At 30.2% G+C, this 66,630-nt stretch overlaps 1 long non-coding RNA gene across 1 annotated transcript; it reads left to right on the top strand.

The window, feature by feature from the left end:
- The first annotated feature begins 27,393 nt into the window (after positions 1-27,393).
- Positions 27,394-59,658, top strand: LOC139426776 (uncharacterized). The gene is made up of 2 exons (XR_011637987.2): positions 27,394-27,998; positions 58,847-59,658. It is a non-coding gene; the product is annotated as an uncharacterized LOC139426776 (long non-coding RNA).
- Positions 59,659-66,630: the final 6,972 nt, after the last annotated feature.

Raw genomic sequence — 66,630 nt, forward strand, 5'->3', positions numbered from 1 at the left:
TTTAATATAGTTGACTACAAACTTCTTTGGAATTTTGTAACTATTTCACTACTTTAAGGAGACGAACTTGGCAGAACTTCTTTAATATAGTTGACTACAAACTTCTTTGGAATTTTGTAACTACTTCACTACTTTAAGGAGACGAACTTTGCAGAACTTCTTTAATATAGTTGACTGCAAACTTCTTTGGAATTTTGTAACTACTTCACTACTTTAAGGAGACGAACTTTGCAGAACTTTTTTAATATAGTTGACTACAAACTTCTTTGGAATTTTGTAACTATTTCACTACTTTAAGGAGACGAACTTGGCAGAACTTCTTTAATATAGTTGACTACAAACTTCTTTGGAATTTTGTAACTACTTCACTACTTTAAGGAGAGGAACTTTGCAGAACTTCTTTAATATAGTTGACTACAAACCTCTTTGGAATTTTGTAACTACTTCACTACTTTAAGGAGACGAACTTTGCAGAACTTTTTTAATATAGTTGATTACAAACTTCTTTGGAATTTTGTAACTACTTCACTATTTTAAGGAGACGAACTTTGCAGAACTTTTTTAATATAGTGACTACAATCTTCTTTGGAATTTTGTAACTACTTCACTACTTTAATGAGACGAACTTTGCAGAACTTTTTTACTGTAGTGACTACAAACCTCTTTGGAATTTTGTAACTACTTCACTACTTTAAGGAGACGAACTTTGCAGAACTTTTTTAATATAGTTGACTACAAACTTCTTTGGAATTTTGTAACTATTTCACTACTTTAAGGAGACGAACTTGGCAGAACTTCTTTAATATAGTTGACTACAAACTTCTTTGGAATTTTGTAACTACTTCACTACTTTAAGGAGACGAACTTTGCAGAACTTCTTTAATATAGTTGACTGCAAACTTCTTTGGAATTTTGTAACTACTTCACTACTTTAAGGAGAGGAACTTTGCAGAACTTCTTTAATATAGTTGACTACAAACTTCTTTGGAATTTTGTAACTATTTCACTACTTTAAGGAGACGAACTTGGCAGAACTTCTTTAATATAGTTGACTACAAACTTCTTTGGAATTTTGTAACTACTTCACTACTTTAAGGAGACGAACTTTGCAGAACTTCTTTAATATAGTTGACTGCAAACTTCTTTGGAATTTTGTAACTACTTCACTACTTTAAGGAGAGGAACTTTGCAGAACTTCTTTAATATATTTGACTACAAACTTCTTTGGAATTTTGTAACTACTTCACTACTTTAAGGAGAGGAACTTTGCAGAACTTCTTTAATATAGTTGACTACAAACTTCTTTGGAATTTTGTAGTTACTTCACTACTTTAATGAGAGGAACTTTGCAGAACTTCTTTAATATAGTTGACTAGAAACTTCTTTGGAATTTTGTAACTACTTCACTACTTTAAAGAGACGAACTTTGCAGAACTTTTTCAATATAGTTGACTACAATCTTCTTTGGAATTTTGTAACTACTTCACTACTTTAAAGAGACGAACTTTGCAGAACTTTTTCAATATAGTTGACTACAAACTTCTTTGGAATTTTGTAACTACTTCACTACTTTAAGGAGACGAACTTTGCAGAACTTTTTTAATATAGGTGACTAGAAACTTCTTTGGAATTTTGTAACTACTTCACTACTTTAAAGAGACGAACTTTGCAGAACTTTTTCAATATAGTTGACTACAAACTTCTTTGGAATTTTGTAACTACTTCACTACTTTAAAGAGACGAACTTTGCAGAACTTTTTCAATATAGTTGACTACAATCTTCTTTGGAATTTTGTAACTACTTCACTACTTTAAAGAGACGAACTTTGCAGAACTTTTTCAATATAGTTGACTACAAACTTCTTTGGAATTTTGTAACTACTTCACTACTTTAAGGAGACGAACTTTGCAGAACTTTTTTAATATAGTTGACTACAAACTTCTTTGGAATTTTGTAACTACTTCTCTACTTTAAAGAGACGAACTTTGCAGAACTTTTTCAATATAGTTGACTACAATCTTCTTTGGAATTTTGTAACTACTTCACTACTTTAAAGAGACGAACTTTGCAGAACTTTTTCAATATAGTTGACTACAAACTTCTTTGGAATTTTGTAGTTACTTCACTACTTTAATGAGAGGAACTTTGCAGAACTTTTTTAATATAGGTGACTACAAACTTCTTTGGAATTTTGTAACTACTTCACTACTTTAAGGAGAGGAACTTTGCAGAACTTTTTTAATATAGTTGACTCCAAATTTCTTTGGAATTTTGTAACTACTTCACTACTTTAAGGAGAGGAACTTTGCAGAACTTCTTTAATAAAGTGACTACAAACTTCTTTGGAATTTTGTAACTACTTCACTACTTTAAGGAGACGAACTTTGCAGAACTTTTTTAATATAGTTGACTACAAACTTCTTTGGAATTTTGTAACTACTTCACTACTTTAAGGAGAGGAACTTTGCAGAACTTTTTTAATATAGTTGACTCCAAATTTCTTTGGAATTTTGTAACTACTTCACTACTTTAAGGAGAGGAACTTTGCAGAACTTCTTTAATATAGTTGACTACAAACTTCTTTAGAATTTTGTAACTACTTCACTACTTTAAGGAGAGGAACTTTGCAGAACTTCTTTAATATAGTTGACTACAAACTTCTTTGGAATTTTGTAACTACTTCACTACTTTAATGAGAGGAACTTTGCAGAACTTTTTTAATATAGTTGACTACAATCTTTGGAATTTTGTAACTACTTCACTACTTTAAAGAGACGAACTTTGCAGAACTTTTTCAATATAGTTGACTACAAACTTCTTTGGAATTTTGAAGTTACTTCACTACTTTAATGAGAGGAACTTTGCAGAACTTTTTTAATATAGGTGACTAGAAACTTCTTTGGAATTTTGTAACTACTTCACTACTTTAAAGAGACGAACTTTGCAGAACTTTTTTAATATAGTTTACTACAAACTTCTTCGGAATTTTGTAACTACTTCACTACTTTAAGGAGAGGAACTTTGCAGAACTTTTTTAATATAGCTGACTACAAACTTCTTTGGAATTTTGTAACTACTTCACTACTTTAAGGAGAGGAACTTTGCAGAACTTTTTTAATATAGTTGACTCTAAATTTCTTTGGAATTTTGTAACTACTTCACTACTTTAAGGAGAGGAACTTTGCAGAACTTCTTTAATAAAGTGACTACAAACTTCTTTGGAATTTTGTAACTACTTCACTACTTTAAGGAGAGGAACTTTGCAGAACTTTTTTAATATAGCTGACTACAAACTTCTTTGGAATTTTGTAACTACTTCACTACTTTAAGGAGAGGAACTTTGCAGAACTTTTTTAATATAGTTGACTCCAAATTTCTTTGGAATTTTGTAACTACTTCACTACTTTAAGGAGAGGAACTTTGCAGAACTTCTTTAATATAGTTGACTACAAACTTCTTTAGAATTTTGTAACTACTTCACTACTTTAAGGAGAGGAACTTTGCAGAACTTCTTTAATATAGTTGACTACAAACTTCTTTGGAATTTTGTAACTACTTCACTACCTTAAGGAGAGGAACTTTGCAGAACTTTTTTAATATAGTTGACTACAAACTTCTTTGGAATTTTGTAACTACTTCACTACTTTAAGGAGACGAACTTCGCAGAACTAAATTTGCATCTATGTTCAAAATGATTTTGAATATAAAATTACATTAAATAATAATTATTATGCATAAAAATTACATTAAATAAAAGGGAATGATTAATAAATATTTATTCATGTTTACATGAGCCAGTTTGTTATTCCAAAAAAATTTTTTTTTCTCGAACTTCTTCATTTGATCTTCAACTTTTTCGACAGCGAATTATTTCATCGAATTTAAGAAATGCGAAATTATTAGATACTTGAAATTTTTTAATCGTTTAATACTCTTTTATTTCTTCTAAGAAATTAAATGCATTGAAAAAACGTTCTCTTCCTTTTAAATAACATCAATGTTTCATGAGTGTACATTAGCTGGTGGAAGTGATAATCTATTATTCTTAATGACTGATTTAAATATTAGTTATACGTAATTCTAAATACGTATTTCTGTTAACGGTCAGCTGCAGCCACAGGGTCATTTTTATCGCATCCATTGACTGGCCCTTGAAGATTTTTACCCATCAAATTCAAAACATTACTTGTGTTAGAGCTTTGTTTCTTTACTAAACTATCGTTAAAAGTAGTTTCCGGGACTCGCTACAAACTACTGTTCTTTTTGCATCGCACTACTCACTACATTGTTTTTCCTAAAAAGTAGCTTCCGACCACTGATTTCAACCAATATAAACCACTGTGTATAAATATTATAAGAAACAAAAAGTATTAAAAACATAAACATACGTGTCTACGTTTGTTCTACAGCGAAACACGTTAAAAAATATTTATAAAAATGAAAAAGGTTTTTATATCATACAAAGCACGATTATTCTAATAAATATGCAAACGAGACACAAATATTATTCTTTCCGTATTTGTAAACAATCTACTTATTTCATAATTAAAGAGGCAGGTGGGATCATAATTTAATCATAAGTTAAATACCGAACGCAAACACGTGTTTTGATGTAAAAATAAATGTAAAACAGCTTGTCAGTTTAAACATTTTATTCCTATTTATCATTCCGCTCATTTGAATGCAAACTATTTCCAACAAGTACATCGCTTTAAGCGCCATCTTGTGGTGACTGTGTTTACTACAAAATAAAAAAGTAAAGCAGAAGTGTAATTTTTCAAAACAAAATGAATTATGGAATTCAGTTTTTTTTCTTTCTTTTTTTGTGTGGACCCTTTGACCCAGATGGGACGCCTATGTCCATTTAAAATAATTTTTCTGACGCTTTAATTACGAGTAAAAGTATATTTCGGTAAATTTTAATTATAAAAAACAGTCTAATAGTTACTAAATAAGATCTGCCATATTAGCGAAATTATATTTGTACCAAAATATAAAATCCAAAAAAAGTAATTTGAGTTTTTTTCATTCATGTTCAAAAAGTTATTAATATTTTATTTTGTAAATTAAAGAAATTTCGCTTAGATCTACTAACTGCAACTAAGTGTAAATTTGAAAGGAAAAAAAAAATTGTTTGGAAGTGAGCTTGTTTGAAAGATTTTGCCTTAACCGCAAAAAAAGACACTGGTTTTTTTTCTGCTGTATTTCATTAACATGAATTATTAAAATTGTAAATATAGCAGTAATTCACAGTTTTTAAACAATGTATTACCACTCGTGACCCTGAGGAGGAACACGGTGATAATAATTTAAATAATAATTTAAATTAGATAAAAAAAGGATAAATCCTCATAATTTTTAGATTTAATTTCGAGACTGTTAACTGTTTTAAAACGGTAAAGATAACACTAATTCACCTTTTTCAAACAATGAATTACCACTCGTGACTCTGAAAGGAAACACAATTATAATAACTTAAATAATTAGAATTTAAATAATAATAATTTAAATAATAATAATTTAAGTAATAATAATTTTAAAAATAATAATTTAAATTAGATAAAAAAGGATAAATCCTCATAATTTTTAGGTTCAATCTCGAGAGTGTTAACTGTTTTAAAACGGTAAATATAACACTAATTCACTTTTTTCAAGCACTGAATTACTACTCATGACCCTGATGGGAAACACGATAATAATAATTTAAATAACAATAATATAAATAATAATAATTTAAAAAATAATAATTCAAATAATATTAATTTAAATAATAATAATTTAAGTAATAATAATTTCAAAAATAATAATTTAAATTAGATAAAAAAGGATAAATCCTGATAATTTTTAGGCTCAATCTCGAGAGTGTTAACAGCTTTAAAACGGTAAATCACTAATTCACTTTTTTTAAACAATGAATTATATAATAATAATTATAAAAATTATTATAATAATTTAAATAACAATAATTTAAATAATAATAATTTAAGTAATAATAATTTAAATAATAATTGTTTTAAAAATAATAATTCAAATTATATAAAAAAAAGGATTAATCCTCGTAATTTATTAAAATTATTAAGTTTCCAAAATTTTATTTTTTTGACCCATTATTTTTTAATTTATTTATTTTGATATATAAGTTCTACAAAACCAGTTATATGATAAATTTCACTGCTAAATCGGTTAAGGAATTTATTATTAAAGAAATAATATTTTAAAATTTAAATATCTGATCCTCACACAAATAACAAAAATTAAATATTTAAAGCTTTCTTTAAGCTTTTTATTTATTTTGTACCTTCCTTTTATTTATTTAGTCATTTATTTTATCTTATTTTGTTTTATTATTTATTTATGTATTTATTTATTTTGAAAAAATGAAGAGGATTTGATGTTTGCATGCATCCGTATCTAGAAGTTGATAATTTTTTATTACATTAAAATTCAAGTAATTAATAAAATAACAGTATACTCTCGATATTTCGAACTTCTATAATTCGAAAACCTTGTTGTTAACAAAAAAAAATAATTTGTCCTCTTGGCATTATATATCCATGTAATGTTTATTGAATGTCGAAGAGCTTCTTCTCAAAACCTTGTTATGCCGAATTTTTTTCGAAATAGAAAATTAATTTTTCGGAAAAAACACAATTTAAATTTATTGTAAGCCAATTCTTTTCTATTTAATGCATAATTATTTTCGTCCTACTTATAAAAATAAAATTATCATTGTTGTATTTAGACTTATAGTCAACTATCATTACATATATATTTAAAAGTAGTTGTTCTTATATTTCATGACTTTATGTTTTATAACCTTCGTTGAACAGCTGCTGAAATTTTGGCTTTACGACTACTAATGTTCAACTTCATAGCCTAGTAATTTTGAACCCGATCCAGAAGACAAGGAAACTCCTGGATCAAGAATTGGGAGAAATTCGCCTTCGTGTAGGATTTTTTGATGGAACTAACCCGCATTTGTGTTATATGGAAAGGGAAATCACGAAAACCTCCTACGGTTAGCCCGACGGCAAGGGGACTCTAACCCATGATCCGTCTACCACTGAGGATTTTTTGCATCAGCAATGCTGTCGGTGTAAGGTGGATGCGGAATTCGTATCGACCAGCCATTGCTGGGATTCGAACCCGGCTTACCTCATTGAAAGTGGAACGCGCTATTCTCTGACCCACCACGGCTAGAGTAATATTTTGAACTTTATGTAATATTTTAGGTTTTTCTACTCATTAGAACATATTTAGTTCTGTACTTGTTATTACGAAATTCTTTTAGAGTCCTTTAAGCTCTGAGATATCGAAAGCACACTTAAATTCATTTAAATTCAAAAAACTTTTTTAGGGTTGATATTTTTTTTACTTTTAAAATATTGATAAATATACCTTTTTTAGGTCATGGATTATAGCTTTTTTATCATTTAAAAATCACGATTTTATTTAAAGTTAAATAACCTTTACTACCTCGTGTTTTGGAATCAATTTAAGGTAATAAATTTTTGATCAGAATATTCTAATGACTGGTTCATAATCTACGAAAACAACAACAAATGTAGTCATATTCGTGTAAGTAAACTCTAATTATTGCTACGGAAAAACCATGGGTCACGAAACAGCTATTAAATAATTATGCAAAAAAATATTATTTAGTAAGAACTCGATTTAGGATTGATTGATTCCAGCGGACATTACAATTATCACTAGTGTAAACAGAGATAGAAAAGCTGTTATTTCTCTTCTTTAACTTAATGGCGATTCATTAAATATTATCAGTTACATCAATTAATGCTGATTTTGAGTTGAATATTTCTGTTTATTGTAGATATTGTTCTTAGTTTTAATTTCGGGACGAAATATTTATTTAATTTAAATGTGTTTCAAATTTTGTTAACCATTGCAAATAAATCGAGCAGTTTATAAGTGGGTCATTCTCACATAAGTTGCCATTTTCAAATCCCCAGTGTTATTTATGCCTGTTTTTTTTTCAAAAATTCCACCTCAAAGGCCACTTTGTCCCAATGCTTGATCCAGGAGTTCTCTTGTCATCTGGGTTAGGTTCAAAATTACAAAGCTACGAAGTTTAACATTGATACTAGCAAACCCAAAAATGGGTCGGCTATTCAACGCCAGGTATAAAAAAAATACTCATACGTATTATTTTTATATTCTGTCTTAACATCTAAATTCAAAAAGCGGGGGGAAAAACTAGAATTTTTTTTAATGACAATTCACGCGTCCTTAAAAAAAAAAAAAAAAAAAAAAAAAAAAAAAAAAAAAAAAAAAGGTCGCCATTTGAAAGAAAACGCAAGACTGATTAATAGTTAGCGAATCGCGTGGGTATAAACTCAAGTTTCATTATCTTGCCTACCTTGTCTGTAATGGTTAACTTACCTAACAAAACAGAAGAAAAAAAATGTCTAGGGTAACGAAAAAAGTAGAATTCTTTGCTATTTAAATTCAAATGTAATTCCCTCATAGAATTAAAAAAAAGAAAAAATGTTGGCCAAGTTTTAGCGGAATGAGCAAACGGTGAAAGTCACATCTGCTATCAAGCAATTACGGCGAAACCCCATTTTGATTTAGAAACAAGATAAAATATTCGATACTTAGTATGCTAATAGAGTAAAAGATTTTCAGAGGAGATAGTCAATATGTGATGGTTGTTTTATTATTTTTATCTTCGCACAAAGTTGATTTTTTATTTTATTTTATTTGTGACAATGCAGTTGATCTCTGCTGATAATTGATTATATTTGATACATGTTTTGTGATGTGTCAGTATGAGTTAAGGGCTGATGTTTTAATTTAAAACGTTTCAATTAATGAACCTAAAAATTTCCTCACCTAAAAGCTATTATAATGGATGTTAAGTTTTCTTTACTTGCATAGCGAGCTCAAGTCGTGAAATGAACCTCTCAGCTTCCAGGGTCCCCGCTTTAGAGGGGGGGGGGGGAGTTCTAAAACTGCAACTAATTCAAATATTTATTTAGAAGTAAGTTTTACACGATTTATTTTTAAAAAGTTTTCATTTTGTTTAAAGATTATTAATAGTAATGTGTATCAAGCATTGGTTGTTAGATTTAAATGCTATCTTCTTTTTTTGTTAACGGTCTCTTTCTTAGAAATAAAACCGTCACTTTTGACAATTTGACGATTCCGCAATCCTTAAGCTCTATTTCGCTAATTTTGAGAATCATTTCGTCACAAAATCATCTTCTTTGTGACAAAACGCGAACTCTCAAATATATATGACGAAAATGTTTCCCCAACTCCGAACCTTATCGCAGTGCATTGTGGGAGATTGTTAACTTAAACGACGAAACTGGGATGAATACTAGACGAACAAAAATAATTATTGATAAACCACGCAAGCCTGTAAGATCGGCTTGTAGAATTTTTTAAGCGAATTGAAAAAATTTTACGCTCAATTTCAAAATTTGTTTATGTGAGGATAATCCCAAGCAAAAAAAAAAAAAAAAAAAAAAAAAAAAAAAAAAATTAATAATTATTTATTATTGAAATTGAAGAAATTGAATTTCAAAATAGTTAGATACTTAAAATTAGATTTCTCAGGTACTATTCGGCAGATTTCGCTCACATTATGTATTTTGCCAAGTAAAACTACATTCTTAAAAATGATGCAAAAAAATTGTGTACCTTATAGTTTAAAACTTTTGACCGTTCTTAAATAAAATAATAAATATTTACTAAAAGTTATTTTTTGCATCTTTGGATAAACGAATTTTATAATTGTGCATAAAAAATTTTTCGAATCGTTTAAAAAGTTCGCGAGATATAACGAAATACGCAAAAAGTAAAATTAACAAATTAAGGGGTTCAAACTTTGAATCGCTTTCCAGATCAAACTATTGAGACTATATTTCTCAGATTGCTGTTACCCCTTATACTTTTGGGGGTCTGAAATCCAAATCCGTTGAAAAAATTATATGTTTATTTAGAGAAAGTACGTTTTTGTGTCTGATTTCGTTACTTAAAATATCGTCTACTCTTTTTAATTAGCTTATTTCAGGTCATCCCCCTTGAGCCATTAAGATTGAGTCTTAGAACGTGAAAATCTGATCATTAGATCAAAAGTTATACAGGGTTGTCCATTTTTTTTCCGCACTGTACATGCTTAAAAATTCTTGAATAAAAATTCTTTTCTCGCGTTGGCAACGAAAAGCAGAAACTTACTAGAAGTTGGGAAACGTTAAAAATGAGCAGTTCAGATAAATAAACAGACTTGGCTAGGTTATTGTTATTGTGCTCATCAATTTACCCAGAAAGGATAAGTGTTTTACCGACGAAGATTTACTAGCAATTTTTTCTTTTCTGAAATTTTCATCAATTTTTAAGAAATTTACAAGTTTTTGTCAGAATAAAGGACTTAATTGTTGAACTGATGTTCCCAATTACTAAACTTTATATACAGATGTAAGTTCATAACTATGTATACATAGAAATTCAATATAGATAGGTTATTTACGTCTAGAGTTGCACAATGGGCTATTGGCGACGGTCTGGGAAACATCCCTGAGGATGATCCGAAGACATGCCATCGCAATTTTTGGTCCTTACGCAGGCAGATCAAAGTAGTCACCCACCCGCATCCTGACCTCAGCCAGTGATGCTTGACTTCGGTGTTCTACTGGGAACCGTGTCCTTGCAATCAGACCACTGCGGGGGCAGAAATGGACGGATTTATCTGTTTTATATTCTTCCTAGTGTCATAAAAAATCAAACATTTTGTAGAATATTTTAAACATTGAATAATTTTATTTTAAAACGAGTACCACCAGTTATACAAAGCTAGATTAAAATACAAATGCAATTCGAGTAATTTGAGTTAAGTGAGTTCAAATTACGAAAGGAATTTCCAGGGAATGGGGAGTGCAAGGAGGTGAATCACTTACTTATTGAAAATCTACTTAGAAAAAAAAAACTATTGAAACATTTTGAACTGAATCAACAATAGCATTCATAAATGAACAACCCAAGGAGTTGCGTTATATATGACGATAATGGGATTTTTTTAATGTAATTCTAACAACCTCGAACATTTTATTCTATTACACCCTTTAATTACTCTATAGAATAATTACAGTTTTTTCTTCAAAGCAGCGTCTGGTGACAATTTATTTTCATTTGAGGTAGTAGTCTCTGTTGGGAATATTTAAATAAAAAGGCCATAAAATATTCAAATAACATGTAAATGAGTGAAGCTCATTAGTTTCGGTTGATTTTCGTTCAGCTAAAATGTCTGATAAAATGCGGTGATGCAAGAAGTTATGCTATAGTATTGCGTTTGAACGGTAGTTAATAATTTGTTGTATACCGGCAATGTACAAAAAACGGGCATTGCGTACAATGTCTGGCTTTCTTCGACAAAGTATGAAATGTGAGAATTACTGTATGCTTTACCTTAGCAGTCTATACAATGACAAATGCGTTTTGGGCTAAGTATGAAATGTGAAAATTATTATATGCTTAACTTAAGCATTGCATAAGATTACAAATGCGATTATCGACAAAGTATGAAATGTCAGAATTGTAATATGCTTGATCTAAGCAATATATACAATGACAAATACTTTTTAATTTCAATATAAAATGTGAAAAATATTATATACTTTACCTTAGCATTGTATACAATGATAAATTCCTTTTAAGCTGAGTATGAAATGTAAAAATTTTTATATGCTTTACCTAAGCATTGTATATGTTACCAGCAAAGTATGAAACTCCTGCATTCTATAGATTGCCAAGGCATTGTATACAATACCGAACTTTTAAGTAAAGTGTCAAATATGAGAATTATTACATGCTTTTCTCAGGCATTGTATATAATACCTAGGAATTCTATGCTAGAATGAGAATTGCTGTTTAAACAAAGTATGAAAAAAAAGTTCTGATATAATTATTATGTGAAGGACGTGTATATAAAGGAAGGCTATTATATAAAGGACGTGTATTCCTCAAAAATACAATTGTTATTCTGAAAAAATAATGAAAGCCTGATTAAAGAAAATATTTAAAATGTGTAACGGAAAATGAAAGTTAAATAGAACAAAATCTATATCTTCTGATTATGAGAAAGAAAATTTTCATCTGAAATATAAAAAATTAAATCAACTTCCACGTTGCAACATAATAAACATAAATGGCATTTTAAATTACATTCGAAACGAATCGGAGATGTATTTCATATTTTGTCGGTTTCTCATTTGGTATTCTATAGAATGCTTAGGAAATGTGTTAATTATGAATAGTTTCATACATTGCTAGCTAGTTTTGGGCAATACATAGAATACATAGAATGCCGGATTTCAAACCATAGAATGCCGGATTTCAAACTTTTCCACTAACATATACAAGAACAAATGCCCGTTAAGCTAATTATGAAGTGTCAAAATTATTATATGCTTTACCTGGTCAGAAAGAGAGCATCATTTATTTCTGCGCATTTTTTTCTTTAAAAAAAATATTGTTAGGTTGACGACCTCTATCCCATAGCCTACGCGGCTTTGTCCAATATATTAAACACTTAACCTATCGAAGTTGAAGAGTGACAAGATTTTTAAATAACGAACATTACTTTGAAATCCCAGTTAGTTAGTTTTTTAGACACTCTACCATTTTATGGTTATTATTTTATCAACTCTAAAATGTTCATTTATTCTACTCCGGTTTTCTTTTGATGAACTGAGTTACTTGAATTTATTCCTCTTTTTTTCATGTTTTTTCTCATCTATTATAATAAAAGTCTTTTAGCGTGATATACAGAAACTAAAGTCATTTGCTGATGTTTCAGTGTTTAATAGTCTACGTAAATATTAGCAGCTTTTTATGTATTAGGATAAAGGGCGATGGGCCCATGTCCAAGAGTTCATGGGTTCGATCCCAGGCAGGCCGAAGAGTCCCCGTGTAGAAATGGTGACTGATGCACGTTAAATCTGTCGAGTCGCCAAGTCCTCCATGTTCGCATAACAAATCAATACCTCTGGGGGTATTAATCCAGGAGTTTCCTTGTCTTCTGGATTGGTTCAAAATTACAAGGCTACGGCTTAAGACTACTAATAGTTGAATATTAATAGTCTTAAATCCAAAATTGAGTCGGCTGTTCAACGATAGATGTAAAAAAAAAGAAGAAAAAAAATGCAGCTACAAAAAGTAAAAATGAAATTGAAATACATTTTATACTTAGAATTTTTTTTTTTTTCGTTTCTTAATATATTAGTGGGTGGAATATTTGTATAGTTAGTTATTTGGAAAAATAATTAGTAAAATGTTTTCCGTGTCTCTTAAGATTAATTTTTTTTGTACTTTAAAATAAAATAAAAAATTTTATTAAATTTTTAACTATAAATTAGCTAAATTTTTATATAAAAATTTAAATTTTTAACTAGAAATTTTAATTAGATTTTTAACTAAAAATTTCTGTACTGAAAATAAATAAAAATTTCTTCAAGATGTATCTCAAATATTATTATTGTAAGGAAACGCGTAGTTTGTAATTTGCTCTTATACTGTTTAACGTTAAATTTTATTTCTCTTAATGCGTTTAGAATTTCAAAGCGCGATTTTTAATTGCACAATCGTTATGAGTAGAGACCTTTTTTTCTACTTTTTCTCCTTGTAAATTAAAATCTATTTAATTTGAAACATTTTTGAACTTATGGCGGGGGTTGATTTTTTCTTTCAAACCATGCGGGACCAGTTCATCACGGTAGAAGAATTTCCGATATTAAAATCTCAAATCGCATTAAGTGAACTTTCCATTCAACCAGTTGCTGCATTATCACGTGATATATTTCGTGACATAACAGAGAGAAATTCCTTATTGTTTCTTTTTTTCCCTACCTCGAAGGGAAAAATGGACATCGGTATCAATTTTCTCGTTTTCTGGAGACAAATTGGGGATTAGGGGCCTCGACAGTCCAATAGGCCGATCATTGTGTGTGGGCGGGGGCCCGGACGAGGGCCACAGCCCTGGGGACCCCTCGGGACCAAAGGGGCGATCCAACGAAGTGACAGATGTGACACGGCCCTCAGGGCCATGGCGGTTAGGGCTCCAAGCTGGCTGGTTCCTTGAAAGACATGAAAAGCGGGGCCGCACCCCAAAACCTTCTATACTATTCACAATATTCTTGTTTTTATTTATATCATGGCGTTTTTGTGTGAAGCGGTGTCTTTTGGCGACCCTCAATTGGCGAGTTAATTTGAAACATAATTAAAGTCATAGGGTGAAAAAAAGAATGTTTTGTTTCGTTTTTCTTTCTTACATCGAGCCTAATGACCGTGAGTTTAAAAGGTGTGAGCGGTTTTTTCTTCATTTGTTTTTATTACGTGCCTGTGTTTATTTTTGCGCAATTATTAATTACATAGTATAAATATACAACCAAAAATTAAATAAAGCTAATTCGCCAAATGGAATAATTCATATTTGGAATGTATTTTTAATTTTTACAAGAACAATGAACTCTACACGGAAAAATTTATTTATTTGAATATCGATGCATCTTTCAGAAATTTTAGAGACTAATTTTCTTTTAAATACCTATTATAATAATATATACTATTTATTAAAAAATAAATATTGTGGCATTTAGTAGACGTCATCGGCATTTTACGTCGAGGGGCCCCAACGATATATTAAGTTTATAAAATGCATATAAATTATTCGAAGCCTGGCTCAAGGTTAGGGCGAAATCGGGATCATTACAGCAGCGCCAATACGATTGAAAATCAAGTTTAGTTAACATTTTGAAGAAGATTATTTATTAAATATATCTTTCAAACTTTTTCCTTATTTTTTATTATTCTTAATTTTAGGTCAAAATAAGTGAAAAATATCATATTTAGCCTTTTAATAATTTATGGTAATTAAGTATGAAACACCGGTGTTCCAAACATGGCTCACTTCCAAACAATAGTTGTTCAAATTTGCACTTATTTGGAGTTATTTCGATCCGAGAGAAACAGTTATTCATCATTGAAATTTCTTTCATTTACAAAATCAATTATTGATACATTTTTGAATATGAATGAAAAAAAATTTTTTCTTCTGAAGTACTGCTTTGAATTTTATATTTTAGCACAAATATAATTCCGATGATCAAACAGGTTCTTTTTAGTAACTATTAAACTGTTTTTTATCACTAAAAATATTTAAAATATATTTTTACTTGTAATTGGAGAGTCAGAAATGTAAAAATGTATAAAAGTGACATCGGTGTCCCATCAAAGGAATAATAAATTTTCAAAAATTTGTCTAACCTATCAGAAAATGTTTTCGCAGTTCTCACTTAAAAGCAGTTGAAATAATTACGTCAACATATTTTTTGTAAATTTGGATCCCCCCCCCCTTTTTTTTTATCAGCAAAAATAAGCATATCGTTGATTCCCTCCCAACATAAGAGAGTCACAACACGCTCTCTCCCCCCCCCCTTTTTTTTTTTCCTTTTTTTCCCTTTAAATTTGATTTTAGTGTAATAATCTAATTTTAAGATTCAATTCAAATTAAAGGTGTAACTTAACATAAATATGTATTTATAAATATATATATATTTATGGTAAGTTACGAAATCAATAATAAAAAGAAATGTTTGTATATGTTTTGTATATCACCTAATTAATTATTGTTAGAATATTTTAAGTTACTAAATACGGGAATAAAAATAAATTTTTGTATCTGCTTTCAACATTTATGAACATAGAATATTTTTCTTGTTGTATTTGGGTTTTTAATTGGCAAGATATAGGAATGGGCTTAATTAGAAGACATAGTCTTAATAGCAGCAAAAAAGGTTTCGAATGATTTAAAAATTCGGGACCCTAACGGTTATTTTTGCTTTTTCCGTATTTCGTTATATCTTTATAACTATTTGCGTGAGTAAATAATGATAATTTTACTCTTGGGGAATATTCAGATGCAAAAAAAAGATAAATAAATAAATCTAGTACCTAATAATTCTTTCATAATAATAATTTTAAAAAAAAAACGGAAAGTATGTAATAATAAAGTATAGAATTTTTAAATAATATTAAGCAATGATAATTTTAAATCAATAATTTGTGCGAATTCGTTTTCGAATAATTCCCTAAAATAAATATTATAAAAATGCTTGAATTTTTATTTCTTGGAGACAATTGCATCATTTACTTTCTTTTTCAAAAATGCTAGCATAATATTAAATTCCTTAAGAGAAAATAGTATTTAACATTCATGTTTTACATGGAATTACATGCGTAAACAAATTTTATCTTTGTGTGCATAAAGCTTCCAATTCGCCCAAATAGCTCATGAAATAAAAGTGAACACACAAAAGCAAGTTGGCTAAATTTTAAACCACTGTAACTTGAGACCCAGCATAATAAGATATCAGCATAAATAACTTTCATTCGAATGATTGGATTTTTACATTTAAATGTCGGTCTTTATGTTTCCAAGGTTTAACCACACAAACAGAAATATAAAACTGCTTTTTTTTTTTTTTTAAATTTTAAGTCCAAAATTATTTAACTAAATAAACAAACAGTATATATTTTTTTAAGAACAACAGTATATTTTTCCTACAGTTCAAACAGTATATTTTCCCTTGCTTTCCCTTGCAAAATGCTTTGAAATAATAAAAACATTTGTATACCTCACCATTTAAATTGTTTCGACAGGGACCGTTATCAAATAAAAATAGTAAAAAATACTGATCAATTGTTAAAAATTATTTTTGGATCAACGAATTTATAATACTGTACAAACATTTTCGTTTATTTCGCTTAAAAACTTCTCGAGATATGGAGAAATACGCAAAAACTGAAACTAACATAGAATATCTCATCCCTAATGACTAAACTTTTAGAACCATATTTTTCAGATGACGGCTGCTCATAATATTTTGATGAGTAAGAAACCAAATCTGTCATTAAAAAAAATATATTTGATCAGAAAGTACGTTTTTCCTTCCTATTTCATGATTTAATTAATAGTTAGCGCTGACTGAGTATCATATTCGAGACTAACCCTTTGAAACATTAAGGATGGCATTTAGGTCATGAAAATCTGTTAATTGGAGCCAACATTTTTTAGGATGATTATTATTTTTTTTTTGACATTATATCTGATGATACGCAATCATAGAACGAGAAAATAAAAAAGAGAAAAGAACGAGATAAAGTGCATCAAAAAATCGGCATAAGTGAATCTTTAACTTGGAAGTGAAGTAGCATATCAGTGAATCATCGAATCAGTGAATCCCCAAAATAATAGATGGTTGAAATCGAAATAATAAATACTAAATGGTTATAAATTAATTTTAAAAAAATTCTCAATGGCAATTAACTTCTTGCCAATTTTTGTTAGCGCATTCTTATTCGCCAAAACATCGCACAGCATGTTGAAGTTTTCTCGCATGATGATCCAGATTTCCTTGGCTGTCAACAGCATGAAATTTCCTTTCATGAAGATATTGTTCTACAAATCATCTCTATCCATAGAGATGCTCAAGTCGAGATTAACCCTAAACTAAACTAGATCAGTGCTCCAATATCATTCGATCAATTTCTATTTGTACTATTCCTATTGGACGACTCGTATTCTTATCCCTATAGAAACGTATTCCTATTGGTTGCATCTACAACTGATTGATCATTGATGGAATTCCTGCGAATAGGTAAATGACGTGACGTCAGCTTAGACGTATCTATAGTTTAAATCCGAGGTATTTTTTTTCTTTGCTATTTTTACTATTATTCCAAATTTGATTGTTATTCTAAATTAAAATCTTGAAGTGATATTTCTCTTTTTAATAAAGTAATACTTTGCTAATATATTACCATGCAATATTTTGCGATTCATCGATTAAAATCAATATCTAAAGTTATTAACCCTTTTACGATTATCTAACAGTAAATAAGTTGTATTTACTTTTATAAGCTAGCTTCTGTTGGAAACATTTTATTGTAACGAAAAATTAAATAGGAATTTCTTTCTTTTTCTTTTTTTTTCATAAAAAAAAGAAAAAGAGGAAGAAGAAGAAAAAAATTTTTTAATGAAATTGTTGAATGAATGCTTTAGGTTTAAATCTTATCCGCATAGAATCGGGAACGAAATTAAATCTGCGTTAATCATGATATGAATAACCTGATTTAATCATGATTTTAATCAACGGATTTTTTTAAGCATTCATTCAAGTCGAAAATATCTCACATATAATATAATTTCTAAGCCTATTTTGAAGACTGTTTTTTTATTTATTTATTAATTTTTTGCGAAAGAAAATCTGTTTTTATTGATAATGAAGGTTTTATCTAGAAAAATGACAAATGGAGAAGAAGGAGGATGCATTTTAATTATTATTTGATGCTCAAAATAGATTAATAAATAAATAAATGAATGAATATAAAACTAAATGTGGATAAAAGTTGGGTGAAACTTCAAAATTAGAATTTTCCATTTGTTGTTTGTCAAATAATTTGCTGTTTAATGAGTTTTATGAAGTTTATTTAAATAAAAGACTTTTAAAACGTGTTAAATATGCAGTTAGTGTCTTTAAACAATGAGTTTAATTACAATACACGAAAGTGTTGAGTTTGAATTATAATTATTATGACTTTACATATTCAATAGTAAATTTTTAGTAATTGTAATAATTTTAACGATTTTTGCTAGAAGGATAAAATTTTTCATCTGTAATATTAAGTACGATTATTGCTCTTTATCAGTGCTTTAATTTGATGTAAAAAATAAATTAATTAATTAATTAAAAAAATTTAATTAAAAAAATCCGATTTTTTTTCTAATATTAAGTATTATTACTACACTTTATCAGTGCTTTTGTTTGAAAAAAGTAGAAAATAAGCTGATTAATTGATTAATAAAATAAAAAAAATTGAAAAAAATTGATTTAAAAGAAAAAAATCCGATTTTGTTTATATTCTTATTTGTAAAAAGTCATAGCGTTTGCCGTCCCTACAATATAACATTTCGAGATCTTTTCATTAATTTTTTTTTTCATTTAGGTATAAGTAATTGCTGTAGATGTAATAATTAAAGACAATCGCGGAGGTTGGTGATCAAAACGAGTAGGGGGCACAGAACCTTATTATAAACTTATAATTTGTGATACGGCAGTCAACGTCACGATTTTTATTTTTTTAATGTAATATTTTGTTTCTTTCTTCATTTTAAATTTCACCCCCGTGTGTTCTAAACTTCAAAGTGAGTCATCATAAATGATTTAGCTGTTCTTATGAGAATAGCGAATAATTGAATTACCATAAGAGCTGTGAAAAAAAACTTGGTTTTTACAGTTTTGGAAAATCGGTTTTCAGTGCTTGAATTATTTTTTCCTGTCCTCCTCCTCCATTAACGAAACGATTAATTAACAAATGAATTGTTATTACTTCTCATTTTAATGTAGGCATTCCCAGAGTTCAAAATAAATAAATAAATAAAATTATGAAATATTCTGAAGGGAAATGTTATCTAAGGGATTCTTGTCAAACTTTCCACTTGTATTTAAATGTTTAAATTTCGAAGGAAAATTTTTAAGGAGTATCTTTGAAGGACTAATTAAAGGGTCCTTTAAGTGCCAACAACTGAAAAAATAGTTCCTCCTCCACCTTCTTCCTGAGGGGCCGGAAACATATTTTTGGCAATTTTGAATTCCCTTTTCTCTCGAGTAAAAATCAATTAATCACAAAAACAAATCCAAGTAAATCATGAAACCCTCCCTCTTGATTGTTGCTTTTAACTTTAATTACAATAATCTAATTTTAATATTAAATTCAAATGAAAGGTGTCACATTGCATAAAGCTGACGTTTTTATTCATTTCATTGATTAAAGACATGGATTAAAGAGTAGAATATTCTGGCGGAATGCTTTGTTTTCGAAACTTTTAACTTCTTTAACTTTTCGAAAATATGAGTGTAGTAATCTAATTTTTGGATTAATTCAAATGAAAGATGTTACAAAGCATAAAACCGACTTTACATTTTCTTCATTTTTTAAAATTTTGAGTAGAATATTCTGACGGAATTTTTTGTGTTCAAAACTTTCAACCTCTTTAACTTTTCGAAAAAAACATTAGCGCTGCCAATTTAAGGTGTGACATACCATAAAGCCAAATTTACGTTTTTATTCATTTTATTAAATGTTGAGAAGAATCTGGCGGAATTTTTTGTGTTTTCTTCTTGTGTTCATAACTCTTAACCTCTAAGACTCTTCGAAAAAAAATAAAAAAATTTTCTCCATTTTTTTTCTTTTCCCGAATTATAAATGTAAATTTTTCAAGGTGAAATTCTTTAAATTGAAAATAAAGGGATTTTAAAGTTATACAAAAGCATTTCATTGTATGACCGTCGTTGAACAGCCGACCCAATTTTATGGGTTTACAACTACCTATGTTCAACTCCGAAGCCTTGTCATTTTGAACCCAACCGAGGAGACAAGGGAACTCCTGGATCGAGTATTGGGAGAAATTTGTCTCCATGGAGGACTCTTTGACGGAATTAACCCGCATTTGCGTTACATGGGGAGGAAAACCACGAATACCTGCCACGGTCAGCCTGAATATTATTTTTTGTATAGAATTATCTTTGGATAAACAAGTTTTATCAATTGTGTGCAAAAGTTTTTCAATTCGCTTAAAAAGTTACAATATGGTGAAATACACAAAAAGTAAAATTAATATTAAGAGGTCCAAACCTTAGAATGCTCTCCTCCCTAAACCATTGGGACCATATTTCCCAGATTGCGGCTACCCCCTTTATTTGGGGGTTCAGAAATCCGAATACATTGAAAAAAAGGGTATGTTTATTCAGAGAAGCTTACGTTTCTGATTTCGTAACTTAAAATATCGTCTGCGCTTATTGATTAGCATATTTGAGGTTACCCCCCCCCCGAATTATTAAAATTGAGCCAATCATTAGATCAAAAATTATTCAGAATAGTCAGTTTTTGCCGCGCTAAACGCTTAAACAATGCGACTTCACTTAATATAAAAAATTTTACTAAATATAGAAATAATGTAAGTTCTTTGCTCCTGTGTTCATCATTGGCCCATGAAGTTCCCATGTCTTGACAGCTATCTGATGGCGAACTTGATAAATAGGAACCTAGGAAACAAAATTGTTGATATTAAATAAAAAACTCCCAAGATACTGGAGCGGTAAAATTTTACTTGATTAAAAACTTCATTCGCTTTCTAAATATATGAATTGATATGATATGTTTCAAGTGCTCAAAAATAGGTGCTCATTTTCTAGACTCGCCAGACGTTAATGAGAAGAAAGAATAGTGACTTAAAATATAAAACGTAAAGTTGCCAACAGTGGGAAAAAAAAGGTAAGAAACCAAAACAAGAAAAACTAGTAGTGGAGATAGAGAAAAAGATGGAAAATAGAACAAGAAAAATCTCAGTAGCCGAGAGGGGCACATCAAGGTAAAATGTATTTTCACATGCTATGGAGAGGTAGGGAGTACCTAATACCGTCAACAAGGAAATCAACGTTTATATGAATAAAACAAGATTCCAGGGTATCAAGATGTGGAAATAATTTTGACACTGCCAAAATTGAATTTATGCCCAAGATTCTTACAATGTGCAGCGATAGATGAATTCTCATATTCTTGATAATGAATGGTTTTAGTTTCTCTCCTTTATTCTTCCATTTGTCGTTGGTGACTTCACGTTTTACATTTCAAATATTTTTCTGTTTCTCCTCGTTCTTGAAATTGGGCTGCCATTTTTGAACGCTTGAAACATTTCGACTTTGATTTCTAATTTGTATACTTTTAAAGCGAATGAAGTTTTTAATCGAGTAAATTTTCAAACAGTTGAAATTTTTGAAGAAAAAAAACTTTAACGTTGGCAGTATTTAATCAAATTTCGATAAATTGAAAGAATGATATTTTTTAGAATAATTGAAGGGCCTTAAGCAATATGATGATAAGCCGCATTTTCAAGTTTCATAACCTTCGTGAAATAAGCAGCAAACTGACTCATCTGCTATTCTAAGTTAAGAAATATAAGAACTTATGAGTTTTTACAAATTTTTCCTTTTTCCTTTTTTTTTAAATTTTAATTTGAATAAAATGATATTTTTTTATTCACCTTTTCGTTAAAAGATATTTCAGATTGTTTGTACTATATTTTCCGGCTAAAATATTTGAAAAATTTTGAACATTCATGTGACAAATCTTTAAAAATTATATATTCACAATCAATGTTTTTGTACCAGAAAAATGATTATTCAAACCTTTCGATGCAGAATTTTTATTACCTACTGGCAAAATGGGTGTTGTTTTTGGGTTTGATGGCGTGAGCACCATATTGGGACGTCATCACACTTTTCAAGTGTGTTCAAGAGTAATAGTTAACATAGTGCATGCGTCGTCATTGCATGCGTTGCTATGGTGACCGCTGCTGTTTGATAATTTTGTTAGCATTCTTTTTTTTTCTTTTTTTTTTTTCACCAGCAGGCATTTTTAATGTATTTACATAATAATAAAAGTATTTTCATATTCTTTTTATTATTAACTTTTAATTACCGTCTTGACGATGATTTTAATATAAATTTGAATACTGAAGAAGAAAAAGTATTTTGTGACGTCTTGAAACACGTGGGGAAAAAAAGTATGTGACCAATGAGTAACCGATGATCTTAATAAATCAATCACAATTTTTTTAAATTATTTTGTATTAATTTATGTCCAGATAAAAGAAAAATATTATAATTTAATTAAATCATTATAATAATTTACGGTTATGAAATACCGAATGACACACCGGTGTCTTTTTTGTGTTAAAGGAAAAATCTTAAAAATTTCCATATCTTCTCACTTTCAATTCAAATTTGTACAAGTTTGAAAATAATATGTGCAGTTATTTAGATCTGAGAGAAATGGTTATTCATCATTGAGATATTTTTAATTTGAAAAATCAATTCTTGATAAATGTTTGAATATGAAAATTTCAACCTACTTTTTTTCCTATTTTTTTTAAAAAAAATACCAAACTCTATTTTTGCTTGTAATTAGAGCTTTAGAAAAAAAATTTATAAAAAGGGCACCGGTGTCTCATCTGTGTCAAAGGGTAAAAAAAAAAAAGGTTTAGCCAACCCCTAGATTTTGAGACGTGCCCTTTCACCCTAAACTCTATCTCTTTTTAATCTCAGCAAGCAAAACAATAAAGGAAATTAAAATTAATAAACTATTACATCAAAAAAGAATAAAAAATTTCTATCTCAGTAAAACAAAAAAAACTTTTTTAACCCTTGATTAGAACTAAAATTCCAGCTTTGAAATAAAAAAATAGAGAAAAATAAACAAAACAAAAGATGAAATTCGTGACTTAAAATAATAGAATTGCCCTTTGTTTAACAATGTTATTACCTTAATTTTCTGAATGAAAACAATCTAAATGTTTATAAAAATAGTGTGTCGTACGAGAATTTAAGAGAGGGGGGAGGTTGAGTGTAGAAAGAGTGATGCAACGGGTCGGGGGGTCAAGTCGAGGCCTCGCGACGCCCGCATTGGCGCCTGGCGGTCAGAAAAAGGACCGGGGCGCGTGGGCGATGGAGGCGCCCCTAGTCTTCTTCGAACAGAACAATCTCGCACCTTGATGTCTGAATCTCTCGACAAATCACATTGTTTTCTTAAATAATAATCGATTCATCTGTCTGTCTTGTTTTGTTTTTCTTCATTTTAGAACTACTGTTGAATTTTCCATTCATTAAGTATTTATTAACTTATTCAGTAGAAGCAGCATTTTTTCTTCTACTTAATTTCCTCAAGATTATCATAACTACTATTATTATTTTTCTTACAACTCGATCATTATATTTTATAGATTGGTATCTTACATAATTATATTTTATCTAATCATATGATAATGTATAATAATAATATGAATAACTTTTGATCTAATGATAGGGAGTTTACGAATTAAGACTTCTGGTTCTAGTGCCTAACCTTAAATATGCTAATTAATTAAAGAAAACGATTATTGATATAAGTTACAAAATCAGAATTAACAGATATAAGTTTCGTTTAATCAGAGAAAACATGCTTTCGCTGACTAAACAAAAGAATTTTATCCACGGATTTGGGCTAAAACCCTCAAAATATGGGCTAGGTAGCCAATATCTGGAAAATAGGGTGCCCATAGTTTAGACTGGAGAGTAATCGAAAGTGATCTCTTATTTTATTTTTTTGAGTATTTCGGTACGTTTCAAGAACTTTTTAAGCGAATTGAAAAAATTTTTGCACTCAATTAACTATTAAATTATCCAAAAACCCTATGTAAAAAAAAGTTTTTGAGAGTTGTTTATTATTTCATTTAATTGTCAAATCATTTGAAATGTAAAAGATACAAATTATTACGCAGTTTTAAAGTTTTACATTTCAAATGCAGAATACAAATACAAAAGGCTTTAAAAGGCAAAATATAAAATTCGAATGAAATCGGTCAAGAGCCCTCGAAAAATGAAAATTTAAATACTGGACTCCTTAAAATTAAGTTAATCAGTAGCTATTCGTTCAATTTTATCAATAAAATATTTTTAAAGCCTTTAATTTGATATTACATTTTTTTTTACATAATCTTCTATACCCGGAAAAAAAACAGGAGACGATTGAACTTAAGTAAATAAAAGTTCTTTAAGTTAATTTCCTAGTCTAATAGTTACAAAAGCCAAAAGGAAGTTAATTTTTAAAAAATAATTATTAGGTAAAACTAAAAACACTTTTTTTTATCTCTTTAATTATTTTTTGGGAAAAAATATAGGTAAAGGTTATTTAAAAAAAGTCAAATGCTATTTTAAAAAAAATCTGTGTATGTGTAAAAGTGAACATTCTGCAAGGGAAAAAAATGCACATTCCATTCTCAAAACCAAAACTATTCCAATTACAGGTATTAATTCATTCTTTTTTTAATCTTTTTAATTATTTTTTGGAAAAAGATTTAGGTAAAGGTTATTTAAAATTTTTTAAATGTTATTTAATAAAAATAAAAAATGAATAAATATTTGCATGCGTAAAAGTGAACTTTCTGAAAGGGGAAAAAATGCGCATTCCATTCCCAAAACTAAAATTATTCCAATTACAGGTATTAATTAATTCTTTTTTTTTTATCTCTTTAATTACTTTTTGGAAAAAAAAATATAGCTATAGGTTACAGAAAAAATTTTAAATCTTATTAAACAACAACAAAAAAAAAACAATTCTTTTTATGTGTAAAAGTGAACATTCTAATAGATAAAAAAAAATACACATTCCATTCTCGAAACGAAAATTATTCCAATTACAGGTAAAACTATGTCCGGTGATGTCCTCCCCCATATAGAACAAATATTTTTACTAATCACACGTGTAGGTTTCATGTCACTCATGTCATTTTAGAACTTCTCCCTCCTCCCCCAAATTGCAAGTTTCCCTCCCCCCAGTGACGTAAGGTGAATTTAAAAACAATATATCTACGTCAACAAAGAAACAAATGGTGTCTTCAACATCCATAGTGCTATTTTTTAACTTCTCATAAAGTCCCGGCATCCCGCAGTTCCAGTGCTTGAGTTTGGCAGGTGGGGCGTAAAAATACGAACGAATTTTGCAGAATTTAGAACTACCAAAATGACGAGTTCGAAAAATGGTTCGGTATGTATCATCGGAAAACGTTGACAAAGCTTGTTATCGACACTACGGGGGTTGTTGTACTATGAATTCTACGTTAATGAGGTTCGAGACCGTTTTTCGAAAGCGCCCAATAAAAACATGGAATATTTGAACTTTTAAAAGACCTTTGGCCAAAAATATGGAAGATGTTAGTAAAAAAAAAAAAATGATTTTTTTTTCTTTATATCCCAGCGTATTTTCTAAAAAAAAAGTTATGAAAATATTTCACATGCTGTGCTTTTATTTTTTATTTCAGTTTAATGCAATATATTATATTCATGATTATCTGACACTCCTGTGGCCTGGACTATTTGAAATTTCTAGGAAAAAATTGTTAAATAACAAATTTATTTAATTGTTATTTCACCATATTCAAACAAAACAGTCAAGTAACCGTAAATAAGATGGTAATCAAACTGTTAACTTTGAGAAAAACCGTTTATCAACTGCTTTCAACTAATATGGTTAAACAACCAGAATTTTTTCGCTCCAACTAAGCCCACCTTATGAAGCCGCTCAGTTCCTTGCAACTGTATAAGTATTATAGCCGAAAAGGCTAATCTGTCAGTCTCACGATCGGCAGAAATGGGTTTCAAGTCCCAGCTTTGACACCACAATATTCCCTTAACACATGAAGAGTTTCCGGCTTCTTGCACTTATCAATGTCCATAACCTAACAACAACAAAAAATCTAGTACTTATGTCCAGTTAAATTTACGGTTTTGAAACCATGGTTAAAAAACCGTATGTTTTTGTATTCAGGGTTTAATGATCATAGTAGTTGTTAACGGTTTCAAAACCGGAACAGTAAAATATGTTATTTGCTGTTGGTTGGTGTCGTATCCTCTATTGAATCATATTTCATGGTGTGCTTGAATCGTTTTTGTTATTTCTATGGCATTAAATGAATACAAATCCTCTTCTGTGGGAGTAGTTTCAGAGGTGAAGGCCTGCAGCGACTGCAGGGCAGTTAAAAACATGATATGGTGTCAGTTCCACATTAAGACAGTTGCCACAGTTTTGATATTTTCTAGTCCCATCTGTAGAAATTTTCATGTTTTTATGATGTTTTGTTCTTAGTCTGATGAGAGTAGTGGCAGTCTTCCTATCGGTGTCAAGATTAGTTATTTGATCGTGGGCTTTGATTTTTAAAGGGGTGAATAGTCTTGACTTTGCAAAAGCATTTGCATCTGCTAACGTGGTTGGGATTGTATTTTGATTGGTGTCTGGCATTTTTAGCCAAGGAATCAGCTATTTCACTGAACTCTAGGTTCACATGGGTGTGAATCCACCGCAAGAAGCACTTTTTCCGGAGACGCTGAAGTTGTCCAAGTTGTTCTATGATATTCAGGATTAGGTTTGAGGTACCATTGTTGAGGTGGGGCGGGGGTTGCCAGAGCCTCCGAAGAGGTGTTATTTGCTGTAAACTTTACGATTAATAGGATGGACAGACTGCTGCGGTAATTTTACCATAGATTTAGATTTAAATTCTAACAGTGTTGGAAAATTTGAAATCATCGAATAATCGGTTTTATATGTACAAACATTAAACAATAACTAACTAAACGTATAATTGCTATTAAATAAATAATCCCAAAAAGCTGAAGCAGTAAGGTATTAGTTGATTAAAAACTTAATTCGCTTCAAAAATATATAAATAGGCAATAACAATAGACTTGTTTCAAGCGTTCAAAAACAGGTACCCATTTTCAAGACTTGCCGGACGTGAATGAGGAGAAACAAAAGTGATTTGAAATATCAGCTGATATTAGTTAATCAGCAGATATTAAAATATCGAATAAATATAATAATATCAACGAATAAATTAATATCAAATCTGTCATTCACCAAAGCAACTATGTGATTGTTGACATTCACCTGTGAAAGTCGACATTCTCTTGATATCTAGTCATTCACGGTAACATATCTAAGTTAAATAGATTTTGCGCATCAAAACAAGATGTAAACAAATGTCGTACAACCAAAACAGAGGCGGCGGCAATGTTTTAATGTAGAGAGATAATTTTTTTAAAATAAAAAAAGAAATTGCTCTATTTTATTTGATATAATCATTCCTATCAAAATGTGCGTTAAAGAAGAACATTTTAAAACTGTTTGTTCATCTGCAACAAGATTTATTCATCCAGTTCATACCAGTTGTTTCCATTAACATGTGCGGACTATTAACGTTCAAACAGTGTATCACTTTCTGCGATGGGTGTTTGTTATTCATGTTCAATTTCTTTTGAAGTCAAAAAAACATTTGTGCCTGTCGATGCAGTTGTGCAAATCGCATTTGTTAGTATGATTCATTGTAAGAAAACTCAACATATGACTCACTTTTTCTTTTTAGATTACTAAGTTGTAACTTAAAAACATTTTCTTGATATTTATATTACTATTTAATTAGTCTTCTTGGGGTTAATAAAACAGATTTTTTGCCCTAATCGGAAAAGTTAACGAACAGTTAAATACTAAGAGTGATGATTATAGATTATATTACTGTAGGATAGTGGTCTTCACGACGCGTTAATATATAAATAGCATAATAAATAAAAACATGAAGAAAATTAAGAAAAACAATAAGTTTTATTTATTGCGCATAAGCTGCAAGTAAATAGAACTCATAAAATAAGTTCGAAATGTAGAGAAAACAACAAAAAAATTACAGAACAGTGAAAAAAAGGGGAGAAAAGAAAAATAATAATAAAAATAAAAATAACAAAAAAACCGGATTTTTTTTTTTTTTTCTTTAAATGCGGAAAATAAAAGATAGAATCTTTAATCAGCTCACACGATTATATCCGCAAAAAAGAGTGCTTTCTTATACTATTTTCTAATTCTAATTTCTCACACAATTGTATTGATATATTTTGCTTTGGCTACATTGATGCAATATTAGAAAGCACTCTCTTTTGCGGATGTATATATATATATATATACAGAGAGAGAAACATTAACAGTCTGAAGATTTTTTATGCTTATTATTTATTATTCATTTTGGGGATACCACTCCCTGACCGTTGCCACTTGCTGATCCCCTAAATGGCACGCGCTTCACGACCTGAGCTTGCTTTGCTCTGTCCCATTTCACCTCTCCGACCTGCACAGTGGGACAGAAATCATTTTTCGCGGCAAATACTCAAAGAATTAAAGTAGATTATAACTCATTTTTGGATGATATTTTTACAATAAATCATCAAAAGGAATATCTTGGTTAACCTGATTTCGTGATTTATTGCATAAAAATATTGAATGAGGTTTCACTTTCATAAAAAATAAAATTATTATTTTTAGGAAAGTAATTTTAAATGGCGCATAACGAAATTTCATCAAAATCGGTTGAATAATTTTCGAGAATTCCAAATTTAAATTTGCGTATTTTTAAATATTGATAATAGAATTAACATTAAGGGGCCAAACATTTTGACCACTTACTTGACATAACTTTTGGGACCATATTTTCTAGATTGTGAGGGCGCTTCCAATTTTTTAATTTAAATAAATAATTTGAAAGAAAGTGTATGTTCATTAAGAGAAAATACGTTTTTGCTGCTGATTTCGCAAATTAAAATATCTTCGGCACTAATTAATTAGCATATTTAAGGTAAGTACCTCGAACCATTAAGATGAAATCTTAAATCGTGAAAATCCGATCATTAGGTCAAATGTAACTCAGAATTTTCTTTTTTCGTGCACTGTACGATTTTATAATTTTTATTTATTTTATTATCACAACTAAAGAACTCTATGTCCCCTTTGCTAATTAAGGAAACATAGCGCGTGATTTTTCTGGCCAATAAGAACGAGCAAAGAACAGTAAGAATCAGTTTTAGACCATTTTATCTTTCGTATGCTATAGGGAGAAACCAACTTTTTCTTTGATGTTTGGAACTTTCATGGCGGCAAATTTGACAGTTGAGGAAGACACATGTGGAACGAACAGAAATAAATTCTTTAGTCAACAAAAACTTAGTAACAGATGTCCATGGAAATATGCAACGTTTTCTATACATTAAATATAAAAAGTATGACACACTATTTTATCAATAAACTTTCTAATTGATTCGGTGTACAAAATTGTATGTTTGTAGACTGTATTAATATTTTTTTATGGAAAAAAAACATACTTAGATTTATAAGTAAAGCAGCGGTTCCCAAGTGGTGTTTCGGGGAACTAGAATGTAGAGGAATTAGCAACGGTGTTAATTAGCTTGAGTTAGTTTTGGAGTTGTTGCTGCGTTTTACATTTTAAGTGAATGTCTATATTTCCGTATTTTATTAATTTGAATGTGAATTTTTTTTTTATTCTGAAAGAATGACATTTTTTCAAGGTAATCACAGCTAAAGGTAACATATTAGCATTACTTAGCATACGACAGCCTAATTACTCATTTTCTAATGTTTTTTTTTTCTTTAAAATATTGTTTTTATTGATTGATTTGAAAAAATTTTCGAGTTAAAAATAATAATATTTTGAACACACCTAATAAGATATTTTTGCTAAATAATAACACTAGGAAACAACTTTTGTTTTCTATTGCTTGAGATTTATTTACAAATCTTAGAAAATTTCAAATCGCTAATGTAAAAAATATATAGGTTTCTCAGCTACATTTTTTTTAAATGACATTTTCAGTCTATTTTTTGTCGAAATGTACAAGAAAAACGTTCACAGGGAGGTCATGTTGCAACAAACGTCTAGGGGATTTAAGAAGTCTCATCAGGATTGAAATTACATAGGAATCCTTGTCCGGAAATATCGTCATACGCCACTAGGGATGCTTCCTTATTATAAACACTTTTTTCGAGTACTTTTGAGCAGGACATAATAAGAAAGCGCCCCTAGCCCCGTACGACAACATTTCCAGGCATGGGTTTCTATGCAATTTTAATGCCGATGATGTGCCTGGAATTTTCGACGCAATATCTACACGAGACCCCGTCATATATAAAGTTTTTAAATTGTACATTTTGACAATAAATAGAGTATAAATGCCATTTAAAAAAATATGTAGCTTTAGCAGAGAATGTATCTAGAGGAATGTATCTAGGGGAATGTATCTAATGTATCTTCGATAGACATAATGTAAACCGATCTCCCAAGGCTTGGTGCAAGGAAAAGGCAACATTTAGGGGCTCAGCAGCAGAGGTTTTTGAAACGGAATTTCACCCTCTTCTCCTTTTAACCACTTCTGGGGATGGGGGAGGGGAGATTTAATTTTTCCCTTTTTGTTTATTGTTGGTTTATTCTGCATTTGTGAACTATTTATAAACAGTACTGCACAGTATAAACAGTACCAAACATATTTTGAGATAGAAAGAATGAATAAAATGGAAGTAGGCGGGAGACAGCGTTCGCAACCATACATGTAGAGTTGAGTTGTCTTTCAGCCAGTTCGCAGGTGACGTACTTCCCGAATGTCACATTGCTCCTTACGCAGAAGCGCAAAGAATTTATAAGAAATGAGTGTGTTACTCGCCCTGCAAGTTTTTTTTTTTTGGTGGGGAGAGTATAGCATACCGCACCGGGCAGTTAGCCAAAGATGCCAGAAATCTCAACCTTAATGACTGTAATGTCTCCATCCGAGACGCAAATGCAATTGCTAAATCTAAACTAAGAGAAAAACCAATTCCAACGAAACACATGATTTGTAATATAAATGCAGATAGATCCACAACAAAAACTATAGCCAGGCTGAGAACCAATGACCACAGAGGCATGAAGATCGACGGAGAGGGCAGGAAAGTATATAGGAATTGTGGAAACAGCCCAGATACGCAGCTGACACCATGCCACATCTTTGAGTGTCTAGCAATGAGTGCTGATCTGAGAGAAATAGGAGTCTTGCCGTCATTGATAGACCTTTATGATGATAATATCAAGTAAATCGCAGAATCAGTAATCAAGACGCATGGAAACATTTGATTCGGCTACGTCATAGACACGACAAAAAAACAGGCAGTTTTCCGCGTTAGTGACATATTTGATGAGCTAGACTTCTCCTTTTTGTAATCTTTTGCCCGCCGAACAGGTGGCCGAGCGGTCAGCGTGTCTGAGTGTGAAACCAATGGTTGTGGGCTCGAATCCCGATGAATGTTTCTTTCTGTGTGTGTTCTTGTCTATTGTGTGATGCGTGAATGTGGCCCACCCTATAAACGGTTATCTGTGGGTAATGCTGCTGGCCTCCGTGACTTAGGCAAAGAATAAAGAGGGGCTGGGGCTATATTCTTTGACTTAGGTTCACGTGTGCCCACTGGGTAACGTTAACTGAGCAACACTTCCGGCATCTTCCGAGGGGAAGAACGAATGTTCAGTGCCTGCAGTAAAAATAAATAAATAATAATAATCTTCGGCTTTAGAGAGCAAAACTTTCAGATATCAAATCCTCACAGCCGAATCGGGAAAGGTTAAGTATTTGTATAAATTCAACACGAAATTTGTTCCCTATTGTAATCAATTATAAATCACGTTTCACTCCTTGCATTTCAACCGATTTGGAAGCTGAACTATTTTTTACTGTTTTCCCAGATGCATGAGCAATAATTTATGAATAAATTTAAAAGTTTGATAGAGCATAAGCTATTGCATGAAGACAAAAACGTGATATTATGATTCAGTAATTCTTAGTTCCAAAAATTACTGAAAAGTTATTCGGACAAAAATACCAAGTGCTAAATTTTTAAACCAAAAGAAAAAAAAAATTGAAAGAAAAACGAATTGTAATTTCACTATTAGCACTGGTTACCCGTTGGTTAATTTTTTTTCTCAGGATTAATTTTCATATATTTTCAGTTTCAGCCTATATACGTTACTTAAGACGACACAAAATTCTTTTCCTTCCTCAACATTCATACTTATATTAAAATCATCCTGTAATACAGTAATTATAAATAAGTTAATTATAAATAAGTTAATCATAAAAAGAACATACAAATAAACTCACCAATTTAATCAAACTTAGTGCTGATATTACTGAATGCACTTAGTTCTAATCAAATTTGACCAATATCATAAAATATTCTTTGAAACATAAATTCCTCAAAAAATATTAGAAACAAATAACTTTATGCACAGTGAAGAGCGCATAGTTCTGACTCAATTTAAGCAAGATCAGGGTATACTTTTAAATTATAATTATTAAGATTTAAAGTTCTTAAATATTAGTAGAAACAAATAACTTTATGAACGGTACGGAACACATAGTTCCTTTTAAATTTAAGCAATTCCATGGTACATTACCGAAATTAATATTAAGCATCAAAAAAACCCTTGGAAGTAATTATTATTTGTATGAAGGTCCAAAACATGTTTGTGAATATCACATGTAAAAGTCTCCAAAGGTTGTATTCAGCTATTTATTTTTGACAAGCGTTTAAAATTCTTTGCCATTTTTTTTTAAAGAACTAACACCCGTACCATCGCCATACGAAGCCAACATTAAAGTTTCAGGACGTGCTGTATGTTTTCGTTAGACAAAGAACAAGAGGTCTTGCCTATTTGAGTATTCACAACCATTCTTTTGGCGCCCAACCCATTGAATTTGGCGGAAGAACTAACCAAATCATTGAGGATCCTTGAACAACCTTGGCATCGTGCTGGACCCTCGACCCGACCTTCCCCTTTCCAACCAGCCGGAACTATGGCTGAAGCTTATTATACAGCGTCAAAGGGTGTCACTGACATCATATAGATTAACTGGATACCGACCTCAGTATATACGTGTATATATATATAAAAAAAAAGGAATTAAGAATGGAATAATTTTACCGAAAATGAATAATTTCTTGAAAGCTGTCAGTTCCGTGTTGATTTCCTATTTACACAGCTTACAAGGATAATGACTAAGTTTTATGATCATTTACTTTACCATAGCTGCTTGTATTTGTACAAATACAAGCATACAGAAAAAAATAAAATCAGCTGTTTTTTAGATTTTTTTAAAAAAAAATTACGAAATAGGCAGTTATATCCAATAAAACAGATTTTTATTTCTGAGGAGTTCTATTCCCTTTTTTCCTAATGGTATTTTTTTTAATTGCCGTAGTTGAACAGTCGACCCAATTTCTAATGTTCAATTCCGTATCCTGCAACATCTAACTTCTCTATTTCTGTCCTCTCCTTCTCCTTTTCTCCACTTTTGGTATGAACACAAGCGCGAGCTTATAAAATGAAGATTTCGAGAGGGAGATAAATTCTCTTTCCTACTACAATGGATAACTATTCACTATTTTAAACAAAACACCTGAGAACAAATATCAAAAAACAGCTCTTAAAATTGCAATAGCTTTCAAACAAAATTATAATGAAACAGGTTGCGTAGCCAAATCTTTCAACAAAAAATAAGCACCTTTTATGTACTTTTAAGCACTCAAAAAATATTTTTAAGCACTACATGCATTAATAAAATGTAAAATAATTTTCAAAGACTTTACATGATCATGATAAAATAACTAGTTTCTGGCAAAGGACTCTTTTTCTTGATTATATTAGCCATTATAAAATGATCAAGAGATTTTTCGGTTTGATATCAGAGAACGGAAAATGAAGTCTGAAATTGAGAATATTTTGCAAAATGCAGCAGAGTTGCACATGAGAGTGCAATAATCTCACCGAATCCAGCTCAGCATATAGCCACATACGGACTCGCAAGTATTTCATCAAACTTGTAAAATGATTGGCGCTTTCATATGCTATGGACCGACGGTACGCCGAAATAGATTGTGGTTGAATGAATTGTAAAAACGTTGAATAGAACAATGTGAAAAGCAGGCTTTTGCATAATACGTGGCAAAAATCGGCGTGATAAAGAAAAGAAAAAGCTCATTTTCGAAAAGCGAAAATTAAGCATTTTTTTAAAAACACTCAATGGAAAAAGCACCTTTAAAGGGTTTTTAAATAACGTAAATCAAAAATAAACATATCCCCGCCATCTCATCAAATTTCAGCTTTATTATTGCGTTTCTGTCTGCTGCGGAGCAACCGCATGGTATTCTTTGCTAAAAGTTTAATATTTAATTATTCTAGCAGCAAAACAAAATGTAGCGTAAAATTGAGCACCCAAAACAGCTGTATCTGCTCTTAGGTTTCTTTTTTTCTTATAGAAAGCAAAACAAAATGTAACGTAAAATTGAACACCCCAAACAACTGCAGCTGCTCTTACGGTTTTTCATAGAAATCAAAACAAAATGTAACGTAAAATTGAGCACCCAAATCAGTTGTAGCTGCTCTTACGGTTTTTCCTAGAAAGAGAAATTGTATGAACTTTACATCAATATAATTATTGCATAAATGCATGAAAACTTTATATACTGCAACTTCAATAAATCCGTTTCCATTTTATGTTTATGATTGGCGATGTTAGAGAAATATTTAATGTGGGTGTATTTTCTTTTCTTAATCCTTCTCTTTCGTTATTAATTAAATTTTTTTCGATGCATTTTGTAAAATCATAAATTGTCTTTGTTTGCCAGGATCTGTAGGGTCATGACCTCAAGTTATATTGCAGTAGAACAAATCATTAAATCAAGTTTCAAGTATATATATATTTTTTTTCAGATAAGAAGATTTTACGTTTTTTTTTCGAAGTAAACATTAACACCTACAATTCAACATATTACCACGAATGTAATGTGAATTATTGCCCAATGAGTACGAAATCTATACAGAATCTTGCCTAAATAATAAAACAACAGGTATGAGGTAATTACTATTTCTTTATATAAATATATCTTACATAAGCAAGTGACAGGAAACCATTTAAATTAAATAGTGTGAAGTAATCTAGGTCACGAAGAGCGTAGGTCAATTTGAAAGAAAACCACCTCATAGAATAGTTACGTATTTATTCCAAATAAAAACAAAGCATATAGGATTGGTTAAAATCATAAATAATACGGAAATATAGTCTTACCAGTCACGAAGTAAGCGTATTCCAAGAATCAGACGATTGGAACGAATTGCTGCTGCCTGGTCTATTTTCTAAGAATTTTTAAAACTCAATTTCCCGGTTTCTTTCTACCTTTCTTTAGAGTAAACGTTAAAAAAAAGAGCAAGGGTTGAAAGAATTATTAAACAAAGAAAATAAATTTTTTTTTCTTTTTAAATTTTTACATTAAAAACTAAATTTTGTGATTTATGACTCGGAAGAAAAAACAAATGAATCTAAAAGTAAGTATAGAGATTGTATAAATGTCATAGAAAGCAAATTTATGAATCTACAAACTATTTATAAAAAAAATATTTAAAAAAAAATTTAAAACTAACATAATAAGAATTAAGAACAGAACAGAGAAAATTATGATCGATATTATTGCGATCATTGGTTACCCTTTGATGAAATATTTTTCTTCTTCTTTCTTTGTAGACTTTGTAGACTTCTTACCGTCCAATGGGCTGGATTGGTTTTCGATTATGAACAAAATACGATGTTTAAAACGTCACAAAATTCTTTTCATTCTTAAAGATTCATATATTTATAAAAATCACAGCAAGACAGTGATTGCGTATAAGTTTATCTCAAAAGAACATGAAAATGATTTAAATTAATATTATGCCAAACTATTAAAAATACTCGCTGTTGAAAGTAATAAGAAAATCCTCAGTCTGGAAAACAACTGGATTACTGCAAGTAACGTCATCCTAGGTAAAACTAGAGCCCCTGAACTAGTATAGGATCCTTTGGTAAATTGTGGCATTTGTGTATTCAGAAGCCAATCAGATTGAACGCATACGTGTGAGTTAGTCTATTTTGTTCCAGACAGTTTGCAGTAAGGTCAACAAAATAAAAACTAATTGCAAATAACCTTATGGGATTTATTTTATTTTATTTTATTTTATTTTATTACCGTCATTAAACAGCCGACCCAATTTTCGGGGTTACGAGTACCAATGTTCAATTCGGTAGCCTTGTAATTTTGAACCATATACAGAAGGCAAGGGAACTCATGGATCAAGTATTGGATGAAATTTTCTTCCTTGGAGGACTTTTTGATGGAACTAACCCGCATTTGCTTTACATGGAGAGGAAGACCACGAGAACCTCACATGGTTAACCCAACGGCAAGGGGACTCTTACCCATGATCCGTCTACCACTGAGGATATTTCACGTCAGCACTGTGATCGGTGCAAGCCGGATGCGAAACTTGTATCGACCGGCCATAGCTGGGATTCGAACCCGGTTCACCTCATTGGAACGAGAATGCTCTACATGAGATACATGTAAAAATAACACGAGGTGAAAGTGAGAAGACCCCAAATCAACGCTCGCTGCTTAAGTCTGCGAGAATTCGCCTCCAAACCTCCCCGCAATATTAAATACTTAGCATTTCTATTGTTAATATAAATGAAACATACCACTAAATAATATTCTTATAGTATTTTTTTGAAATGTTGACGGTTGATAGTTAAGGGTAACTTTTTTACACGACGAGTATATACGTCATACGTACTGAAATGGAGATTGTATCCTGACGAGTTAATACGACGTTAACTGGTTAATGTAAACTCATTACCGAGGCATGATTTCATTTTCCAAAATCAGTAGCAGAATTTTCTTGTATACTACTACAAGTATAATACTTGTATAATACTACTTGTATAATACTACAAGCAAAATCAGGATTCATACAAGCATTTTTTAAAGCTATCATATCGCAATACATTATGTGATGCAGAGAATTTAGCAATATGTGACTATATGTTGCTGTGTGACTTATAGCAATAAAATGACCATTGAATGCTAAACACTGAATAGTTGCAAGCACTCGATTGTACAGCATCAAAAGATTATTCCTCAAACTTGAAATTCACGCGTACAATAACATTACATTGGAATTTGGATGACCCTGTAAAAATGTCTTAAAAACGAAAAATAGCTAAAATAACTGCCGAGAGAAACGACCACAAAACAACTAGGATTATCCACGGAATAACCGTTAATCTTGCGTAGCAAAAATGAGTACTCAAATTCTAATTTTGGGTTCCGCAATATTATCGTATAAAAAGTACCGAAATGGAAAAATCATGCGGCTGTAGCAGTAAAAACGATTTGTAACTATGGAAAAAAAGATCGGAAAATAATTTGAATTGATTGATAATTTGAATTTGGAGAAGTGATAATTTGAATTTGGAGAAGTGATAATTTGAATTTGGAGAAGTGAGAATTTGAATTTGGAGAAAGTGATAATTTGAATTTGGAGAAAGTGATAATTTGAATTTGGAGAAGTGATAATATGAATTTGGAGAAGTCATAATTTGAATTTGGAGAAAGTGATAATTTGAATTTGGAGTAGTCATAATTTGAATTTGGAGAAGTCATAATTTGAATTTGGAGAAAGTGATAATTTGAATTTGGAGAAGTGATAATTTGAATTTGGAGAAGTGATAATTTGAATTTGGAGAAGTGAGAATTTGAATTTGGAGAAGTGAGAATTTGAATTTGGAGAAGTGAGAATTTGAATTTGAAGAAGTGAGAATTTGAAAATCACTAGAAAAAAAGACGACAATGATACACAATGAAAATCCAGACCATTAAAAATTACTAGTTATTTTTGCTATTGCTTTTTATCTGTAACTTGCATTCGGTTTCTTTTTTAACAATCAATTTGCTACTTGCTAGTCGACGAAATCGCGCCCGCCTACAGCAGTAATAAAAATAGCATTTTTTTTTAGGCGAAAAAGTGTTATTTCATGCGACGACACTATCTTCAACGAACACAACCTTATAAAAGCTCTAAAAACCGATTCTTCTTCTGAAATGTGGGAGCGGCAAAAATATCAGTAATTTGGTAATTACTTCTCTAAACATACACTAACCTACCGCGGTGATCTGTCAAACTAAATGCATGAAACCCGGATATATGTCTAAATTTGTAGCCAGATTTCAACTATTTAATCATATGCAAAAGATATGTTTGTCAATGAGAATTATTTTGACGGTTAATTTAAAATAAACTGACGAAAGATAATGTCTTTTTTTTAAAAAAATTATTATTTATTTATTCAATTAATTTTCACTGCCGGATCTGGGAAGATCCTTTAAATACCTGTTATTTTTATGAAATACTTTTCTTGGATAGCTTCATGTTTCCTGTTAGGAGTTATAGTTATTTGTTTGCGAAATTCGTTATTTTTTTTATTTTTTTTTTAAACAACCAAGGCCACGTAGGGTGGTTACGTCTTTGGTGTGAGTATTCGTAAAGAATGCTTCGGTTTCTTTTTATTGTTCGAGACATAAAGTTTAGAAGAAGAGATAGTTGCCTTTATGTAACTAGTCAAACATATAATTTAATCTTGGAAATTGGAATTGCCGTCATTTATGAGTTTTTATGATCAAGCGTAGGAACGAGACGATTTTTTTTTTTTAAAGTTTAAATGTTTAACTGCTCTTTAATATAATACAATATTTAAGATTTATCTTATGGTTCGTTCTTGGATCAATGCCAGATTATTGAAAGTTTCTTATCATTACGTTTATGTCTGATCAATTGATTAAAAGTGTTTTTTATTTATTTATTTGTATTTAAGTTATTTATTGTTATTATGTATTTATTTCTATTATTTATCACAGTATATAAACTCATTTCTCTATTACCAATTCGGACATGAACCTAGAGATGTAAAAGTGACTCGTTCAATTTAATTCTTCTCTGCTTATTTCTTGTTTTTATTTCGTATTATATTGCATTATACTGAATTTATAAAAGTTTTTTATTCAACAAAAATTTGTATTTTTGTGTTTAAAAAAATAAAAAAGATTCAGTTTAAGTGTAATTAGCTAAGCTTGACCTAACTTGATTATACTTGAACTTGATATTTTGCAAAACTTGACCTAGCAGTCGCGAATAACTTTTGAAAACTCACAGCAATTATGAAAATAGCATATTATTCGAAAAAAAGCATTATTTTATGTGACGACACACGACTGAGATTTAAAAAAAAACAGCTTTTTCTGAAGCACTTTTGCTAAAAATAATAAGAATGTCATTGTTTGAGAGTTATAAACTCAAAATGGAAAATATTAATTCAAAATATCTATGCTGTCTGTGATTTAAGGCTGTTTTTCTGAGCGTCCGTCGCACTATGAAATGATGCGTTTCTGCGAATATTAAGTTATTTTTATAACTGCTGTGAGTTAGCTGCTGTAACTCATGACTATTAATTCAAGTTTAGGCTATCTAAATTCAGCGCTGCCTACACTTATTTTGAAAATTGGCCCAAAACGTCACTATGGAGAAAAGCCACAATTTTGTGAAAATGAAAAGCGTTACTGTAGTTTGTCTACCACTACAAAAATACAATACCAATTCACTAGCATATAAGACATGTTAACTCGATTCTATATCGGAATACCTTTTCATAAATGAATGTTGACATGGTCGTAAACTACTATACCCACAGTGGCTTTTCTCTATACAGACGTTTCGCAGGGCCGGCTTATGCATGTCGCGGCCCCTAGGCAATGCTCGTCTCGGGCCCCCTCCCCTACCGTCTTCTTCCTAATTATTATATATCACAGTATATTATATATAGTATATTATCACATTATTCAATAAAAATATTGAATCAAACGAAAAGAATATAAGTAATTAATATATGCATTTAAAAAAATCCTACAATAAGCTTAAATATTAACTCTTCTAACTTTTTTTGTTACAAAATCGTTCAAGACATCCTGAAAGTTAACCTTTTCCAATACATCATTTTCAATTGCCATTATGGCCAATGAATTTAAACGGTTTTGAGACATAGTTGAACGAAGACAGTTTTTAATTAATTTCAATTCTCGGTGGCTAGTTCTTCCCCTTTGTGGTTCTGTATGAGAAGAAATTTAAGGAAACGTTCAGCCGAAGTGAAAATTCAATTGCACGAAGTGAAAATTCAACGATTACATTAAAAATGTTTCAAAAATGTTGTCTATGACACAATACAACGTATGTATTTAGCGGATCGGGGAATTCCCCAGTCATGCGACGAACGAACCAGTACTGCCAACCTTATTTTTAGCTTGGCCATAGAATATACATACCTATGGTAGGTACCAGAACAGTAAGTGTGCATTCATAACGTAGAATTTTGCGCGTTTTTCAAGCGTGTTGTGTTAAAAAAAGCTGCACTTGCTGTAAAATCATCTGATTAGTCGGCGTTAAAATTATCGCGATAAAATTGCTTGTGATTATATTACTGCGTTATATATGAACTAACTACCATAATATTAATATCTAATTTGGAATGCGTTCAGAAATGTACTAAAATAGCGTCGATGTAATGTACAGAGCAAGACAATCGTCATTGAAATTGCGAATTAAATTCTTACTGTTTAAGAAACATTGTTAATTTTTTTTCTCTGTAGCACAGGGCCCCTGAGCGTGGCGGGGCCCCTAGGCAGTTGCCTACAGTGCCTAATGGATAAAACGGCCTTGACGTTTCGTTCCATTTTCGGAATAAGCATAGACAGCGCTGACTTTAGAGAGGCTACACTTGACCTAACAATCATGAGTAACTGTAACAAACTCACAGCAGTTATAAAAATAGCACATTATTCGTGAAAAAGCATCTTTTCAAATGACGACCGAGCCTTAAAGAAAAGCATCCTTAAGTTGACCTGACGCTCAAGAATTGCAAACTCACAGCAATTATGAAAATAGCATGCTCACGGAATTACCAATTGGAAACCGCTGACCTAGATGATAGTCAAACAAATTGATCAATAATTTAAAATTTTCTCAAATTTCTATGCAAATTTTAATCACAGCAGTAGTTGGTGCTGGTCAAAATAAAAAATTAAAAAAAGTATCAGTTTAAGTTCTTTGCACTTCACGCAAGGATACATTTACAATATTAGAAATATTTGAGCATTGGAACACACAAATAATTTAAATATAAAAAATTACTGAACTTTTTTGAAAATCGCCAATTTGGCGAGATTTTACCACCTAGATGTAAATTATCAAAATCAATGAATAATATTTAATTTTCGCAAGTTTTTATGATCGTTTAAACGTCACGTTTTTACAGATTAAAAAATTAGATCACATATGCTTTTAATTTTCGCAAAACCGTGGCTTATTTTGTGAATTTCAATTTTCATCTTCATTTTGTCGTTTAATTCGCGATCGCAACGAACTATAGGGGGCGTTGTTGTATGAGACGCATACCTGCGATTTCTATATGAACCGTCATTCAGTTACTCTGGAGACGGCGTTAATGTAGCATGTAGCATTGCAACGTTCCTTCTTTAATGTGGCTTATTAAATTTAAAAAAGAAAAATGCTTGATCTTCTTTCTTGTACAACCGAAAACAAAATGGTATCTCTTTTTATTAGAGAAGGAACATCCAAAACACATCGGAAAAATATTTGTACATTAACAGAAAAAAATATGTATATTCTTATAAGAGTTAAAACCTAATGCCAGAGAAATAGTATTACTAAATTTAATGATATAACATGAAAGGCCCATTTAAACTTTACATTCTATAGTTTTAAGAATCATATTAGTTCAAAAATTAAAATGAACAAAAAGTATACATAAGCCTCATAATTTTATGAAATTTAATTTTGTAAACAACGTTTTTTGACAACAATTTTTATCACAAAATTTCAAGTTTCAATAAAAATCATTATTTAGAAACTAAGAAACGTAAAACAAAGAATGCTGACGAAACAAAAACAAAAAAAAAACAATTCTTTTTTGTCGCCATTTTTAGTGCTACGAATATTCGTCTTTGGGATTTGCCAAAAACAAAACAAGATGCAATTTTATTTTTTCAGGAGGGAAATATTTTACCGAAAAAACGAAAATGTACCAATTCCCACAACATAAAACTTTTTCTTGGTAAACGTACGTTTTGGAAATGTTATTTCATTTGGAATCTTATTCATCAGAGTTCATATGGCGATATGATTGTTTTGAATCTATGCTAAACTCTATATCGGCTCATTTTCCACCGAAATCCGATTAACTATTTTGATTTTAAATAAAGTGTTTTATTTTATGAATTGTCGCAAAAATTTTTAGTGTAGATTGGCGGCACTTAAAAACTGCCAAATCTGTAGCGGCGGTGGCGTTAATAAGTAAGTACCGAATTTTTATTCCATACTTTTCTGAATCATGTTATTTCAAACATTGGAATATACAAGAAGTATACATAAACACGTAATGTTATACCATTTAATTTTTCAAAAGTATTTTGAGAACAATTTTTATCAAAAAATTATAAACTAAAAAACGGAAAATAAAGAATTCTTAGGATAAAAAAAACGATTTTAAGAATTCTTAACATTGAAATAAAAACTTTCATATTGTTTCTTTTTTTATTATTCTTATAGTTCTTAATCAGACGTAAAAAACCATTCTGTAGAGAACCATCATCAAATGAAAAAAAATATTTACAAGCAAATTTTTTATTGTAAAAATCATTGCACTTACCTGATTTATGATTCCCGGAGAATTCCAAAATGGTAAGTTCCTTGTTTGAAAACTTTATTCTCAAATAATAGATACATAGTTTATACCTTCATTACTTTTAGATAACATACTACACAGCAAAATTTTATAATTGATAGGAATTTGAATATGTAGCTAAAAACAGAATAGCTGAATTCTAGTTGAATTTATTCTTTCAAAATTAAAAAAAACTTACCAAGAAAACGATTTAAATTAATTAAGAATCAGCACAAATGGCACTATTTCAAGTAACTTGGATAATTTTTTATTGTTGTTTTCCGAATTATATGGATACAGAAATATATACTATTCTATAACGAAGAAGAATATGCTATAACTATTACAATTCTGTATGTTCTGAATTCATATTTATTCACTGGAATGACGAAAGCAATGTTGACTTCACTTTAATTCGTAATGAATTGAAGACAGAAGAAATGCATTTTACCTTAATACACACATCTGTAACAGTATCCGAAATCGGAAGTCATCAGTAGCAAGTTTGTTGATAATAGAAATTATAAATTATTGAGGAATTTTTCTTCAAATGTTTGGCGTGTTCTGTTCCTGAAAGATTTACTAATATTTTGGAGATTTTTTTCAAGTTCTTCGGCCTTTTCCTTAGGGAAATTTTGTTTCTTATTTGCTGCTAAAAAATGGCGTCTGATTCAGTCAATGACTTTTGTGGAACTAAATGAAAACGTGATAAATTAATGTCCGATATTTACAGGCTCCCGCTAGACGGCGTACTCGAGCGTTGCGATCGCGAATGCCATTTTCATAATTAGTGTAGAATGCGATTGCTAAAAATATGCTTAAGTTGACCTGATGGTCGAGAATTGCAAACTCAGAGTAGATATAAAAATAACATATTCACATGAAATCGTAATTTAATGTGACAATCGAGAAACAACCTTAAATGTGGAGCTAAGTTTTAATTTTAAACAAACGAGGTATTGTTAATTCGCGATCGCAACGAACTATAGGGGGCGTTGTTGTATGAGACGCTTACCTGCGATTTCCATATGAACCGTCATTCAGTTACTCTGGAGACGTCGTTAATGTAGCGTGTAGCATTGCAACGTTCCTTCTTTAATGTGGCTTATTAAATTTAAAAAAGAAAAACGCTTGATCTTCTTTCTTGTACAACCGAAAACAAAATGGTATCTCTTTTTATTAGAGAAGGAATATCCAAAACACATCGGAAAAATATTTGTACATTAACAGAAAAAAATATGTATATTCTTATAAGAGTTAAAACCTAATGCCCGAGAAATAGTATTACTAAATTTAATGATATAACATGAAAGGCCCATTTAAACTTTACATTCTATAGTTTTAAGAATCATATTAGTTCAAAAATTAAAATGAACAAAAAGTATACATAAGCCTCATAATTTTATGAAATTTAATTTTGTAAACAACGTTTTTTGACAACAATTTTTATCACAAAATTTCAAGTTTCAATAAAAATCATTATTTAGAAACTAAGAAACGTAAAATAAAGAATGCTGACGAAACAAAAACAAAAAAAAAACAATTCTTTTTTGTCGCCATTTTTAGTGCTACGAATATTCGTCTTTGGGATTTGCCAAAAACAAAACAAGATGCAATTTTATTTTTTCAGGAGGGAAATATTTTACCGAAAAAACGAAAATGTACCAATTCCCACAACATAAAACTTTTTCTTGGTAAACGTACGTTTTGGAAATGTTATTTCATTTGGAATCTTATTCATCAGAGTTCATATGGCGATATGATTGTTTTGAATCTATGCTAAACTCTATATCGGCTCATTTTCCACCGAAATCCGATTAACTATTTTGATTTTAAATAAAGTGTTTTATTTTATGAATTGTCGCAAAAATTTTTAGTGTAGATTGGCGGCACTTAAAAACTGCCAAATCTGTAGCGGCGGTGGCGTTAATAAGTAAGTACCGAATTTTTATTCCATACTTTTCTGAATCATGTTATTTCAAACATTGGAATATACAAGAAGTATACATAAACACATAATGTTATACCATTTAATTTTTCAAAAGTATTTTGAGAACAATTTTTATCAAAAAATTATAAACTAAAAAACGGAAAATAAAGAATTCTTAGGATAAAAAAAACGATTTTAAGAATTCTTAACATTGAAATAAAAACTTTCATATTGTTTCTTTTTTTATTATTCTTATAGTTCTTAATCAGACGTAAAAAACCATTCTGTAGAGAACCATCATCAAATGAAAAAAAATATTTACAAGCAAATTTTTTATTGTAAAAATCATTGCACTTACCTGATTTATGATTCCCGGAGAATTCCAAAATGGTAAGTTCCTTGTTTGAAAACTTTATTCTCAAATAATAGATACATAGTTTATACCTTCATTACTTTTAGATAACATACTACACAGCAAAATTTTATAATTGATAGGAATTTGAATATGTAGCTAAAAACAGAATAGCTGAATTCTAGTTGAATTTATTCTTTCAAAATTAAAAAAAACTTACCAAGAAAACGATTTAAATTAATTAAGAATCAGCACAAATGGCACTATTTCAAGTAACTTGGATAATTTTTTATTGTTGTTTTCCGAATTATATGGATACAGAAATATATACTATTCTATAACGAAGAAGAATATGCTATAACTATTACAATTCTGTATGTTCTGAATTCATATTTATTCACTGGAATGACGAAAGCAATGTTGACTTCACTTTAATTCGTAATGAATTGAAGACAGAAGAAATGCATTTTACCTTAATACACACATCTGTAACAGTATCCGAAATCGGAAGTCATCAGTAGCAAGTTTGTTGATAATAGAAATTATAAATTATTGAGGAATTTTTCTTCAAATGTTTGGCGTGTTCTGTTCCTGAAAGATTTACTAATATTTTGGAGATTTTTTTCAAGTTCTTCGGCCTTTTCCTTAGGGAAATTTTGTTTCTTATTTGCTGCTAAAAAATGGCGTCTGATTCAGTCAATGACTTTTGTGGAACTAAATGAAAACGTGATAAATTAATGTCCGATATTTACAGGCTCCCGCTAGACGGCGTACTCGAGCGTTGCGATCGCGAATGCCATTTTCATAATTAGTGTAGAATGCGATTGCTAAAAATATGCTTAAGTTGACCTGATGGTCGAGAATTGCAAACTCAGAGGAGTAGATATAAAAATAACATATTCACATGAAATCGTAATTTAATGTGACAATCGAGAAACAACCTTAAATGTGGAGCTAAGTTTTAATTTTAAACAAACGAGGTATTGTTAATTCGCGATCGCAACGAACTATAGGGGGCGTTGTTGTATGAGACGCTTACCTGCGATTTCCATATGAACCGTCATTCAGTTACTCTGGAGACGTCGTTAATGTAGCGTGTAGCATTGCAACGTTCCTTCTTTAATGTGGCTTATTAAATTTAAAAAAGAAAAACGCTTGATCTTCTTTCTTGTACAACCGAAAACAAAATGGTATCTCTTTTTATTAGAGAAGGAATATCCAAAACACATCGGAAAAATATTTGTACATTAACAGAAAAAAATATGTATATTCTTATAAGAGTTAAAACCTAATGCCCGAGAAATAGTATTACTAAATTTAATGATATAACATGAAAGGCCCATTTAAACTTTACATTCTATAGTTTTAAGAATCATATTAGTTCAAAAATTAAAATGAACAAAAAGTATACATAAGCCTCATAATTTTATGAAATTTAATTTTGTAAACAACGTTTTTTGACAACAATTTTTATCACAAAATTTCAAGTTTCAATAAAAATCATTATTTAGAAACTAAGAAACGTAAAATAAAGAATGCTGACGAAACAAAAACAAAAAAAAAACAATTCTTTTTTGTCGCCATTTTTAGTGCTACGAATATTCGTCTTTGGGATTTGCCAAAAACAAAACAAGATGCAATTTTATTTTTTCAGGAGGGAAATATTTTACCGAAAAAACGAAAATGTACCAATTCCCACAACATAAAACTTTTTCTTGGTAAACGTACGTTTTGGAAATGTTATTTCATTTGGAATCTTATTCATCAGAGTTCATATGGCGATATGATTGTTTTGAATCTATGCTAAACTCTATATCGGCTCATTTTCCACCGAAATCCGATTAACTATTTTGATTTTAAATAAAGTGTTTTATTTTATGAATTGTCGCAAAAATTTTTAGTTTAGATTGGCGGCACTTAAAAACTGCCAAATCTGTAGCGGCGGTGGCGTTAATAAGTAAGTACCGAATTTTTATTCCATACTTTTCTGAATCATATTATTTCAAACATTGGAATATACAAGAAGTATACATAAACACATAATGTTATACCATTTAATTTTTCAAAAGTGTTTTGAGAACAATTTTTATCAAAAAATTATAAACTAAAAAACGGAAAATAAAGAATTCTTAGGATAAAAAAAACGATTTTAAGAATTCTTAACATTGAAATAAAAACTTTCATATTGTTTCTTTTTTTATTATTCTTATAGTTCTTAATCAGACGTAAAAAACCATTCTGTAGAGAACCATCATCAAATGAAAAAAAATATTTACAAGCAAATTTTTTATTGTAAAAATCATTGCACTTACCTGATTTATGATTCCCGGAGAATTCCAAAATGGTAAGTTCCTTGTTTGAAAACTTTATTCTCAAATAATAGATACATAGTTTATACCTTCATTACTTTTAGATAACATACTACACAGCAAAATTTTATAATTGATATGAATTTGAATATGTAGCTAAAAACAGAATAGCTGAATTCTAGTTGAACTTATTCTTTCAAAATTAAAAAAAACTTACCAAGAAAACGATTTAAATTAATTAAGAATCAGCACAAATGGCACTATTTCAAGTAACTTGGATAATTTTTTATTGTTGTTTTCCGAATTATATGGATACAGAAATATATACTATTCTATAACGAAGAAGAATATGCTATAACTATTACAATTCTGTATGTTCTGAATTCATATTTATTCACTGGAATGACGAAAGCAATGTTGACTTCACTTTAATTCGTAATGAATTGAAGACAGAAGAAATGCATTTTACCTTAATACACACATCTGTAACAGTATCCGAAATCGGAAGTCATCAGTTGCAAGTTTGTTGATAATAGAAATTAAAAATTATTGAGGAATTTTTCTTCAAATGTTTGGCGTGTTCTGTTCCTGAAAGATTTACTAATGTTCTGGAGATTTTTTTCAAGTTCTTCGGCCTTTTCCTTAGGGAAATTTTGTTTCTTATTTGCTGCTAAAAAATGGCGTCTGATTCAGTCAATGACTTTGATGGAACTAAATGAAAACGTGATAAATTAATGTCCGATATTTACAGGCTCCCGCTAGACGGCGTACTCGAGCGTTGCGATCGCGAATACATTTCATTACGTTGACTATTTGTTAATTATTTGTTAAAAAATTTTCGCCAGGAAATGTTCTTCCTAATTATTATCTGCTTATTTGAGTATCATATCATTTCGAACCCAGGGTTCAATACATTGCACAATAGTTGGTACAATTTTATCAAACAAAATATATTTTGAAATTATTTTTCTTGTTGGGTAAGCCTTTATAAAACTATTGTTTAAGTAAAAATACAATTGTATTTACCGTTGTTGGTCGAAGATTTTTGATGACAAAGAAAACTTACGTAAGAAAAATAGGAAACTGGCTTCGAGTGAACTTTTGAATAGTTTTATGCTGTATAAATATATTATTTGAATGAAGTGGAATTTGTTTCATGATTAAAAGATGAAAAATACACTGCAAATACATCGTACGATTTTCAAAAAATGATAAAAATTAAAATTTATCATTTTTTATATAAAAAATGCTTAAACATATTTAAAAAATAAGTAAGTTAAATTAATTAAATTTTTTAAATTTTTTTATTTTATTTATTTATGAGTTTGCTTTATTCTGAGCTACATATTTGTAGGTAAAGAATCGCATTTATGAGTTTCCTTTCTTCCAAGTTACATAGTTCTAAGAAAAAAATAGCATTTATGAGTTTGCTTTTTTTCTAAGCTACATATTTCTAAGTTAAAAATCGCATTTATGAGCTTACTTTTTTCTAAGCTACATATTTCCACGTAAAAAATGGCATTTATAAATTTACTGTCTTCAAAGCTACTTATTTCCAAGTAAATCGCATTCACGAGTTTACTTTCTTCTAAGCTACATATTTCTAAGTAAAAAATCAAATTTCCTGCCATTATTTAAATTTTGGGTCACAGGTGAACATATAAATATGCAAATCCACAAGTCGCAGAAAACCGCGTATTCTTCCTCAAAAACACTTTCCGCCTTTGCACCGGAAAGCATAAAATGATAAGTATTAAGAATAAAATTTCTCGATGAGCATTTTGTAACGATTTCTTCCTGTTTGACAGCTTCTTAACAGTTACGCCAACAAAGATGATATCAAGTGCCATATAACACGGACAGCGTGCAGACAATTGGCGCCGTGGCGAGCTTTCATCGAGAACAAAAAGAAATTGAAATAAATTCATTAAAAAGAAGAACAGGAGAGAGGGTGGGTAGGAAGGAATCTTAAATAATTCACCTAAAAACCATGTGCCTTATTTAGGCATATAAAAGGAGCTGTGACCTTACCTGTTGCGTTGTTATGACATGTCATTAAAAAGTGTACTGCGATTTGGAATCCCTGTGGTGAGGCTTAAGCTTTGTAGAAAATGACTTTGTTTTTTTCCCGATGACAAAATGTTAAAAACATCAACTTAGGTGACTTACAGTTTCTCCACCACCCCCCAACTACAACAGGTATTGCGCAATTTGTAGCGACATTAAAATCACGATGGGGTAATGATAGATGTTTATCTTGTTTTTTTGCGCACTCAAGATTCAGGAAATAGGAACTGAGCAGTACTGGCATAATCTGCAAAACAAAAGTAATTATAATAATAAAATTGTTGTTTTTCGACATTCCAGATTTTGGGAATAGGAACTAACCATAGAGTTAATCAGCAATAGAAAGTAATTATAATAATAAAATTGTTGCTTTTCGACATTTTAGATTCCGGGAATAGGAACTGAACATAGTACAGGCATAATCCGCACAACAAAAGTAATTATAATAATAAAATTGTTGTTTTTCAACATTCTAGATTCCGGAAATAGAAACTGAGCATAGTGCAGGTATAATCTGCAAAACAAAAATAACTATAATAATAAAATTGTTGTTTTTCGACATTCTAGATTTTAGAAATAGGAACTAGCGATAGTGCAGGAATAATCCGCAATAGACAGTAATTATAATAATAAAGTTGTTGATTTTCGACTTTCCAGATTCCGGAAATAACTGATCATAGTAGGTATAATTTGCAAAATAAAAGTAATTATAATAATAAAATTGTTGTTTCTCGGCATTCTAGATTCCGGAAGTAGGAACTGAGCAGAACTGTTACAATCCACAAAATAAAAGTAACTATAACAATAAACAAAGCGTTATACCCTTAATAACTTTTTACCTAATTAACGGAATTCATAGAATTATTCATTGAATGTGAACACTATTTATAAATTATCACATTGGAGTCGCGATGGCTCAAGAAATAGAGCGTTCGCCTTCTAATGAGGTAACCCAGGTTCGAATCCTAGTGATGAATACGAATTCTGCACCCGGCTCACACCGATGACAGAGCTGACGGAAAATCTCAGTGGTTGACGTATCATGGGTTAGAGTCCCCTTGCCGTTAATCTAACCGTGAGAGCTTTTCGTGGTTTTCCTCTCCATGAAATGCAAATGTGGGTTAGTTCTACTGAAAAAGTCTTCCGAGAAGGCAAATTTTTCCCAATACTTGATCTCGGAGTTCCCTTGACTTCAAGATCGGGTTCAAAATTATAAGACTACGGAGTTCAACATTAGTAGTCTTAAACTTAAAATAATTTAACTCCTAAAATAATTTAAGTTAATTAAGCTCAAATATTTTAAATAAATACTAATTTAGTGCGATTATCTTTTAAGGAAAAGTTTTGTCATAAATCCCAAATAGTAACACTATTTAATAAAAAAATCAAATTACTTAATACTGCTAATGACAATAAAAGTAAATATTTCAAACTCTGTTTTAAACTTTTTTTAAGATAATTTGAAATTCGTCCAAGTTCTGACATTTTTAATAATTATTAATTTAGTGCTATTATTCTTTAAGGAAAAACTTTATCATAAAACTCAAAAAGGAGTCCTACTTGTTACATGTTTAATAAAAAATTATAATTCTATTAATAACAATAAACGTGTTTTAAACCCCGGTAAAACTCTGTTGTTGCTGTTGATGTAGGTAGACTATTAAGGCAAGTATTACGATTGTTCTTGTTTTCCAGTGGCGCCATCTATGGCCAAGAGTTCGACTTTTGCTGCACCCATTTGTACCACTCGTTCATAGGGCGGAAGCCATTCATACATCCATTCATCCACAAATGCGTAATTTTGATTTGAACCAGAGAACAATCATCTCCAATTCAGTACCCCCAGAGGTATAATTTGGTATGGGAATATGGAGGACTTTGTGAACCGACAGGTTTAACGTGTACCAGTAAGAATTTACTACACAGGGAGTCTTCGGCTGACTGGATTCGAGCTCCCTTTCTCATGAACGTGAGTCCAGCGCCCTGCCAACTAGGCTATCCCGGTCCCAATGATGAAACTCCGTTTTAAACACTTTTAAAATAATTTGAAATAATTTGTCCAAGTTCAAGTCATTTTTAATAATTATTAATTTGGTGCCAATATCCTTTAAGGAAAAACTTTGCAAGGCATTCCAAGAAGGAGATTTAAAAAAAAAAAAAAAGAAGTCTGATTCTCAGCCTTGAGTAATAATAATGACACGTTTTTTCATCCGAACTAAATACCACTTTTAAAAAAAAGGAAAAAATTGTTTAGAAATATATATATATATATATATCTAGTGGATGATGATTTACGAAACATTGATCTCCAGAACTCAGCGGTATGGAATGAAGATCTAAATTGATTTCTCTACAGATTTCAAATACGTCATTTCAATTAGTATCGCAAAAAAATAGATACATAGAAGTGATCAGCGGGAGGTCATTTTCAGCCTGACATATTTCCGACAAATTTGATGGCATTGTTCGCCGTGAATCAAGAGGCACGGTACGTAAAAACCTCTGAACATCCTGCTAGTGATACTCAGTTTCTCAACTGTAAGTCTCGTTCTCAACATTGTAACGAACAAACTAGGAAATAAATTCGATTTTTTTATTTTTAAAGTGACTAGTATGATGGCACATTAGAGTACGTGCTCGGGTTTGAAAATATTTATCATGAACCGTTTATTATTTTTGATGATGGTGTAGCACTGCGGTGCTCAAACCTTTTTTTTTTTTCGTGTGTCCAAGGACCACATTTTATTTTTTTTAATACACTCTGGGTGGGCCACACTTTAATGATTAATCATTTGTTGCGTCAAAGTTTAGTAGTAAATGTAGAAATAAGTGGCGAAAAAAACTACAATTTGAAATTATAAATTTCGGTATTATAGACAAATCATGTTTTTAACAACCCAGAATCTTCTTTTATTCTTTTGTCAAAGAGGAAAATAAGTCAACCAATATATTCTAGCGATTCTCGAACTCTTTTTTTTTTTCTCAACGATTAGGCCTCAGTTCATATTCGCTTCTCAATTCACAACTTAATTCACAACAATTAGAAATTGATTCTCATGTTAGGATTGAGGGAAGCTAAAATAGAGACATAAAAAATCGATACTAAAATAGATTACACGACCGGAAAAACTATTTTAACGTTTAACATTATAATCCTAATTATTAAATATTAAAATGCACTATTGTATATTATTACCTTATTAAGTATCTGCCTTACATTAAATATTATTCCTTTAAATACAAAACAAGAGTCAACTGATGGATATACAATTGCCCAAACATGAGTTATATTAGTATATTTGCAACCATAATAATAATATAATCGAATAATAATATAAATAGTAAAATAAATAATTAAAGGATATACAAAATGTGTAACGATAGGACTAATAAAATGAGTAATAACAGAACTGATAAAACTAAATAAGAAGATAAAAAAATAAATAATGATATAATTGATAAAATAAATAGCAGGATTGGTTAAATAAAAGTAATAGTGTTGATAAATTAATAACAATATATAGGATTGATAAAATAAATAACAATAGAATTTTTAAAGTAAATAATAATGGAAAATGTAAAAAAAAGTAATACCTTTGATAAAATAAAAAACTGTTAGGACTGATTTAAAAAAGAGCTATTTTTCCATTCTTAATCGGTTCACAATCTAGTTAGTCGTGGCTTAGTACAAGTTACAATAGACTCTTATTTTAGGATTGAGCGAAGTTAAAATTGAGATATAAAATATCGATATTTGAGTCGTGTACCCATATTGATTATGTGGCTAGAAAATCTATTTTAAAATGAACATTTTAATGCTCATTATCAAATAATAAAATATGCTAATGTATATTAATACCTTACATAGCATCTGCCTTAAATTGAATAGTATTCTTTTAATTAGAAAAAAAAATATACTGCGGGATGAGCATTTGTCCAAATATAAGAGTTAGATGAGTATATTTCCACCGTAATAACAATTATATAATCAAATAATAATATAACTATTAAAATAAACAATTATAGGATTATATAATACGTAACAATAGGATTAATAAAACAAGTCAAAACAGAACTGATAAAATAAATAATGAAAAAAAAAATGGTAGAATTGATAAAATAAAAATTAATAGTAGAATTGATAAAATAAATAATAATTACTTGGGTGAAATAAGATATAATAGTTTTGATGATAAGAATTAGTAAAACAAGATATAATAGTTTTGAGAAAATAAAACAACAAATAATGTTTATAAAATCAGCAATAATGGGAAAAATAAATAATAATACATATGATAAAATAAATACCGGTCTCAGTTCATATTCGCTTTTTAAACAGTTCACAACTTGTCGTGGCCAAAGGTCAATTTAAAGTTAAAACAGATTCTCTTTCTAGGATTGAGCAAAGCTAAAATAGAGACATAAGAAATTGATACTTTAATATTACTAATATTAATGCTATATTATATTAATGCTATATTATATTAATGCTATATTATATTAATGCTATATTATATTAATGCTATATTATATTAATGCTATATAATATTAATACTCTAGTATATTATTACCTTTTGCAGTACCTGCCTTGTGTTAAATAGTATTCCTTTAAATACAGAAAAAAGTAAACTACGGTAAACTCCAAATTCCATTACCTAAAGAAAATATAGTTCCAATGCCCAGTTAAATTTTTTTTTTACGATTTTGAAACTATGCTAGCTGTAAATGGTTTAAAAAAAAAGAATAATTTTGAATTCATGGTTTTTTAACCATGCTAGTTTTAAACGGCTTCCAAACCGTATAGGTGAAAAATTTCCTTCCCCCTAAACTTAACGATTAATTGGATAGACTGACTGCTGCCACCTATTTTTTACCGTAATTTTTGAATGAAAATTCTAACAAATGTTTGCCGTAAAGTAGTTTGCTATTAGGGATGTTTCTCTGTTTTATTCTGCGTATTCTGTTTTTACGACCAAAATTCAAAAATAAATTCATACCATAATAAAAACTATGCATAAATTTAAAACAACCGTAACGGGTTAAAATTGTATCGTATTAAGTGAAAATTCCATCATTAGACAAAAAATTATTTAGGGTATTTCTTTTTTTTTTTTCAAATTTATTTTGCGTTCTGTGGATACGTTTAATACATTGGCATTAGCTTTCGTTAAAAAATAAAATTCATGTTAATACACAAAAGAATAACTGTACTAGTATAACTTCCTTTTCCAAACTATTTTACTAACTTTCCTAGTTAGAACTATTTATTTAATACTTTGCAAAGTTCAAACTACATATCAGTTTCATTCTCTAATCGACAGAAGAGCCATAAACTAATTATTTAAATTTCATTAGTTATGATTAGTTGATGTTGGTTACGACAGAACGTTAATTAGAAACTGCTAACGTAAATAGTTTATTCGTACAATAATTATTTTCCAGAATGGTAGATTCGTCGTTAAATTTCGCTTATTCCAATCCTGCAATTTATTTAAATTTATAAATTGTTTTTATTTTAACAGAAAAATAAAAGTAAATTCGTAAATTCTAAGTATAGATAATTTAAATTACCGGTGAAAATTACAGTAAAATGAAAATAAAATGAAAATATTCCTCAGCAGTTTGTCCGTCCAATTAACCGTAAAGTTTACAATATTTTACGGTTAAAATTTCTGCGGTGAAATTTTTTTGTCTTTACAGTTTCAAAACCGTTTTCAACTAGTGCGGTTAAAAACCATGAATACAAAACTATACGTTTTAACCATTTACAACGAGCATAGTATCAAAACCATAAGAAGAAATTTAACTGGAATATTGGTGATAAGCTTTTCGTAAAGTAATGGAATTTGGAGTTAGGATAGAGTTGAATTATGTTTTTCTACTGAACCATAGAATGTGATTTAATAAGTTTATCTAGTTGTTTAACTTATCGCAAGAGAGGGGGAATACTAGACATTTTTGTGTTTAAGATCTTTATGGCGATGCCATCTTTGCGTGAATGAGAGTATCGTTTTCTAATAGTCCAGGGTCACAAATAAGGGAGTGGGGGACACTGGAAACGCTTCATGTGTTGAAGAGAATTAGGAAATATTGTGGTGTCAACGCTGAGACTCGAACCCCGTTCTGACGATCACGAGATTGACAGATTAACCCTCTCGGCTATAGTATGTACCCAGCTGCAAAGAACTAAGTTTCTTCATTAGGTGGATCTAGTTGGTGCGAGAAAATTCTGGTTATTTAGCCATATTTGGTGAAAGCAGTTAATAAATCGTTCTTTGCACAATTGACAGTTTGAGTACAATCTCATTAATGGTTATTAGACTTTTTTTTAGCAAGGAAAATTGACAATTAAGTAAATTACCGAACCATTTTTTCCGAAAAATTTCTTAACGTTTCCACGTTTTATGAAGCATTACTCCAGCTAAAACATTGCCAACTAAATAGGGGTGTCATTAGCATTTAGGTATAATAAACATTTTTTATGTTTCAATGATCGGATTTATTAAATTACATTAGTAAATATATTTTACAAATTAATTTTCAAAAAATGAAGAAAAAATAAACAGCTGATCCATAGAATACATAGATTTTTTAATTATTAGAGCTCTTTAATTAGAAAGGAAGGTCACGATATCACATTAAATAGAAACCTGCTTGATTCCGTAATCGATGGAACCATGATTTCCTAAACTTGTTCTACAAATATATTTTGAGCAATGACATGTTTTAGGTCAATTACTTCGTGTAATTGATAAATATATCACTGTTCTTTCATTTTTTTTTCAACACCTCTCTCTTTTTTTTATTTTTTATCTTCAAGGATTAATCAAATAAATTCTTATTTGAGAACTGAAGAAAATGGCGTATTCATGTTCCATTCTTCTTTGAGTCCTATAATTAAAACCCATTAATATTTTATTGGTATTTAAATAATGATATGTTGTTAGTAAATGGAAGATTATTTTAATTTGAAATTAAAAGGGCTTATTAATTAATTAATTTTTTTGGAGATTTGGAAAATTTCTAAAGTTTCGAATATTAATACAATATACATTTTACTGGAAGTATACAAAATGACGACATTGTATGCAATACCTGGCGTTCTTTGACTAAGTGTGAAACATGAGAATTATTAATTACTCTGCTTAAATATTGTATACAATGGCAAAGGCTTTTTACGTTAAGTATGAAATATGAGAATTATTACATACTTTACCTAGACATTGTCTACGAAGACAAAGGCTCTGAAGGATGAACTATTATAATTATTACATACTTTACCTAGATATTGTATGTGTTACCGGCGAAGTTTGAAATCCGGCATTCTATAGAATGCCTAGACATTTTATATAACGCCTAAAACTTGCCGACAATGTATAAAACGATTTATCTTTCACACATTTCCTAGGCATTTTATAGAATGCCTAATTTGAAACCGGCAAAGTATAAAATGCATCTCCGATTCGTTTTTATCCGATCTGATTCGATCAAAAAAACATTTCAAAATTTCATCATCAGTTGAAGCTAATAATATAGGTAAAAACAAATTTTTGTTAGCATTTAAAAAAAAATGATAGCATTATTTCTTTAAAAACTAAACAACTCTCAAAATTTGATTAGATATTTCTGTCCATTTTTAATTGTGAAGCTTATTTTATAATATATCTTTTAACTGCTGAATTGAATCTTGCATAAAATTTAAAATTTCAACTGTAAAATTCCTAATTTTATTTCGATTAAGTTATTTTATTATTATTTTATTTTAAAAACCGTCATAAAGAGTAACATTTAAAAAAATCACATTATTTTTTTAAATTATCACGTGTAAACAGGACGGTTTTCTCATACTTTGCCTAAATAGCATTTGTCATTCTATGGAATGCCTAGGTATTATATACAATACCTAGGAAAAGTAATATGTAATACTTCTCATATCTCATACCTTGCCTAAAAACATCCGGCATTATATACAATGCCTTAGGCATTCTATACAATGCCGGTGTTTCATCATATTTGCAGATAACATATGAATTGATAAAGGCTCTTTATGCGAAGTAGGAAATATGAGAATTATTATTTACTTTACCTAGACCTCGTATACAAGGACAAACATTAATTTTTTAAAATAATTTAGGCAAAGCATGAAATATGAAAATTATTATATACTTTGCTTAGACATTCTATAATGCTAGTTAAGCAAAATATCAATCATGTGAATCACGAAAAAGAAACATCACATTTTTTTTTTAAGGAACAGATGAGAATTTATAGAACAGTACTTTCTTTTTTTAAAAAACCTTGCCATGGAATTGACGACAAATTTTTTCTAAATATTTTTGTTCAATAAATCAGTTTCTTTTAATGAGACACAAATTTAACTTTAATCAACTGATATAGAAAAAAAATATCACTGTAGGGAATACTGAGCAAAAAATTTGCAAAATGATATCATTTTTGATTTTTTTTTAAGAGGATGATTAGAAAAGACTATCATTTAAGTTTAAAATAATTCAAGTGTAAAAGGGTTAAAATAAACTCACTGACTGATAATTATTTATCTTAGCCAATTGTTACGAAACGTTCTTCAAGCTGTTGATTCTTATTGTTAAGGTATACGAGAATTCTGCCTCCCACCATTCTATAAAAAATATTAAAAATTGCTTTCAAATTTAGCATAACTTACGAACTACTTGTGCTAAGAAATCGAAAAAATATTCTTTATCTTATCAAAAAAATATATATTAAAGTGAGATAAAGAACATATTTTTTGAAGACAGACTTTTTTCTTTCATCATTTTCTGATTATTTTATATATTAATATTTTCATTTTCGAATTATAAAATACGATACTTTAACATTAAACCTCAACAACTTATCTAGTTATTCATAAGCAATTCGCATAAAAAATAAGTAAATTTAAATTAAATGAGGTGAATATTGCAGAAAAATAATTCTTTACATTACTACTCACTATTTTGAAGATTTATTGAAAAAAATTGTGTGATTTTAGTTCTCGTTGATTGGTTTAATAAAAACTTCAAATACTTTTTTTTCTAGATCAAGCCATTTCAACAAATCTTCGACCATTCAACTAGATTGGCATTTCTCTTCCCTTATCTCCTAAACCGTAAGAACAAACAGATATATTTTTCAACATCATAAAAGAAATATTGACGGGGAGGAAAACAGTAACGTTGCAAAAGGAATGGATTTTCTTCTGCCGAGTATTTCATCCAAGGCTATTTCAGCTACTGTAAATCTTCAGTACGCCATTCATCTTCGCAAACGATAAGATATTAGATACCCATTGAGTGTTGCCATCGTCTAATTCACAAAAAAACCCAATTGTAATGCGGACTCCTTTGTCTTAAAGCAATGGCGGGCAGCAAACGATATTTATTACAGCATTTCGAATTCCCAGTATCTGAAAATGGAGCAATTATTCACTTTTGGAATGTTGGAAATTCTGATTTGTATGCTATTCCTGAAGTATAACCGTTGTATTTTAGGGTTTTAATCTTCTATAGAATTGTCACAATCTGACTCTGTTTCCATCGCATCATCAACGTAATGAGACTCAGTAACAGTTTGAGATTGGCTTTAAGATTAGCGACAGCATTGAAGTTCAAAGAACAATTTGGAAGGAAAAGAGTTGGTTCTGAAAAATGAAACGGTGGAAAGAAATAATTTTTCACTCTCTAAGTGTCATTGTTTTCTACTGGAATGTGAATATTACTCCCCGCGGACAGTGGTTGTGTCATTCGAAACTATTTTCCATCCTAAGGCATTTTGTACTGAAAATTATTTTGTCCCAAGGACATCTAAATCTCAACTTCTTGTGAAATAGTAAATGATTTTTTCCTTTCAAATAAGAGCGGTTCGTTATTTATGATTATTAGATAAAATTGTAGATTGAGGATTGTACGCCAGTTATTGTAAAAACATATTCAAACTCTTAATTTGCATTTTATATAAGATTTATGTTAAAATTAACTTGCAAATACAGTAATTGAAGTAATTCGAATGCATACTTATCAATACACACTTACATACTTATTGATATAAGTTAAATACACATTACTATACTAATTAATGAAACATTTAGGCACAATAGCTTATAATGACTTCCTGAAGTTTTCTTTCCGTTTTTAGCATTAGAATTGCATAGAAATTACAGAAACCAAATTGAATTATGTGTCATAAGAAAATTCAATCACTACGGTAAAGAGCAAAAACATTGACGCATCTTTGAGATCTTTAACTGTCTTCTTTCCTACTTTTTCAAGTTTATTTTTAGTTTTTTCCTTAAATTTTTTATGGGACTGAGATCAGGGAATGAAGCAGGCCACTTTAAAATGTATGTTCCATTATCATCCATTCGTTTTGTGGTTTGTCTTGAAGTGTGAGAACTAGCATTGTTTTGCTGTAACAGAAAGCCGTCAGGTAAAGGGTTTCCATTGTGGGAAGGCTGGAAAAATAAACAACTTAAAAAATAAAAATGCTGTTGCCAGCCATAGAATTTTTTGAAAGTTAACTTAGAGATGACAAACAAAACGATGTTAACAAAATGACGTAGAAAGCGCAACTAGATCAAAATTATACAAGCGCAACTAGATCAAAATTATGATACCTGATCGCTTGACGTAACAGATAGCATCGTCTTTAGTGCACTCTGACTACAACATGAGTTTGTATCGTCAAAAAGAGCTCTCTAAATAAGAGTCTCTCACAAATATTTTGAATACATTTTAATCTACTCGTTTGTTTTGTTAAATTTTGTGTTTCGATATTTTTTTGTGTTTCCTTATTTGACTTTTCGGTTTTCGGTGCAGATTTTTGCCTGCCGTTGGGAGAGGTTTTAATAATCTCTCCAAAAGGTTTTCGACACTAAATCTGTGGAAAAAATTACGTGCCTCCCAAAACTGGTCATAAATGGAGATGGTCGCTACATAGAGGTGGCCTTTCCTGGAGGTTTCACTGTATATCTTTAAACAAAAAATATTGATTTATATTGAGTAAATAAGTTCAGTAGTTTAGTTCCCTTATAATATCCTTTGTATACAAAATAAAATGGGTGACAAGAATATTAAAAAAGTAAAACTTTAAAAATTTCAATTATTTTGCTCAGTACTAGAATACAATAATCAAAGTAAGTTTCACATGCTTCAATAAATTTTCACGTTTTTTCAACTCATATTTTTGGTTCTTATTGCCTGCCACTTTTCACGCTTTATCGTCATCAACCCTGCTATATGCTATTGCAAGCAATTCTTTCTAACCTAGTTTTAAAGAATAAACGAATCCTTCTAAACTAATTCAAAAGTAGCATTTAGTTTTTAGTTACTTGGTAAAATCTTAGTCCTTATGATAAAAAAGTAAAAAATTTATTTATCATTTATTTTTAAATATTCTTTAAGAATAATTTGATGGAAAAACAAGGCCGTTAGTACAAGTTAATAATGGAAATACAAGTTAAGTAAGGGCCGTTTTGTTGTGTACACTAATAGGGGACGCATGCGTCGCAACTAGTGCTTACATCGCGTTCAGACATTCCTTAGGAACAACTGTGCTCTGTTACAGTTGTAGGTAACCTGTACTGTCAATTCTGTGTCTTTAATATGTTCAAGTTTAACAAATCGCTCGCCGCGTATGAGGTACTGTCAGTGATGTGTTTTTAGTCTGCAAAAAAAACCTGTTTACTGCATACATTCACCGGAAGATTTTTGAAGTTTACGAAACTTTCTTACTGGCATGCTGACAGAAAATTTTGCTACTCCATGACAATAATTCACTCCACTGTTCAGTCCCGAGCTTTATTGGACTCTTTTGGCTGGGGAGTTTTGGACCACCCTCAATACAGCCCAGACCTTGCGCTAAGTGACTTTCATCTTTCAAACATCATTTTGGGGGCAACCAGTACAACGATGACGAAGAGGTGAAAACGGTCGTGACCTCTTGGTTACAGGAGCAGAGGCGGCAAGTTACTATAAAGAGGTTATTATAAGTCTAGTTGTAAGGTATGATAAGTGTTTAAGTAAATATGTTTCTAGAATCAAAAAATAAATTTGTTTCATGAAAATTTTGTTTTGCTTGGTTTTTATTTTGAAACGGCTCTTACTTGAAAACATCCCTAGTAATAAATTTTTACCATGGAATAATTTCCATTTACACTTATAGTTATGAATATATATCTTTACAATGTTTTTTTTAAATTTATTTCGCCAAATGAACGATAATCCGAATTCAGTTTAAAGAATCACGTCTTTGGTAAGGATATGTGCACAGATACTGTTTGCTAAGCTTGCGTTCATGAAACTTAAAGAATAGTAATAATTCTCCAGAGTTAGAATTCTAATTCAGTAAATGATTATCGCTAGCTTCAAAAAATTCTTGTAAAATCCAACATTATACAGGAGCTTCGGAATTTGCTTACCAGTATTTAAAGTTGAAAAAGATTTGTTGCTTGCCAAAAATGACTGATTTCCCCACCAAAGATGACCCTTGTTTAGACCATGCCGATTTTTCACAACATTGTCCTTACAATTATACTTGAATAAAAATGTTGCTGATATACTCGATTTGTTTTTCTTCGGGATATTGCAAGAATTGAGGAGACCGAATTTTCGATACACACTAATTTTCATTACTTTACCGATATTTCATAATCGTCGTTAAACAGCCGATCACAATTCTTGTGGGTTTACGACTACTGATGTTCAATTCCGTAGCCTTGTAATTTTGAACCCAATCCAGAATACAAAGAAACTCCTAGATCAAGTATTGGGAGAAATTTGCCTTCGTGGAGGACTTTTTGAGAGAACTAACCCGCATTTCCGTTACATGGAGTGGAAAACCACGAAAACCTCCCACGGTCAGCCTTATGGCAAGGGAACTCTAACCCATGATCTGTCTACCACTGAGGATACTTCACGTCAGCACTATGGTCTGTGTAATCCGGATGTGAAATTCGTATCGACCAGCCGTCGTTGGGATTTGAACCCGGTTCACCTCATTGGAAGATGAACGCTCAATCCCTTGAGCCATCACGGCTCTGGCCTATATTTTAACAAAACTCATTTCGTGATTTCGAACTAATTTCGTCATTTAGAGTTTCATATTTGGAATAATCCAGCTCTCTGCACCAACCATCGTCAATTTGCAATAGCCGGGCTAATTTGCAAAGTCAACAATTTTTTTCTTTCTAGCCTGACCCTTTTTAGGTGTTTTAATAATATTCCACTTTTGGGAGGTGGTAAAAAAACTCCATATTATTAACCCAAGTAATACCTAGCTGATTGTAATAGTAGATAATATTGGTATTGTGATAATAGATACCAAACGATACTAACATAAATACTTACCTAATATAAGTAAGTGGTTTACAGTCTGACAGAGCGAAGTTCTATCATTTTTTAATGATCCCCCATATCTTTATGCTATTTAAAAAAATATGTCATTCATTGCTTATTTAGCCTGATTAATATTAGGCAAATTTGCAACAAGCCCATGACAGTGAAGGCTTTTTTAACTAACCATATAATATTTATGTAATCCTAAAAAAATTCAATCCAATTTATTGATTTTGGCACAATTGACTAATGGCATATAGGCTAATTTTAATAAGCTTAAAAATAACAGACTTAATTAGAAAATACTCAAAGCTTTTTCCAATTAACCTGGTGCATTTCAAAATAGCAGGGTTATTTGCATTCAAGTATTTTAAGCGATTTGGCGATCTAACCAATATATATATGAAAATAAACCAAGGACTAATTGCATAACTGTGAACAAAAGTTACTGTAAAACGAACATGACATTAATAAAAACAAAGAATATGGTAGTCAAAAACAGAGTTTCAAAAAAATTCAACGAGGTTTGTCGCCAAACCAAGGGTCATCAGATTCAACACTCAACTGACATCTCAGCTGACTTCTCACTTGTTTAACATTTGAACTTTAAACAATCAAATAAATTATAATCATAACTAATAATTACAGTTATTATAAAAGTAACAAAAACAAAAAATTCGCCATAGGGGAAGAAAGACGCTCCTCTTTTATAATAAATTTAAATGCAGTTCAATTTCACATAACTTGACAATATTGTTGCAAAGAAAAAACTAATGACAGTCAATTTAATTGGCATCGTTTCGGTTGATCGGAAGTTTAAAAAGTCACAACAGGTTTTACGCATTTGATTGATATCGATTTTCGGCAGTTTGAATTTTAATGCATGCTTTTATTTCTTATCTTTCTTTTCGATGGTTTGCGTCTTCTCTTCTTTACTTGGCTTATCGGAAGATGTTCCTTCATCTTTTTTTTTTACGTCTTCTTTAGTTGATGTGCCTTCATCTTGTGTTTTCTCTTGCGCTTTCTTCATCTTTTTGTGTCCCTTTTTCCTTCGTTGACAATTTCTTTGCCTGAATTTGGTACGAAGTTTATAATAAGTAATCAATTCCACAGGAGAAATTTAAATGTTTTTGGTTTTCAATACAAATAGAATTTGACTTCGTAAAGTCAAAGCTGAACTAGATTAGTAGCTTAACTGTTGCAATCGAGTTAAGCTTGGTAAAACCTATTTGGCAATTTTCATTAAACAGCCCAGCGGTGTAGCAACTTCCTAAAGAGTGACAAGGCTATTAACTGAACAAGATACAATGGGATAAATGCAAGTGACGTAGTGGGGATATATCGATCCTGCTAGAGCCCCTGAATTAGGCTTGTCTTACTCAAAATGGAATGAAAAGAACAGTTGTCAACATAAACAAATTAGACGTTTAAACTAAGGCTCCTATACTAAGATTCTAATACAGGGGCTCTAGAGCCCCTGAATAGTATAGGAGCCTTAGATCCTGCTGGGTTGTTGAAACGTAGCATTAGTTTACGTTTGCAACTCTTATTTTCATTCTATTTCGTGTAAGCCAAAATCGTCAATTATCAATTTTCTTAACTGGCACATTCCATATTCTTACACAAAGACTCTTTCATAAAAATTTAAATTCGTTAATTATTTCTTACTTAACATAAACAGATAAATTGTGCATCGAAGTTGCCAGGTACACAAAATAAGAAAATCACAAATACCCACACATGTGACCTATGACAACAGCTCCAGCTGATCATTTATAAGCAAAATGGCTTGTTAAAGTTGAGTTAAGTTTCACCACATAAGTTGGAATGTTAATTAACGTGAAGTAATTAAATACAGTGCCACAGATTTATTATTTGTTTATGTATTTTTTTGTAACCGAGATATATTTTTGTTATATGTACCTGGTAATTTCGATGCATAATTTGTTTGTTTATGTTCCTCATGGTTTCGCGTCTGTCCTTGTGTCAAATAAGAAATGTATAGTGAAAGAATTTAAATCTTCGTGAAAGAATCTTTGAGAAAGAATATAATTTGTGCCTCTTTATGACGACTTCGCTTACTCAAAATAGAATGGAGAGAACAGTTGCTAACGTAAACAAATGCCACGTTTCAAAAACCAATTATGATGCCTGTCATTTGCAGGTGTCATATTGCACGAAGTATGCATGTTTGTTAATCGACTGAAAGTTACAAAGAGCAATTCTCATTGGCTGAGAATTTGAAGAAAAAAAAATTCTTCTCCACCGTAAATAACGAAAAACAATTTTATTCTATAGTAAATAACGAAAAAAAAATTCTATTCGACTGTGTAAATTACAAAAAGTTAAAAAAAAATACGTTCTATTCTACTACGAATTATAAGGGGAAAAAGACGTTCTAGTTTGTTGCGAATTCCAAAAAATAAAAAAATGCTTTACACAAATGTGAATAGTTAAAAAAAACTTTCTATTCAACTGAGAATTGAAAAAAAAATCGTTCTATTCGATTGAGAATTACAAAAAATGTCTTTTTCGACTATGAATTCCTATAAAGAACATTCTATTAGCAAACTGATATTTTTTTTAAAAATTCTCTTCTTAATGAAAACTGAAGTCTATGAAAATATCTAGCATTGATTTGCCATTTTATATTTTAAAGCACAAATCTACAAGCTGTCAAAATGATTATTTTTTTCCTACTTCTTTTATTTAAAAAAAAAAAATCGATATTACAACAAAATGTACGAAACGCGGCACTTGTTAAGTGGATACGTAAGCTTCATATGGATCTCCACAGCTAATACATCCGTCATCCATTAAAGATTATATCCATTTCTGTTTTCAGCAAGCCCATTTGCTAGATTCACCAGAAAACACCAAGAAATTTTCAAACAAACAGGGCCCCAGATGTTATGTATACATTGGACAACGTTAGAGATTATGTCGTTCACTTTTAGATGTGTACCGCTATCGCCACCTCAGATTGCTGGAAACCAAAATAAATCTATCTTCGACTTTAGAAAAGTCGATATTGCTGTCTTGATAAAACTAAATGATTAGGAAGTCTGTGTTTCAACAACAATAAATCTGTAATTATAAATCAGCCTCATTACAAAAAATTTAACTTACTTTATGTAAAGGCAAGTTAGACAAAATTAAGTGCTTAAATTTTTTTTAAGAAGCTCCATGAATAAATTTGCCTACATTTTAATTTGAATGACAAATTAACCCTTCAGTTACAAAAATAAAAATTATTTAATGAAAAAAAAAAAACATTATTTTTGAGAGTTTAAAAGTTATTTTTCGTAACTGTCAGGAAAAATTAGTCATTTTTTGGAAGTATGTCAGTATCCGGTTTTATCCGGGAAAACCAAGTTCTTAATTTTTTTCTTACGAATGAAATTGCTCAAATTTTAATTTGAATGATAAACTAGCGCTTTAGCTCCAACTATTTAATGAAAAAAAATATTAATTTTTATTAAAAATTTATCA

Source organism: Parasteatoda tepidariorum, chromosome 9 (genome assembly GCF_982258835.1).
Source record: "Parasteatoda tepidariorum strain Cologne lab strain chromosome 9, Ptep-v5.0, whole genome shotgun sequence".
NCBI lineage: Eukaryota > Metazoa > Arthropoda > Arachnida > Araneae > Theridiidae > Parasteatoda > Parasteatoda tepidariorum.